This window comes from Castanea sativa, chromosome 11 (assembly GCF_040712315.1).
Source record: "Castanea sativa cultivar Marrone di Chiusa Pesio chromosome 11, ASM4071231v1".
In the NCBI taxonomy this organism is placed as follows: domain Eukaryota; kingdom Viridiplantae; phylum Streptophyta; class Magnoliopsida; order Fagales; family Fagaceae; genus Castanea; species Castanea sativa.
The window spans coordinates 40921204-40993292 of NC_134023.1; the positions used below are offsets into that span (position 1 = coordinate 40921204).

The window sequence follows — 72089 nt, forward strand, 5'->3', positions numbered from 1 at the left end:
GATGTCCAATCCCCATTGTACGAACGGCCACGGAGCCGTCATAGGTGTGAGCTCCTCCGTTGGCCGTCTAATGAGATTGCCAAACCGTTGACACTTATCGCAGGCTCTAACGTACACATGGGCATCCTTTTGCTTTGTCGGCCAGTAATATCCTGTTCGGAGTAGTTTGTGCACCAGAGACCTTGATCCCGAGTGGTTTCCACAAATTCCTTCATGAACTTCCCTCATCACGTAGTCAGCTTCCTCACGGCCAAGGCATCTTAGATATGGTCGGGAGAATCCTCTTTTGTAGAGGACGTCTTTAATCAGGATGAATCGGGCAGCCTTGACCTTCAATCTCCTTGCGTCTTCTTTGCTATCGGGCAGCTTGCCGTCCTTGAGGTACGCCACAATTGGAACCGTCCAATCGTCTTTAGAGCTTACTTCCTGCACTCGAACATTATCTATTAGCGATGAATGTTGGACGAAGGACAATACCTGTTCTGGGACTATCATAGGTTCGGCCGAAGCAGCCTTTGCGAGTCGATCCGCCTCTTGGTTCTCTTCTCTTGGGATCTGAACTATCGTGAATTGGAGGTCGCTCGTTCGACCCTTTACTTCCCCGAGGTACTTTCTCATTCGTTCATTCCTACAATCATAGCTCCCATCAACTTGACTGGCTACGATTTGAGAATCAGAATAGACTACCACCTTTCTGGCCCCAGCCTCTATCGCAAGCTCCAATCCTGCCACCAGGGCCTCATACTCTGCTTCGTTATTTGTAGTGGTGAATTCTAGACGGATCATGCATTCGATCTTATCTCCTTCCGGGGTGTGGAGTACAACCCCGATTCCTCCCGCATGCTTGTTGGAAGATCCGTCTGTGTGAATTCTCCATGTGGGCGTCTCTTCTGCCCCCTGCTCCTCAGGTGTAGTGAATTCCGCAATGAAATCTGCCAGTACTTGTCCTTTCACAGCCGTTCGTGGCTGGTATTGGATATCGTACTCACTCAGCTCGATAGCCCATAAAGCCATCCGTCCAGCAATTTCAGGATTGTTCATTGCTCTCCGCAACGGCTGATCTGTCAGGACTTTTATAGTATGTGCTTGAAAATAGGGCTTGAGTTTTCGAGCTGCAGTTACAAGAGCGAAAGCGAGTTTCTCCATCCGTGGGTATCTCTCCTCGGCGCCTCTTAGCGCCCGGCTGATGAAGTACACTGGCTTCTGTATCTTCCCTTCCTCTCTGATGAGAGCTGCACTTACCGCTGCTGATGAGACGGCAAGGTACAGGAACAATTCCTCCCCTGGCATGGATGGGCTAAGCAATGGCGGGGCAGAGAGATATGCCTTCAACTCTTCAAATGCCCTTTGGCATTCGTCCGTCCACTCGAAAGATCTCCTTAGCGTTCTGAAGAAAGGGAGACACTTATCCGTTGCTCTCGATACGAACCTATTTAAGGCTGCTATCTTCCCTGTTAGGCTTTGCACTTCCTTCACCGTCCTCGGAGGAGATAGCTCCATAATCGCTTTCACTTTCTCTGGGTTGACTTCAATGCCCCGCTGGGACACCATGAATCCTAAGAATTTTCCAGCAGTAACTCCGAATGCGCATTTGCTTGGATTCAGCTTCATTTTATACGTCCGAAGAGTGTCGAATGTCTCCTGGAGGTCCCTCAGATGATCAGACACCTTTGCGCTTTTCACCAACATATCATCCACGTAGACCTGGACGTTTCTGCCAATTTGGTGCGCGAACATTTTGTTCATTAATCGTTGATACGTGGCTCCCGCGTTCTTGAGCCCGAACGGCATCACCTTGTAGCAAAAAAGCCCCTGGCTTGTCACAAATGATGTTTTCTCTTGATCAGCTTTATCCAATTTAATTTGATTATACCCCGAGAAGGCGTCCATGAAGCTCAACAATTCATGTCTCGCGGTGGAGTCTACTAAGGTGTCAATGTGCGGGAGTGGGTAACTGTCTTTAGGGCATGCTCTGTTCAGATCCGTGAAGTCAACACACATTCTCCACTTCCCGTTTGATTTCTTGACCATTACCACGTTGGCCAGCCAATCAGGGTAATGCACCTCCCTTATGAGGTTTGCTTCTCGTAGCTTCTGTACTTCCTCTGCCACGGCTCGATCCCGTTCGGGGGCGAACACACGCTTCTTTTGTCGAACTGGAAGGAAAGAAGGTGATACGTTCAACTTGTGAACTATGATTGTTGGATCTATTCCCGGCATGTCGTCATGGCTCCATGCAAACACGTCTTGGTTCTCTTTGAGGAATAACAGGAGTGCATGTCGGACCGTTTGGTCGACTGAGGTTCCGATCCGAGTGGTCCGGTCGGGCCTCGAATCATCCAGTCGTACCTCCTCCAATTCCTCCACGGGTTCTGCTACTGTTTTCTGTTCCTCGATGTTTATTGCCTGTACATGGTCATCCATCTCCATCATGGCCACGTAACATTCTCGTGCAGCCACCTGATTTTCGCGCAATTCTCCAACTCCATGTTCAGTGGGAAACTTGATCATCAGATGGTAGGTAGAAGTGACGGCCTTCCATGCGTTGAGAGTAGGTCATCCGAGTATGGCATTATACGCTGAGGAGCAATCAACCACTAGAAAGGAAACATCCTTGGTGATTTGCTGTGGGTAGTCTCCTACTGTCACCGCCAATGTGACGGATCCTAAAGGATGGACCCGGGTTTCTCCAAAGCCAACGAAGGGCGTGCATGCCGGGACCAGGCGCTCTTTAGCAATCCCCATCTGCTAGAACGCGGGGTAGTAAAGGATGTCTGCTGAGCTCCCGTTGTCCACTAGAACTCGGTGGACGTTAAAGTCTCCTACCTGTATACTAACCACAAGCGCGTCGTCATGGGGGTGGTGAAGGCGCCGGGCCTTTTCTTCAGAAAACTCGGTACTGGAGCCGTTCTGTCGTGTTCTTTCTAGTGAAGAGCCCGTCGACTGGACACTTTGTATCGTCTGTAAATAGGTCTTTCTGGCCTTTTTAGACTACCTTATTGAAGTACTTCCCCCTATTATCATCCGTATGTCTGCTACCGGTGGTCTGGGACGTTCATTTTCTCATCTAGTATTCTGCTCTTAGGGTTGATCCATTCTCTCCTTCCTCACGAACCTCTGCAACCTTCCTTGCCTGATAAAGGCTTCGATCTATTGCTTCAGGTCATAACAATCCGTCGTATCATGGCCGTGGTCACGATGAAAATGGCAGTATCTATCTCTTAGCCTCTTGTTCGGATCTCCCTTCAACTTGCCCGGGAACGTCAAGCTTCCTTCATCTTTGATTTGCATTAACACTTGGTCGATTGGGGCTGTGAGGGGGGTGAAACTTGTAAACCTCCCCGAAGGTGGCTTGGATCTCCGGTCTTCTCGTCGATCTCTGTTTCTTGCCATTTTTCGTCCATTATCTGGTTTCGTATCTTCCTGTCTTTCCCTTTTTCTTGGCTTATAGTCGTCTCTAGCCAGCAAGGCATCCTCCGCGTTCATATACTTCGTCACCCTGTAATATACATCGAGCATAGTCTTTGGGTCATTCTTGCATAGAGAGAACAAGAACTTACCCTCTCGTAGCCCGTTCGTGAATGCTGCCACAAGTATCTTGTCATCTGCCTCGTCTATCGAGAGGGATTCCTTGTTAAAGCAGGCTATATAAGACCTTAATGTCTCGTCTTCTCGTTGCTTAATACTCAGTATACATGCAATAGACCTCTTGTGTCGATGACTTCCGATAAAGTGTGATACGAACTGTGCGCCTAGTTCCTTCAAAGTGCTGATGGAATTAGGCGTCAGCCTACTGTACCAATCCCTCGCAAGCCCTTTCAAGGTGGTGAGAAAAGCCCTGCACATGATTTCATCCGGTACACCCTGAAGATGCATTAGGGTTCTGAAAGACTCCAGGTGATCCAACGGGTCTCTGGATCCGTCATAGTTTTCTACATGAGGCATGCGAAACTTTGGAGGAACGGGGCATGAATTCACCAACGCTGTGAAAGGCGAATCCGTTCTATGGACTAGGTCGTCCAGGTTGCTGGATACCCGTCCTCTAAGGGCGTTCATCATCACATCCATGCGTTCCCTCATCTCCTGCATTTCGGCGGCTATGTGAGTCGGCAAAGTTTCTGAGACAGATGGTCGATTGGTTTCTTGTCGCTCGGGTCTAGTTGGAGCGTTGCTGCCCTCAGGTCTTTCTACGTTCCTTCCTTCCGGACTAGCGCCCTCCTGGTCTTCCTCTAGTGCACTTGGGTGTGTGGTCCTTTGTCGCAATTGTTCTTCCAAATCATGATTTTGCTTGGTGAGGCGCTCAACCGCCGCCGCAAGCATTTGGACCTGCCTCTCTAGAGCTGTGGCGTGCGGTTCGTCGCCTTGATTGTTGTTTATTGCCATCGATCGAGTAAGTACCATGCAACTCTTTTTGTCAGGAATAGAGCGAGGCTGAAGTAATCGAAAGATTTTCTTTTCCCACAGACGGCGCCAACTGATGATGTCGAAAAAATCACCAGTGAGTTGCGAGCACTCCTCAAACCAAACCAATACCTGCGAAAAGAAAATAAAGGACCTAAAAGAGAGCACCGGTGTGGTACCGGCCAAAAACCCTCCGAAGGTCAAGTTAGAATCTTGTTTCTTCAACCCTAGAATGCCAGAGTTAAGAATATTGTGCGTACCTTGATATCTAGGGCTTCTGGGGTATTTATATTGGGTAGAATTGCCTTTCTTTTAGGATACAACTTCCTTTTCAAGTTCCTTCCCATATAGGAGTCTTCTCAAACGTATGCCACAAGAAGTCCAAGTATACACGCTTGCGTGGAGATAAAGCAAAAGTCGATTTAAACATATCAAATGACAGGCAACTTGGGATCTGTAATTAATTCATACATGACGGATACTCAGAAAAATCTAACTGTCATATTCTCATCGTCTTCGGTGTCGATCCGCCTACATATTATCCGTCCCTTCAAGTTCAACGGAAACACCTGTCTCCCATTTTTATCCTCTTCATTATCAAAGCTATTTGCTTTAGGAAATTGCGTTGTGATTAATTCGTTCTTAATTTTCATCGCTCACTCTTGTGAACTTTGAAGTTTAACTGGATGAGCGGATGTATGATAATCATCCTATGTGTTTGTCCTTCTTTGGATAAAATCTCATAATTCTTGAAGAAAAGTTTAAAATATTAATAGTGAAGAAAAACTGATACCGAAGTGTCCCAAGTTCTATTAAGCCCAATTTGATGCTCAGTCTGGCCCAGATGTTCTCCTCGAAGACCCGAAGTGCAGCCCATCATTTTGAACATTTTTTTATCATTAATAAAAAGAAGTTAAATAGCCTTTAATTAGTGTCTCCTAGGGTGTGTCAGACTTTATGATTTATTTTACCTAGGCATACAAGTATTTTATTGTGCTTCTAGTTCCTAAGAGTCATGTTTGACTTTGGTCATGTCTAAGTTTAAGTATTAATTACTATTTTTGTTTACCTATGCTTAGAGGGTTGTTCTAAGCTCTATATAAGCCTTTTGGCTTAATTAAATAACATTATAGTGTATTTTTAGATTAAAAAGTTTTGTGCTTCAAAAATGGATTTCTTCTTTTAAACTCTTATCATATTGGTAGACTCCTTAGTTGGTGAGTTCCTTTTGGGTGGTGTTTTCTGTATCCAATAGAGTGGTGAACCATTTATCCCTTTTATTTTCTAAGTGTTTGGTTCAACCCATGGTACTCTATTACATTCTAGCCATCCTTCACCCTTTTATCAGACCAGTTTGGTTTTTTCCTTACAAATCCCGTATTAGTTGGTATTAGAACTTTGGTTCAATGGCTGGACATCATCGACATGGGAATAATGTTGAGAAACCTAAGAGAGATCATCAAGATTTTGAAATGGATGATTTAAGGAGACAATTTTAGCAACTCTATGAGCATTTGAAGTTTTACAAGAATCAAGGATAAGGTCCTAGATATCATAATTCAGAGTCTAAAGCAGTTAGAGATGATGAAAAGGAGAACCCACTTCATCGTGCTCATAGTCATTCCTCTGGCGAGAGCACTCCACCCCATCCTTGTCATATCAGAAACTTACAACAAGGTTATGATATGAAGGTGGACATTTCAAAATTTGAAGGGAATATGCCACCTAAAAATTTCATTGATCGGATAACTACTGTTGAGCAAACCTTTGATTTCAAAGATATTCCAAAAAATCGCAAAGTGAAGATTGTTCCTATCAAGCTAAGGAAACATGCTTCAATTTGGTGGGAGCATCTTAAGAGGCAACGACAGCATGAAGTAAAAGATTGTATTGTGACATGGGAAAAGATGAAAAGAGAGCTCAGGAGAAAATACTTTCCTGACCACTACAAGCAAGATGCTTTTATGAAATTTAATCATTTCAAGCAAAAAGAGCTTTCTGTGGAGGAGTATACATCAATGTTTGATCATCTTATGATTCGATGTGATTTTGTAGAACCAGGGGAGCAAATGATAGCCTGCTATCTTGGTGGGTTACATGTTGAACTCAATGATGTGGTCCAGTTACAACCCTGTTGGACTTACAATGATATTTGTAAGCTTGCTATGAAAGTGGAGAAGTAATTGAAGGAAAGGCAGAGTAGTAGCTTTCGATATTATAATCGAGATGGGGTTTCTAACTGAGGGAATGGTTCCACTTCTAAGTCCGTTGCACTATCCAAGACAACCACTATCAAGCAACCACCAAGGAATGAATCTACATTAGGTCCTAATCGTCCCAACACCTCTGGTACATGTTGTAGATGTTTTAAATGTCAAGGCCTTGGACATATTGCTTATAATTGTCCAAATCGCAAGAAGTTTCTCATGTGGAGGAAGATGTGGGAATAAAGGATGAAGATGAGTTAGCACTGGTAGTTCATGAACTTGTTGATTTAGATGAGGAGGTGATCTATGTTGATCAAAGAGAGTCACTTGTTGTTCAACGAAGTCTCAACGTAGCCTATGCAGAAGATGAATGGCTTCTGAACAACATATTCCATTCCAGATGCACTTCTCATGGAAAATTTTGTGACGTTATTGTTGATGGGGGAAGTCGTGAGAATGTTGTTGCAGTAACCATGGTGGAGAAGTTGATATTAGAAACTGAAAATCATCCTTAGCCATACAAACTCCAGTGGCTTTTCAGAGGCAATGAGGTGAAGGTAAATAAGAGATGCTTAATTCAACTTTCTATTGGCAAAAATTATAATGTTTTAGTAATTTGTGATGTTGCACCCATGGATGCATGTCATTTATTACTTGGTAGGCCATGGAAGTATGATAGGAAGACTAGTCTTGATGGTTTTGAAATTACTTACTATTTTGAACAAGATGGGGTTAAAAATAACATTGGCTCCTTTAAGTGTGACTCATGTTCCCATACCTTCACTTAGGGCGGAAAGCAATTTACTAATAGATCTAAGATGGAGAAAGCATTGACAAAATACGGTGAGGGGTTTGCTATTGCGGTAAAAGAAGAGAAGGATCAAGCAGATATGGTTTTCTCCAAGATTGATCTACGCAGTAGTTATCATCAAATTCGAATGAAGTGATGAATGGAAAACATCTTTCAAAACTAGAGAAGGGTTGTATGAAGGGATAGTGATGCCCTTCGGACTCTCTAATGCTCCTAGTACTCTTATGCGATTAATGAATAATGTCTTTAAGCCATGCATTCGTCATTGCCTCTGTTACTGAATGTTTGAAGGGAGGAGGGTTTTAGTGGAAGTAAGAAGCCCAAAAGAGCTTTAACCCGCTCAAGAAAAAGGTGACAGAAACTCCAATTCTTGTACTCCCAAATTTCAACAAGTTTTTTGAAGTTGATTGTAATGCTTCAAGTGTGGGAATTGGTGTTATGCTTAGCCAAGAGAGTAAACCTATTGCTTTCTTTAGTGAGAAATTGAATGCATGCAAGAAAAAAATATTCTACTTATGACAAAGATTCTTATGCCATTATTCATCATTTATTCATGCTTTGGATCGTTGGAGTCATTATCTCCTTCCAAACGAGTTTCTAATTCATTCTAATAATGAATCTTTGAAGTGTTTGAATAGCCGACATGCCAGATGGGTTGACTCAAGTGGCTGATACATTAAGTAGAAGATTTTTAGCTAACCACTATGGAGGTGCAAATATTAGGTTTTGATGTTTTCAAGGAGTTGTATAATGATGATCCAGACTTTGGTAATGTGTGGAAAGAATGTTCCAGGGGTTCTATTAACCATTTTTGAATTTGTTTTTTCCAAAGATAACAAATTGTGCATTCTTCAGTGTTCTTTGCAAAGAGTAATTATTCAAGAAATTCATGGAGGAGGTCTTGCTGGACACTTTGGAAGAGACAAAACACTTGCTCTTGGGCAAGAAAATTTCTATTGGCCTGAGTTGACTCATGATGTTATGTCTTTTGTGAGAAGTTGCAGAACTTGCCAAGTTGCTAAGAGCCATAGTCAGAACACCGGTTATGCAACACCATTACCAGTTCTCAAGGCTCTATGGGAAGATATCAGTTTAAATTTTGTTTTGGGTTTGCCTCTAACTCAAAGAAACAAGGATTATATTATGGTGGTAGTTGATCAATTTTCAAAGATGGCTCATTTTGTTCCTTGTAACAAGACCACAAATGCATCTTCTATTGTTGTTTTGTATTTCAGAGAGATAGTTAAGCTTCATGGTGCTTCAAAAACTATCACTTTTGATCATGATTCAAAGTTTGTATGCCATTTCTGGCGTACTCTTTGGAGGAAGCTTGGAACTACACTTCAACTCAGCTCTTCTTACCACCTACAAATAGATGGACAAACTGAAGTTGTGAATCGAAGTTTAGGAAATAACTTGAGAAGCTTTGTGGGGAATTTGAATGACTGGTGAATTATGTTATCCCTTAAAGTACAATGTAGATGCTCTGAATATCAAGTGAAAAGTTATTCCAAGAATGTAAAGAAACAAGAATGAAAAGAAAGAGTTTTTGTTTATAAGTTTAGTTGGTTCTTATTAATATCAGGTTTAAGCTTGATATTAACATGCCGGTCATGGTCACAAATCTAGGTATCGGGTTTGGGATGTGACATACCATCTCTAGTAAAATGTAGTAAAAGTTGGGTGGAAAAAGCTCACCATCTCTTGTAAAATGTGGTAAAAATTGGGTGGAAAAAGCTAAACATCCAATTTGGGTCCCAATCAAATGACTCGACAAATATGTCATCAGCACCATCACTACTCACTAGCTTGAGTTTTGGCTTGGCTAGATTTCCGTAGAGAATAGCTACTGTTTTGTTTTGTTTTGAAATGCTTAAGGTTTAGTTTTTTAAATGATATAAGTGTTCATTAGATTTTGACACAAAGGAATGGAGTTCATTGATTTTATTTTATTTTGCCTAGTTAAAAATTTTATTCCAAAAAGAAAAAGTAAAATGACATTTGGTGTTGCAAATTTGTAATTGTGAACACACATCAGTGTTAAACTTTTAACGAATTGTATTTCTCGGTTTTTTGGTAGAAGAGAAGCAATTATGTTTGATTTATCAATGGTTGATACTCGATCATAGGGTATTTTGTTCAATTACAAAATGAATGACCTTAGAGGTTTAGTTCCAAACAATCCTCAAAAAGAGTACTTCTAACTCACACTCATTCTCAATCCTTAGCGTTGTGAGACATGGCCCATTACTTCATACTATTTATGAAATGTCTTTGATCCTTAGCATCTCAGGTGCGAATGAATGCCTCTATGACTATGAGCTTATATGCTACATTTGTTGGATCTCTAAAACATGATCTTTTAAATATTTTTTTTTTTTTTTATAAAAATTTTCAGTAGGAGAGAGAGGCGCCTCTTTGGTGAGAATGTTACTATTGGGTTTGAAAAGTGGGATCGAATCTTGTGGTTTGAGTTGTTGTATTTAAATTTAATATACAGTAGTGATTGAGACTTCTCCATCATCAAGACCAGGAATCTCGGGTCGGGTATAAGCCGAAACAAAATAAGATATCTATAGTTTCTTAATTTTCTTTTCACTACGCCTCTTCTAAAAATAAAAGTTAAAAAGACTAAAAAGGACCATCCATTTGTTTCACACTTATAATATCTACATCTAAATTGAAGGTTTGACATTTAATCCATTGTACCAAAATTTATATTTCTAAAATTGAGGATTATTCGATAATAAAATAGTCTAATTAAATGTTGAGACCCCACTTCATTTTATTTAAAAAATGAATATTATTTTATTATTATTAGAAAAATTAAAAATACACACAAACAGAGAGTAAAACTCCATGGATAAGGCTATATATATAGAGAAGAAAGTACAGAGAGACAGCTAGGCTAAGCCAAGATGAAAAATCACGAGACATCCACAAGCAAACAAGGCAATGCCACAGGCCCAACCCACACCAACAAGTGCATTCACGGTGCAGAGCCTCGGACCACCACAAGATCTTCCACTTTTTCAACGTATAAATAGTTCCCAACACTGCCAACACACCAACCAGTCAAAAATCTCAGTTTCACTACATCAACCAGTCCCACCTTCCCTTCTTAATTTCCTTCTCTCGCTCTCTAATTTCCCACATCGAATTTTTCTCCTTCTATATATATAAAATAAATTTTCTACTACACCATGTTGTCAAACAAGGTTCTTGCAAAACGCCAAGACATTAGTAGTAGTAGCAGTGGTAGTGACATGGAAGGAATGAAGCTCATGCTTCACTTGCTACTACCACTCTGTGTTCATTGGATCGCTGAGGAAATGACTGTTTCGGTTCTTGTAGATGTTATTACTAACGCTCTATGTCCAGGAGACTCAACCTGTACAGAAGCTATTTATCTTAGTGGTCTTCAACAAACGGTATGTAACAAATTCTGTCTTTTTTGTTTTTTGTTTTGGTTTTTGGATGGACTTTGTTGGGTCTAGCTAGCTCCTGAGAAAAAAAAATGGAGGAAAAATGAGCCATGTTTAGTTGGTTAAAAACGTCGTACCAAATATCCAATTCAAACGTGGCGTGGGATATTAAAAAAATGTTGTTGTTGTGTTATATCTGTTTAAAAAATTATGGCAGTCGAATTTGGCGCTTTCTTGTTCTTTGTGACTTGTTTGAGTCTTGCCTTTTTTTTTTCTTTTTTTTTTAAGACACCAAGACACTGAAACTCAAAAATGAGTTGAAAATTTTCTTTTCTGTATTTTCTCGGAAACCAAACGGGGTGCCTGCATGATGATTTGCTGTCCTAGTTCTTGATTTTTTTTTTTTTTTTTTTTTTTTTTGCTTGGTGGACATGATTTGGAGTTGATCATACGAGTACTGTTTAAAATGGTCCATTTCTTGCATTTAATTTTATTTTATGCTCAAAGAATCAAATCAAGTTCATAATTCTCCGTTCTCACATTGTTTGTTTGAATTTTCGACACCAAACAGCCCCAACTAATGGTCCCAAAAGGAATAGAAGAATTTTAGAAAAAAGGGCCTCGCATGTTGTCCATCATATGGAATTTATCATTGATGGTAATACTTTTTTATCCTTAAAGTTTCAAGGATTTTGAGATGGTTAAATTTAGACATTGATTTTTTCAGAATGACAAAATTTAGCTACAAAATTGGTTGTAGCTCTAGGCTACAAACTCATTCAATAAAATAAATATTACTGCATATTTTGAAAATCTAACCGTTGAATTGTATATTTTTTACACTCTTAATACATATGTCAAATTTTATGTCAATCGGATATTATTTACTATATAATCTATAAACTTATATTTTATGCATAATTTTAAATTACAAAAACTTGCAATTTAAAAATGTATTAATGACATAGTTATTGATCTTTAATTTTCTTGAAATTTTGAAAACATGTAGGATATAAGAAGAAGATGTAATTCAATGGTGGATTTGTCAAAATTCACCTCCAGTAAAAAGATATTAAGTAAGTTTATAGCCTAAAACTACAATAAATTTTGTAGCTAAACTTTATCCTTCTAAAATATATATATATATATATATATATATATATATATATATATATATATATTTACAAGGGTAAGTGGCATTCATTAATTATGGGTTACGCATTTGATATCTCTCCTATCATCACCTACACTCCCAAAATTATGAGTGAGAGTAAAGGTAGGATATGATAGGTAATTAAGTAAGTTGGCAAAATAAAGGAAATATGTTTTTATGATTTTGATTTGGAAATGTCTTTAATTTTGAGCTCTGTAATTGTAAATTATGTAATGGCACTGTAATTGTTCCTTGTAAGCAATGTTTACATCTTTTAATTTCGGGTGTGGGTCCTAGAGATGCCATATTCATGATATGCCTTTTTAAAAAAAAATTGATTTGTTATTATTGGCCTCCTGAATTTTAATTTATTTTGTAATATTCATCTTTTGTATAAAAAATAAAATAAAAGAAGAAGAAGAAGAAAGAAAATAACCTAAAAAAGTGGGAGTAATTATTATTGTTTCCTTCATCTTTTAATATAGTAGTTAGTAGAGTCATGAATAAACATAAGACAGAAAGTTACGGTTGTAGACTTGTAGTTGTAGTAGTACCTTCGTCAATGTGACCATGTTGTGTACCAATATATAAAAAGACAAGTAACCATCATCCAAAAAAAAAAAAAAAACTGTTCTCAGCTCAACTTTAACTTGAAAGGTCGCATGCTATTATACTATAGGGCTTCATGTGATACCCTTTCTCATCATTGTGTGGCTTTACGACATGTAGTTTCCTTCAATAACCAGAGTCACAAAATTTTTCAAGGATAGTTAATAAAGTGTTGTTAATAATGGGTTCAAAGAAGAATCAAATACAACTTGACAACACAACAGTTCTGAAATTTATTATGAAATATTGTGTATAATACTTGTTGGTTCTTGGTAACTGTGACTTTAGGACAATTGTTATTTTATGAAAGTTTTGATACAACTTTTATAATAAATAGAAAAAACTGTCAAAATATATAATTTTTTTTTTGCTATAAAATTTTTCTTAAAATGATTCACTAACAAATGCCCTTACCATTAAGGCATCTGTTAATATTTTCCATACTTGTTTTACTTTATGCTCTTCAATTAAATTTCAATTATTTGATTGCTTTGAGCATGAGTCAGAAAGCAGTTTCTTGTTAAAATGAGATGCAGAAGAAGACTGGGAAAGACAACATGGAAAACTTTCTTTAAATTAAGGTTTGACATATATATTTTAAATGAATTCAGGTGGTTGGAATTTTCCACATGGTGGTGCTTCCACTGTTAGGTCAGCTCGCAGATGAGTATGGGCGTAAACCAATGCTCCTTCTTATCATATCCACATCTATATTCCCTTTTGGTATGTTTCGTTTAAATAACCTACTTGATTATGTGAAGTAATATGTACAATACTGTTAGATATTTACTTCTAAACTTTGAGAATTAAGGATGTGAAACCCCAAATATGTATCACACAGTGTGTGTGCATTAGCTGTTTCACAATTATGGTTTTTTTTTAATTAACATTTTAGAAAAAAATTAAATTTGAAATGTGATTCAATCTAAGAAATTTACAAATGCTTTTGAAGACAGTGAATGGGATACTATAGACCATGTGCATGTCAAAAGATTAATGGTTTAGCATTCAAGCCTATAAATCATTTCTAAGGCTTGAATTTGGCTTCAGGCTAAACGAATTTGACAGTCTGGACAAGAACCTTTTTTTTTATAAAAAAAAAGGGTTAAAGGTGATCTTTTTTGTTTATGGTGGATATATATCTCAAAAACACAAAATTTTGAATTCCAGCTGGTTCTGATTGAATGCCACCATTCATCTGAAACTGATCTAAAGTAAGATAAGTACCCTAAATGATGTATGAAAGATGAGAGACAAAGAAAAGTTAAATGTAATTATAGTTCAACTATACATTTCGAAAGAATAAATTTATTAGGAAAAAATAAAAGGAAATTCCATTACAACTATACATGATTACCTTCTAAAATTTTGAATGACATTAATGATTTCTTTGTACGATGCTACTAGCATTACATTAATGATACTGTCAAGATCATCAAGTGAATTTACAAATTTGATTTTTCTGTATTCTATTTTCAGCTATACTTGCCTGGAGTCAGTCTGCAGGATTTGTATATGCTTACTATGTTCTTCGTACAATATCTTATATTCTAAGTGAAGGGAGTATTTTCTGCATTTCCGTTGCTTATGCGGTATGACTTGTTCCTCAATGATTGATGATCATGAATAGGCAATATTGGGGGTCACATTTTCCCTTCCTTTGTAGGCGGATGTTGTTGAAGAGAATAAGAGGGCAGCAGCTTTTAGTTGGATAACAGGCCTTAGTTCTGCTTCACATGTCTTGGGAGATCTTCTGGCACTTTTTCTCCCAGAAAAGTACATTTTTCCGGTATGTTGCTGCTCTAAGTTCAGCATTAGCCATACAGCCTCAATTCTGTCATTGTTTTCTGTAAAATCATTTTTACCAATTCAGCCTTTTGTTTCAGGTTTCAATAGCTCTCTTGATCTTATGTCCGATTTATATTCAAATCTTTCTGGTTGAGACAGTTAAGCTGGCTCCAAAGAGGGACCAAGATTCAGCTTGCTTAGCTAAGACAATTAAAATTATCCAGAATCGATACAAATCAATGAAAGATGCTGCTACATTAGTTATGAGCAGGTAATTTTGTCTATAATCGAGACAGCTTAAAATATCCTCATCCTGCATTACGTAAAAACCATATCTGGAATCTCTTAGGCAGTCTGAGCATCCAAACCTTTATACCTGCAAAACATTATACATACATTGTCTTTGTCTGGCTAAAAGTGCTTCGTTTTGATTTTACAGTCCAACTTTAAGGGGCATTTCTCTGGTTTCTTTCTTCTATGAGTTGGGAACGTCTGGCATCACTTATGTCTTGTGGGTATGTTTCCTATTAATTTATCATTTTCACAAGCAAATAGATGGTTGCATGCTGACAATTTCCTCTTGGTACCATCATACAGCATCAGATATTTAAAATATATATATATATATATATATATTTCTTTCCCTTTTTCCATAATTATTTTTTTCTTTTTGACAAACGACATATTCTTTCAGCCTTTTCAGAATAGTTTCAGTCAGAATCTTTAAAGCAAATATTTTGAAAGAAAATCTTGCATAGAACTGAAAGCTTTTGTGATGCTTATTGTTGCTACCAATCATAGTTTGGCCAAAATGCAACTGTCGTTATAAATCAGTAATTGGCACATTGTGTGATTTGGGGTTGAAAAAGAGGAGGAGAAAATAAAGAAAAGGGAGAAGGGGAAATGCCCAGTAAACGTACCTTATTGGGGTAGGATTTGTATGCAATGTGCTCACCCCAAAAATATATAAAAATAATTTTGCTTATTACATACAGCCAAAGATGTCCAGTTTTGAAGGAAATATTTTAAAGACCTTATACAAATAGAATGTAGGACTTGGAGAAAGAGAAATTGGTAGAGACTTAGACATGAAGCAGGAGACCCTAGAGAGCTTTATTCAGGGGAGTATGAATCAGAGGAGTCATGACTTGGTTAGCAGTTGTCATTGGCAAATAGATCAAGCACATGTCCTGAACCCACCAAAGTAATGGGAGAAATTTTGGGCTGAAACTCGTACAGAAAAAGAAAAGGTGTGACAGCTTCAGACTCCTAAAGACTACAAAGCCAAAGGCTTTCTTAATCAATAGTTTAGGATAAGATAGTGCTAGATTTATAATCTCATAAGATAATTGCAACTAAACCAATCCATGAAGTTGAGTAATGAAAATTTATGAAACAATGTTTTTGTTTTGATTCAATGAATTGATGGTTATGCTACTACCTGTGCAGTACTATCTGAAGGCCGCTTTTGGTTTCAACAAAAATCAGTTCTCAGAAATTCTGATGCTCGTGGGAATAGGTTCAGCTGTTTCACAGGTGAAGTATATTATGGATCTAAAGTTTCCTTATATTTACTTAAAAGAGTTTGATATACCTTTATACTGAAGATTGTGAATTATTCTCATCTTTTGCCATCAATCAAGGCAGCATATCAATATTTGCTAGTATGTTATTAACTTTATCTGCTTGGTATATGCCAGCGTTTTCCTATAAATCCTCTGCTTTGTTGCTCAGAAGTTATCAAAAGAATAATTCTTCTAGTTGGTGTTGTAATGGTTGATAATCTGTCTTCTCAACTAGAAACAATGCAAAGGCATTGTGATTATAGAAAGGAAACTATTCTTAGGGTCATATTCTGTTTAATTATCTTCCCTTAATGAGCACATTGTTTTTCATATGAAAACTTTGACAATTAAGAAGTTTATTTTATGAGTTCTGGAATTGAGAGTACTGTACCTTTCAGTACTTGATTCCATATTGCTTATAATCCTTTCAAAGTCTTTGGAATTGAGAGTACTGTTCAGTGCTCATACTATTAGCATGAATGAAACCTCTTTTGTCAAAAATATTCCATATGATGATTGTGTTGAGCTTGTTGTTTTCTTTTATGAAAATTTTAAATTCCTTCAGAAATGCTCTTCCTATAACATGTTGGTTTGTGGTTCCAGATGTTGGTGCTTCCACTAATAAATCCATTGGTTGGAGAGAAAGTGATATTGTGCATAGGTTTACTTGCATCAATAGCTTATGTAAGTCTCTTATAATCATTTCTTTTAATCCTTCCAGCACAAATTACAAAATAAAATAAAATTTAACAATTCTTTTTGCTGTGCAGGCATTATTCAATGGCCTTGCATGGGCGGCATGGGTATGTACATACTTTATGAATGCGTTATTTAATTCTATGCTAAAGGAAAATTTTCTGACACATAAACACTTGAGTTGGCTTGCAAGCAAATATTTAGCCTTAAATGATTTTTGGACATATCAATGTTATTTCTATTTTCTAACATGAATCATGTTTAGATACGTAATTTGTAGTTTGAAAATTTTAAATTTTGGAAACAACTTTGTAAAACATACTGCATGAGGAGTATAAAAATACTCTATGCTCTAAGAGTTTCATGTTCATGTAGGGAACTTGAGTGCTTCTTTTATGAAAGAGTCTGTGGTTCCAAAAAGCACTAGTGACATTGATCAGAAACTTTTCTCTCTTTTCTTTTTTCTTTTTTCTTTAGGCTATTTTGAATTTTTTAATTTCCATTCCTCATATGGAGTTATACATTCGATCATGTGTTAATTGTGGCTTTGTGAAAGTAAAACTAAAGTTTCCTAGTTCTGTTTATTATTTTTCAATGGTGGATACGTTTCTCAGTCAGTAATAATGCAACATTGCCACAATGCAGGTACCATTCATGAGTGCCACATTTAAAGTTGTACTTGTCCTTGTAAGCCCTGCTGTAAGTATTGGAATCATAAATTTTTTCATAAAATAATATTTAATATGGTTATTCAGTTCACCTTTAATTCTAATGGTGTTTCAATTTTGCCTGTCAAATTATATGCAGACTTATGCAATTATTTCAAGAGCATCGAGCTCAAAAAATCAGGTTTGGAAAATACATGTGATCCCATTACCTACAGTTCTGCATTCCATAGTTCTTAATATTCTTTCTAGCATCCAAAAAAATAAAATAAAATAAAATAAATAATAATAATAATAATCTTCTACTCTTACTGTCAATACAAGGAAAGTCCTGGTTTTTGTATTTTCACCTTTCGTTATTATTATACATAGGGAGAGGCTGCTGAATTTGATATAGTTTTTTGAGTAAAGCTAATGCATCTCATAAGTCACACTACTCATTTAGAACTGGCTGTTTTCTACTTCTTTAGATTGAACTTTGAACTCAATTAAAAAAAATGAGGCAGGTTCATCAACATGTGTTCAGAATGAATCAGATCAGCATTTGTCCAGTAGTGAGTTTTGGGTTTAAAATGGTGGCTTTATACGAAAATTGGTCCAATGATTTTTATCTTTTGTTCAGTTATCTATGGTTATCAGATGCTATATGCCACAAAATTTGCTACTTTTACACCCGAAATTGCTGCATTCACTTAACTGATGGAGAATTTCAGGAGTATGCCAAACAAAAAAGAAATAAATGTAGACATAGGGTTCTCCCACATCAAAATATCTTTTTCTGTGTTGAGTTAGTTCTTGAGCAAAATACAGTACAAAGCACATGACCGTGGTCATTCCATTGACATGTATGTTCGATTGTCTGTGCAGGGAAAAGCACAAGGGTTTGTGGCTGGTGTGGAATCAATAGCAAGTTTGTTATCACCACTTGTAATGAGTCCATTGACTTGTGAGTGGACTAACTCATCATTTTTTTAGTTGTGTTAGAATCAATTCATATTTATTGCTAACAAGCTAAATTTTTATCTCAGCATGGTTCTTATCTAGCAGTGCACCTTTTAACTGCAAAGGTTTCAGTATTGTATGTGCCTCTGTATGCATGGTAAGCATATACTCCCCCTTCTCTCTCTCTCTCTCTCTCTCTCTCTCTCTCTTAACTAACTCTGCATCTTATTCTCCTCAGATGATTTCATTATGTTATGCTTGCTTGCTTAAACCTGGGGTACCTTCAACTTCAAGCAGTGATTCAGAGGATGACATTGAAGCACCATTGCTAAGTGAGAGTTGATTGTTTGTCCCGAGTAATTTAAAATATTTTTTCTATGCCTGATGTAAATATTTGGGGTCCCTTGCATAGAGCAATGTAATTGTATTAGTGCGAACAAGCTTCCAATGTGTTTATCCCTCAAAAAGTTCTCTTAAACTTTATGCACCCTTGAGCTGCAGAGGTTCACCTGTATCACCTCCAAGTGTTATAGTTCATTGTTGTATTTCCCAAGCATTTTGTAATAGCTTTTATAGGCGGTGATGTATATATGCATCCCTTTGGTAGAGTAAGAATGTAATTATATTGCTACATATAAATTTTGACCATGCATTTTACCTCAAAAAGTTGTTCTCTTCTCTTTAACATCTGGTTGTGTAAATGAATATGCAAACTTTATTTCAAACACTATAACTGAACAAGCAGCACTGCTGAATGCTAGCCTAAAAGATAACAAACAGCAACGTGTACATGACTCAAATACAACAGGAGTTGGTTATATGCAACATAAATCTGACTGTTAAAGCAGCTAGACATTCCATATTTGACATCCAGCACGCAGAACTTGGGGTGGAGGGGATTATATTTGGTGTAACTTTAAATAATGTTACACCACCTAATATTGTTTAATTGGATCCAAATTTTGAGAAATGCATTGTTACATTATATTATTTTTATATATTCTCTTTGTTTGCAAAATTTTATGATAATCAAAGATCAATAGTCGCACTATCAATCAGTTTTTTAAATTCAAATTTTTGCCATTTAAAATAATGTATAAAAGATGAGTTTTTGATCAAATAATAAATAATATCCAATTAGCATTAAATGAATGAAGACCTAGTGTGAAATTACCATATGCAATTCACATTGACTTATAAAAGGATTTGACACGAAGTAACTTTTAAATACAGTTTATGTGAATTTGTTACTTTTAATTAGTAGTGACTCACTTCACTTAGAGACGGATTTGGGTTTGAAAAATGGGCTTGAGTCTTTGTGGCTTGAGTTGTCGTATTTAATATACGGTGTTGATCAGTTCAGTAGTGATTAGGAAGACTTCATCATCAAGACCGAGATCCTCGGGTATATGCCTAAACAAAATAGGATGTCTACAATTGCTTGTCTTTCAACTACGTCGCTTCTAGCTAGGAATGAAAGTTAAATGAATGAAGAGGACAATCCATTGGTTTCGACATATAACTAAGAGTCTACCTACTACACACGCTTCTCTCACACAATACATACAATGGGCCATTAGGATACGACACAACATGTCGTTTGCTAACCCAAAGGCCACAAGGTGTGAAACGGGGGCTGGCGTGCAAGCAAGTGGAGGGGTAATCTCTATTTTATGAGGATTAGCAAAATGGACAGAGGGCCATTGCGCAAGTAATTTTTTTATTTTTTACTTTAAAAATAATTATAATATGCTGCTAACTTCACCGTTTGAATTTTTTTTTTTAGATATTTAAGCACTTTGTGAATGAAAAGATGTCAATTCAACTAAGGCACTTGGGAAGTAAAATTCAACTAATCAAATAAATTTGTTGTTTAATAATACACTTAAATCTATCTAAAGTTCTAAACTGATGGTGTGAAATTTAATCCGTTGTACCGAAATTTATATTTCTAAAATTGAAGATTATTTGAGGGTGGAATAGTCCGGTAAAATGTTAGGATTCTACTTCCTTTTATTAAAATATCATGAAGATTATTTTTCATTATTAAAAAAAAAAAGGGTTTATAGACAAACAATTTGACAACCATTGATAAAAAATTGTGAATTTAGACAAAAACCAGTACAAGTTGTCGCGTCAGCAAAGTAGAGAGACAGCTTGGCTAAGCCAATATCAGAATCACCAAACATCCACAAGCAAACAAGGCAATGCCACAAGCAGAACCCACACCAGCATGTGCATTCTGCTGCAGAGCCTCGGATCACCACAAGATCTCCCGTTTTTTCACCTTATAAACACTTCCCAACATTGCCACTACACCAACCAGTCAAATCTCAGCTTCACTCTCTCAATTCAAGTCCCACATCGAAATAACTTCTTCCATATAATAAATTTTCAACTAGACCATGTTGTTCAACAAATTACTAGCAAAACGACAAGACAGTAGTAGCAGTAGTAGTAGTAGTGGCATGGAGGGAATGAAGCTGATGTTTCACTTGCTACTACCACTCTGTGTCCATTGGATCGCTGAAGAGATGACTATTTCTGTTCTTGTTGATGTTATTACCAACGCTCTATGTCCTGGAGAGTCAACCTGTACTCAGGCTATTTATCTTAATGGTTTTAAACAGACGGTAGGTAACAAATTCTGTCTTTTACTTTGTTTTTTATGTTTTTGGGTGGGCGACTGGACTTTGTTGAATTTAGCTCCTGAAAAATATAGAGTAAAGATGAGCCATTTTAGTTGGAAAAATCTCTTACCAACTGTGAAACACCGACACAGATACATGTACATATACAAATGTGGGTACGATACGTAGATATAGACATGCAAAATGATTCCACATGTCGTACAACATATAGAAAGTAGAAGCTTCTTAAAGTTAATTAATTAATAATATAATAGTACGTATTATATATCTTATAGCCAGTGGTTGAGTCAAAAAATTTATTTTAGGGGCAGAATGAATTTACAAAATGGTAGAAAGAGAAATCATATATGTTGATGTCAGAGACAGATTTTTCTTTTTCTTTTTTTCAGAAAATATTAACAAGGGTAAGTGGTATTCATTAATTCTAGGTTACGTAATTGAGATCTCTCATCTCTCCTCTCCTCTCCCAGACTCCCACACTCCCAAAATTATGAGGGGAGGTAGGATATGATAAGACTAGATGCTCTATTAAGTAAGTTGGCAAAATACTTTTATGATTTTGGATTTGGAAATATCTTTAATTTTGAGCAACGAAATTGTAATAAATCATGTATAGGCTGAGTGGATTTCAGAGCAGTAACTAATTGTTCCTTGTAAGCAATGTTCACATCTTTTAATTAAAGGTGTGGATCCCCGGTCATAGAGATGTCATATTCATGATCTGATTTTTTTTTTTTTTTTTGGTTTGTTCTTGGCCTCTTGAATTTTAATGTATTTTAGAAAATTCATCTTTTGTGAAAAAATAAAATAAAATAAAATCTCAAAAGTGGGATTAATTATTGTTGTTTGCTTCATCTTTAATTTAGTAGAGTCATGACTCATGAAATACAAGGCAGAAAGTTATAGTTGTGGTAGTACCTTAATAAATGTGACCAAGTTGTGTACGAAAATATAAAAAGACAAGTAACAAAGGTCCCCCGCCTTCAAGCTTTTTTTTTTTTTTTTTGGTTTATGGATAATATTTTAGCAAAAGGAAATTACAAAGTAATTAAATACATAGTTCCCATGCAATTAAAGGCAGGAGGGTGAACAGATGAGATAAAAAGGCCATCGCTTTAAGGCCAGAGTTCAGCCATAATACTAGAGGCAAGTGATAAGCATTTTTGGGATCAAAGTCCCCCAAAAGGAGAAGATTTCCAAATGATGGAATCATCAGTGGTAGATAGGACTGTCCACGAGTCGGTCCGGGTCGGATTTGTGCCCAACCCGTAACCGACCCAATCAGAATGGGTGGAGAAGTTCCAGACCTGCCGCCAACCACGAAAAGCCACCAATCGAGTCGAATCGGGCTCAGGTGGGCAGCGGTTGGCTTTGATTTCGACCGAAATACAAAGATCAAACACTGAAGTTTGATTTCTGAAGACCAAAATCAACAGATCTACAAACCCAAAGAGAAGATCTACAAACTCAAAGAACAGATCCACAAATCCAAAGAACAAAAACAAAAATAGACGGCGAAGATCGAAGAGTAGAGATCGTGAGACGAAGAGGAGAAGATCGGCGATGATGAGTGAAGATCGAAGATCGGTGATGAAGAGCGAAGATTGAAGATCGAAGATGAAGAGCGAAGATTGAAGATCGGCGATATGAAGAGCAAAGATCGGCGATATGAAAAGCGAAGATCGAAGATTGGCGATATGAAGAGCGAAGATCAAAGATCAGCGATGACGAGCACAAAATCAACGACGAAGAGGCAAAGATCGACGACGAGCAGGATCGGTGAAGGGTAGACATCGGCGAAGAGTAGAGATCGTGAGACTGGGAGGAGAGAGCGAGTCTGCTTTATCCATATCTCGATTCGATCGGATTTCTTCGGGTTTTGGGGAGAAACCCGCCGTTTTCGGGTTCTGGAGGCAGAGACCCGTCGCCGACCGTCACCGACGTCGGGTCAGCTAGTTCTCAAGCCGAATCAAACGGGTTGGGGGGGGGGGCCGGGCCTCAGTTTTCGTTGGACACCCCTAGTGGTAGAGACTGTTAACATGTAATAGGTTGTGAGTTTTGGGCCCACCTTATTTACTTGTATAGCACACATACTTGTACTACATACTTTGTCTCTTATATAAAGACACTCATGTATATTTTATTAAGTGTAAAATACAATACATTCATTCATAATTTCTAACATGGTATCAAAGCCACTGCTCTGAATTTTTTGGTGTGCAATCTACAATTCAGTCTTCTTAATGTTCTCCACTGCCTCTACTGTCGACGTCACCATCAAAATCGTCGTCACCGTCGCCGTTATACACTAAGACCACTGCCATTCCAGTCGCCACCACAAATTATGCACCGATCCACTAGTTGCTGGTACCATCGGAATCGTCTTCTTCCGATCTACATCATCGGAGAAGAATCAACGTCATCAGACATACCACGCGCCCTCACGCGCCGCCCAAGTAAAATTCATCAAAGACATGCGCCACACGCACCGCCTAAAGATTCTACTTCTTCGTCCACGCGTCACACGCACCCACGCACCCCACACGCGTCACAAACCCCTAACAACCTACTGACGTCATCTTGCTTATGTCAACTGCCACGTCAACCTCAGCTTAAGTCATCATCCACTTCATCTTGCTGACGTCATCACTCCACTAGTTGACTTTAACCGTTGACTTTTCCAGAATTGACTTTTTGCAGTCCAGGTGCTTCTTACCCAGTTTTTCATGTAGATTTCATTTTTGCAGTCAATTTTTGCATACTTTTCTTCTAAATGAAGAATAAGAACAAGCCTTCATTTTATTGCAATAATCGTTGTCGACAATCCAACAATTGTTTTTGCAATTTTTGCAAATGTCTTGGCCATAATATTGAGATTTGCTATCAACGCAACAAATCAGCTATTTTCATTTCTGCTGCTACTATTGCTAACACTGAGAGTAATCAACCAATGGGTCCTGTCTCCAAAAAGTTCAAGTCTTCTAGATCCACAGTTGACCTTTAAAACATCATCGCTAATACCATTCGTATGGTTGGTAATGCATTTTATTCCTCTTCTCTCTCAGTTTCATCCGGTATGTCTCCTTCCTCTTGGCTCATGGATTCTGCTTGTTGCAACCACATGACACCTTACTCGTCCTTATTTTCTCAACTTGAACCTGCACCACATCCTCTTAATATTTGCACAGCAAATGGCTTCACAATATTTGGTCATAATATAGGTTCTATGTCGACCTCCAACCTCTTAATTCTTGGGGTCTTTAATGTTCCTAACCTTTCTTATAATTTATTTTCTATGAGACATGTAGTTGAGTTGGGTTATCGTATTACCTTTGATTATTCTAGGTGTACTATGCAGGATCCGAGAACGGGACAGGAGCTTGGGACTAGTCCCAGAGTTGGGCGTATGTTTCCTGTGGACAAGCTTCGTCTTCCACCTATTTCTCTTGTTTTTGTTGCTACTACAACTACTGCAGTTTCTTTTATTCCTTCTCTTGCACTTTGACATGTCTGACTTGGTCACGCATCTTCCTCTCAATTACAACACTTGGCTTCTAGAGGTTTGTTAAGTTCAGTGTCCATGGAAAATTTTGATTGTGTTTTATGTTAGTTTGGAAAACAAACAACTTTACCTTTAATACTAGTGAATCTATGTCCACTGATATCTTTGACCTAATTCATTTTGATATCTAGGAGCCTTCCTCTATCTCTAGTATTAGTGGATCTCAATATTTTATTGTCTTTGTTGATGATTGTTCCCATTATAGTTGTATTTTTCATATGAAACATCGTTCTGAATTATTGCAAGTACATTATAATTTTGCAAAAATGGTTGAAACTCAATTTTTCAAATGAATCAAAAAATTTCTATCTAATAATACTCTTGAATACACTCAATATGTTTTCCAAGCTATTTTGCATTCTTATGGCACTATTCATCAACTAACTTGTCCAAGTACTTCTCAGCAAAATAGTAGAGCTGAACGAAAACTTAATCATATTCTTAACACTATTCGTGCTTTCATTCTCTCTGCCAAAGTTCCTGCTCCTTTTTAGGACGAAACTGCTCTTCATGTTGTTCATGCTTTTAATCGCATTCCTAGTCTTGTCATCCAAAATCAAACTACGTATGAGCGCCTTTTTAGGTCCCCTCTAGACTATCACCACCTTCGCTCCTTCAGGTTTGCCTGTTTCGTTCTTCTTCAGCCATATGAGCATACCAAACTTGAGCCTCGATCTAGGCTTTGTTATTTTTTTTGGCTATAGCAAAACTTAAAAGGGGTATCAGTATTATGATTATGTCGCTTATCGTCTTCGTATCTCTTGCAATGTTATCTTTTGGGAACATTGTTCCTTTGTCGAACTCTCTCACTTCCGTGCCTCCCTATCTACCTCCTTTGTCTTAGATCTTATTTTAGATGAGTCACATTTCCATCTATAGTTGCTCCTGATCCTCCTATAGACTTCTCTATCCAACCACCAGATATTTTTTATGCCTCTCCTAGATCACCCTCTAATGAATAGGTAGAAAATGAACAAGTTGAAGATGAGCTACCCAATCTTGAGCTTGGGTTCCCTCCTCTTGCTCCGCTTGAAAATCTTGCACAAGACATTCCACCTCGTCACTCAACTCAGATAAGATCTATTCTTGCATATTTACTTGACTATCATTGTTACACTGTCCTTGCTACACTGCACGAGCCTCACACCTATTGTAAGACTTCCACTAATCCTTTATGGCAGATTGCAATGAAAGAGGAACTTGATGCATTATCTAAAAACCATACTTGGGATTTGGTGACTCTACCCCCTGGGAAATCTATGGTTGGTTGTAAGAAAATTTACAAGATCAAGACCTGCTCTAATGAGTCCATTGAGCGCTATAAAACTTGTCTTGTTGCAAAAGATTTTACACAAAAGTATAAGATTGATTATGAAGAGACCTTTGCTCTAACTGCTCGAATCTCATCTATTTGTGTCCTTTTAGCTATTGCCGCTGCAAGTAAATGGGACATTTTTCAGATGAATGTCAAAAATGTCTTCCTTAATGGGAATTTAAATAAAGAAGTTTATATGCAACCTCCTCCTGGTCTCTTTATTGAACCGAACAAAGTTTGTCACCTTTGACGTGCACTTTATGGCTTTAAACAAGCTCCACGAGTTTGGTTTTCCAAGTTCAACTCTACCATCTCTCGCTTGGGTTACATTGCTAGTCATTATGATTTTGCCTTATTTTTTCACCGCACCGACAAAGACACTATTTTGCTTCTCCTATATATGGATGATATGATCATAACTGGTGATGACCTTAGTGATACTCAAGAACTCAAGGATTTTCTCAGTCAGCAGTTTGAGATGAAAGATTTGGGACATCTCAACTACTTCTTGAGTCTTGAAATCACTCATTCTACATATGGACTTTATATTAATCAAACCAAGTCTACTTTTGAACTTTTATCTCAAGCTAGACTCACTGAAGCAAAACTGTTGACACTCCAGTTGAACTTAATGCGCATCTGACTCCCTTAGGGGGGGAACCATTTTCTAATCCCTCTCTTTACAGACACTTGGTTGGCAATCTAGTTTATCTCACTGTCACTCATCCAGACATATCCTATACTGTTCACCAAGTGAGCTAGTATCTGTATGCTCCACGATCAACTCATTATGCTGTTGTTCTGCGTATTCTTCAATACTTGAAGAGCACACTCCCATGGCCTTTTCTATTCTGCTCAATCTCCTCTTGTTCTCGGTGCATTCTCTGATGTTGATTGGGCAGAGATCCCATTAATCGTAGGTCTACTACTAGTTATTGCTTTCTTCTTGGTTCTTCTTTGATTTCTTGGCGAAGCAAAAAACAAACCCTTATGGTCCACTCCAGTACTGAAGCAGAAAATCGTGGCCTTGCTGATACTACATCTGAGCTCCTTTTGCTACAATGGCTTTTTAAGGACTTAGGTGTGTTCACATCCTTTGTTACTCCTCTTTATTATGACAACCAGCATGTCATTCATATTGCTCACAATGATGTCTTCCATGAACAGACTAAACACATCGAGATCGATTGTCATTTTATCTATTATCATCTTGTCCATAGTGCTCTCAAGCTGTTCTCGGTCTCCTCTAAAGATCAACTTATAAATATCTTTACCAAGTCACATCCTAAGGGACGCATCGTACTTTGGTTAACAACCTCAAGTTGGTCTCACACCCACCTTGAGTTTGAGGGGGGCTGTTAACGTGTAATAAGTTGTGGGCTTTAGGCCCACCTTATTTACTTGTATAGCACATATACTTGTACTACATACTCTGCCTCCTATATAAAGGCACTCATGTATATCTTATTAGGTGTGAAATACAATACATTTATTCAGTATTTCTAATAGAATGGCCTTGATGAGTTGATGAGTTGATAAGTTTGGGAAGAGATAATGAAGAAAGGAGAGATGCAATGGAGGTTCCATTACAAACCCCATTACAGATTACATCTTTAAGAGTTTTTCCTCCATCAATGTCAGAGGACCTTCAATGAGGTTTTTCATAATACCAAGAGGACATCACTTGTCATATCATAATTTCAACTGAAAGAGTTACTCCCAATTTGCCATCTGGTGCATTTAGAAAAGATTGTGTTGCCCTTTTTTATTTTATTGTGGACCATGTATCAGACCAAGGTTCAAGGGGACTCTTTTTCATGGAAAAGTCTCCATCTTAGCTTGGCTAAAAGAGCTAATATAAGAAGGAATGGAAGAAATATTGGTGGCTTGAGAAAGAACAACTATGCCAGAAAAAGATAACAAGTTTGCTTTCCAGCCAGCCAACTTAACATGAACTCTCTCAATAATGGAGCTATAGTCCTGGGAAGAGGAACCCACATGTTTCAGAGGGAAGCCAAGATATTTACCTAAGTTGGGGGTAGAGTGGAAGCCAAGGACATCACAGAGAGAGGATTTGAGATTAACAGAGACGTTAAAGGAGAAATAAACTCTAGACTTTGCTAGAGCTCACCTTCTAGCTTTCCTCTTTCCCTCTCAGTCTCACATTAATATGTGTCTTTATAATTTGGCTTTTGATATATAGACAAGCGGCAAACTTATCAAGACACTTGAGATGACCAACTTATGGTCCTTTAAACTGTTCTTGGCTCAACTTAACTTTATAGGATGCATGCTGTTATACCATAACTTTAAGAGTCATTTTTCCAGGTATAGATAATAAAGTGGTATTAGTAATGGTTTCAATTTTTTTTTTTAAATAAATAAATAACAACTTGGCAACTCAACAATTCTAAAATTTATTGTGAAAAATATTGTGTATCTAACATTGTTCAAAAGATTCTTGTTTTACTTTATGCTGCTCAATTTGATTTTAATCATATGATTGCATTGAGCGAGTCAGAAAGGAATTTCTTGTTAACATGAGATGCAGAAGAAGACTGGGAAAGACAACCGGGGAAATTGTCTTTAGATTAAGTTTTGACATATATATATTTTAAATGCATGCAGGTGGTTGGAATTTTCAAGATGGTGGTGCTTCCACTTTTAGGTCAGCTGGCAGATGAACATGGGCGTAAACCACTGCTCCTTCTTACTATATCCACTTCTATTTTCCCATTTGGTATGTTTCGTTTGAACAACTTTCATGATTCTGTGAAGTTACATGTACAATGCTGTTATATATTTCCTTCTGAACTATGAGAATTATCTATGCATATGAAACCCCTAATATGTGTTGCATTAATATTATGTGTTTGTCCCAGATGTTTCACTATCATGTTTTTTTTTTCTTTCAATTATTATTCTTTTTAAAAATTAATGTGATTCAGTACTATTGAAGTTACAAATGCTTTTCCTCTAAAAAAAGAAGAAGTCACAAATGCCTTTGAAGACAGTGGATGGGAAACCATAGATCATGTGCATGTCAAAAGATTGATGACTTAGCATATAAACCAAGAAACCATTTCTAAGGCATGAATTTGGCTTCAAGCTAAACAAATCTGACAGATAGTCTGGCCAAGAACTTTTTTATTATTGAAGGATAAGGTGATCTTTTTTGTTTTTGGTGGATTACATATCTGACAAACACATGAAAATTTTTGAATTCCTGCTGATTCTGATCAAATGAATGGCTACTGACTATGCCATTCGTCTGAAACTGATTTAGAGTAAGATAAGCACCCTACATGATGTATGAAAGATGAGAGACAAAGAAGAGTTAAATGTAATTATAGTTCGACCATACACATTGAAAGAACAAATATAAAAGAAAAACAAAAAAAAGAAGGGAACTTTCAATTACAACTGTACATGATTACCTTTCAAAATTGTGAATGACATTAATGCTATTAGCAATACATTAATGATATTGTCAAGATCATCAAGTGAATTTACAAATTTGATTTTTTTTGTATTCTTTTTTCAGCTATACTTGCCTGGAATCAATCTACAGGATTTGTATATGCTTACTATGTGCTTCGTATAATATCTTTTATTCTAAGTCAAGGGAGTATTTTCTGCATTGCTATTGCTTATTCGGTAAGAGTTATTCCTCAGTGATTGATAATCATGAATAGGGAATATTGGGGGTCTCATTTTCCCATCTTTTGCAGGCGGATGTTGTTGAAGAGAATAAGAGGGCAGCAGCTTTTAGTTGGATAACAGGCCTTTGTGCTGCTTCGCATGTCTTGGGAAATCTTCTGGCACTCTTTCTCCCAGAAAAGTACATTTTTCCTGTATGTTGCTGCTTTAAATTCAGCATTAGCCACACAGCCTTAATTCTGTCAAATATTCCTCTTGTCAAATCATTTTACCATTTCAGCCTTTTTTTTTTTTTTTTCAGGTTTCAATAGCTCTCTTGATCTTTTGTCCAGTTTATATGCAACTCCTTCTGGTTGAGACGGTTAAGCTAGCTCCAAAGAGGGACCAAGATTCAGCTTGCTTGACTACGCCAATTAAAATTATCCAGAAGCGATACAAAGCAATGAAAGATGCTGCTACAATAGTTATGAGCAGGTAATTTTGTCTATAATCGAGGCAGCTTAAAATATTCTCATCTTGCATTACATAAATACCATATCTAAAATCTCTTAGGCAGTCTTTGCAACCAATCCTTTTTAGCTGCAAAACATTATATGTAAATTGTATTTGTTTGGCTAAAAGTGCTTCATTTTTCTTTTACAGTCCGACATTAAGGGGCATTTCTCTGGTTTCTTTCTTCTTTGAGTTGGGAAAGTCTGGCATCAACTGTGTCTTAATGGTATGTTTCCTATTACTTTGTCACTATAACAAGCAAATAGATGGTTGCATGCTGTAATTTCCTCTTGGTACCATCATATAACATCAGATTTTTCAAAAATATATATAATTTTTTTTTTTTACTTTTTGACAAACGACATATTAATTCAGCCATTCCAGAGTAGTTTTAGTCAGAATCTTTAAAGCAATTATTTTGAAAAAAAAAACCTTGTATGCAACAGAAAGCTTTTGTGAGGCTTATTGTTGCCACCAATCTAAATTTGGCCAAAATCCGATTGTCATTATAAATCAGTAATTGGCACATCGTGTGATTTGGGGTTGAAAAGCGGAGGAGAAATCAAATAAAAGGGAGAAAGGGGAAATGCCCTGTAAATGTACCTTGTAGGAGTAGGATTTGTTTGCAATGTGCTTACTCCAAAAATAGATAAAAATAATTTTGATTATAATATAAAGCTAAAGATGTCCAGTTTTAAAGGAAATATTTCATAGAACTTATAGAAATAGAATATGGAAGGACTAGAAGAAAGAGAAATTGGTAGAGACTTAAGACATGAAGCAGGAGATAGTGGAGAGCTTTATTCAGGGGAGTTTGAATCAGAGGAGTCATGACTTGTTTGCTTAACAGTTGTCACAAACATATGTCCTGAACCCACCAAAGTAATTTAAGAACTTTTGCGCTGAAACCCGTGCAGAAAAAGAAAAGGTTTGATTCTTCAGACTTGCTTGGGACTACAAAGCCAATAGCTTTCTTATTAATCAATAGTTTAGGATAAGATAGTGCTAGATTTATTTGCTCATAAGATAATTGCAATTTAACCAATCCATGACGTTGAGTAATGATAGTTCATGAAACAATGTTTTCTTTTCGATTCAATGACTTGATGGTTATGCTACTACCAGTGCAGTGCTATCTGAAGGCAGCTTTTGGTTTTGACAAAAATGAGTTCTCAGAAATTCTGATGCTTGTGGGATTCGGTTCAATTATTTCACAGGTGAAGCGTATTATAGAGCAAAAGTTTCCTTTTATTTACTTAAGAGATTGATATTCCTTTATACTGAAGATGTGAATTATTATTTAGCCATCAGTCAAGGTAGCATATCAATATCTGCTAGTATGTTATTTTGTTATCTGCTTGGCATATGCCAGAGTTTTTCTCTAAATCCTCTGCTTGGTTGCTTTGAAGTTATCAAAATAAGAATTCTTCTAGTTGGTGTTGTAATGGTTGTTAATTTGTCTTCTAGATAGAAACAATGCTAAGGCATCGTGGTTATAAAAATGAAACAATTCTTAGGGTTGTATTATGTTTTATTGTTTTCCCTCTTAATGAGCACAATATTTTTCATATTTGAAAATTTTTATAATTAAGAAGTTTATTTAATGAGTTCTGGAATTGAGAGTACCGTGCCTCTTAATACTCGATTCCTAATAGCTTATAATCCTTTCAAAGTCTTTGAAGATAAGAGCATGCATGAATTCTCTTTTGTCCAAAATATTCCGTATGATGTTCATGTTAAGGATGTTGTTTTCCTTTATGAAAAATTTAAAATCCTCAAGAAATGCTCTTCCTATAATATGTTCAGTTTGTGGTTTGCTACCAGATGTTGGTGCTTCCACTAATAAATCCATTGGTTGGAGAGAAGGTGATATTGTGCATAGGAATACTTGCATCAATAGCTTATGTAAGTCGCTTATAATTTCTACTTTTAATACCCCCAACACAAATTACAAAAGAAAAGAAAAATTAATAGTTCTTTTTGCTGTGCAGGCATTATTCAATGGCATTGCATGGGCGCCATGGGTATGTACACACTTGATGAATGTTTTATTTAACTCTATTCTAAAGGAAAATTTTCTGACACAGAAACACTTGAGCAGAATCTTTTCTTTAGGCTATTTTGAATTTTATAGTTTCAATTCCTCCTTTTGGAGTTATAAAATCAATCATGTGTTAATCAAGACTTTGTGAATGTAAAAACTAAAATTTTCCTAGTTCTTTTTACTATTTTCATCTGTAGATACATTTCTCAGTCAGGAACAATGTAACATTGCCACAATGCAGGTACCATTCATGGGTGCCACATTTAAAGTGGTAGTTGTCCTTGTAAGACCTGCTGTAAGTATTGGAATCATCAATTCTTTCATAAAATAATATTCAATGTGGTTATTTAGTTCACCTTTTAATTCTAATGGCCTTTCAATTTTTCCTGTCAAATTACATGCAGACTTATGCCATTATTCAAGAGCATCGAGCTCAAACAATCAGGTTTGGAAAATACCTATGATCCCATTACCTACAGTTCTGCATTCCATAGTTCTTGATATTCTTTTTGGAAAATTATGATTTCCACCAAAAAAAATCTTCTACTCTTACTGCCAATATAAAGAAAGACCTGTTTTCTATATTCTCGGTATTGTCATACATAGAGTGAGGCTGCTTAATTAGATAACGTTGTTTAAGGAAAGCTAATGCTATCATCTCATATGTCACACTACTCATCTAGACCTGAATGTTTTCTACTTCTTTAGATTGAACTTTGAACTCAGTTGGGAATAATCAGGTAGATTCATCAACATGCGTTCAGTACAAATCAGATCAGCATGACATAGTAGTGAGTTTTGAGTTTAAAGTGGCAGCTTTCTTGGCAAATTGATCCAATTATTTTTCTCTTTCTATTTTTTATTTATGGTTATCGAATGAAATTGTTGCATTCACTTGACTGATAGAGAATTTTAGGAGTACGCCAAACGAAGAAGAAATACAAGTAGATATGGGTTCTCCCGTATCAAAATAACTTGTTCTGTGTTGAGTTACTTCTTGAGCTAAATAGATTACAAAGCACTTGAAACGTGGTCACTCCATTGACATGCATGCTCAATTGTTTGTGCAGGGAAAAGCACAAGGATTTGTGGCTAGTGTGGAATCATTATCAAGTTTGCTATCACCACTTGTAATGAGTCCATTGACTTGTGAGTGGACTAACTCATCTTTTGTTTAGTTGAGTGTTAGAATCAATTCATATGTATTGCTAACAAGTTAAATTGTTGTTTTAGCATGGTTCTTATCTAGCAGTGCTCCTTTTAACTGCAAAGGTTTCAGTATTATATGCGCATCTGTATGCATGGTAAGCACATACCCCCCTTTTCTCTCTCTCTCTCTCTCTCTCTCTCTCTCTCTCTCTTAACTAACTCTAAATCCTAATCTCCTCAGATGATTTCCTTATGTTTTGCTTGCCTGCTTGAACCTGGGGCACCTTCAAGCAATAATTTAGAGGATGACATTGAATCACCATTGCTAAGTGAGAGTTGATTGTTTGTCCCGAGCTGATATAAATATTTGGGGTCCCTTGCATAGAGCAATGTTGTAATTGTATTAGAGCAAACAAGCTTCCAATGAGTTTATCCCTAAGAAAGTTCCTTTAAACTTTATGCACCTCTGAGCTGCAGAAGATGACATTGAAGCTTCATCTTTACATTGAATCACCATTGCTAAGTGAGAGTTGATTGTTTGTCCCAAGCTGATATAAATATTTGGGGTCCCTTCCATAGAGCAATGTTGTGATTGTATTAGAGCAAATAAGCCTCCAATGTGTTTATCCCTTAAAAAGTTCCTTTAAAACTTTATGCACCCCTGAGCTGCAGAAGATGGCATTGAAGCTTCACCTCCAAGCGATATAGTTCACTGTTGTATTTACCAAGTGTTTTGTAATAGCTTTTATAGGTGGTGATGTCATATTTGGCATCCCTAAAAACACATTCATAGATACAGAATATATAAATTAAATCATAGATTTTAAAAAGTTTCAATTAAAAACTCAGAATTTAAAATTTATACAAATTTATCCATTCAGAGACTGTCATGTAAATATCCAGTAGAATGTTAGTGATAAGCCAAAAATGTATGGACCCCTTTGGTAAATTAATCAATTAATTAGCCAAATTAATTAATTGGATTCAATTACATGTACTAAGAGTGGTAGTACAAACAAATCACCAACTAAGTTAAATGCAGCGGAAAATAAATTTGACACAGGTGATTTGTTTACGAATGAAGAAAACCACCAAGCCAAAACCCCACCAGGTGAATTTAAGGTCACCACTCCTGAGAATCCACCATTATCAAAACAAGTGGTTACAAGTAAAAGGAATCCTAGTACCTAATACCAACATACAGTTGAACTCTTATCCCAATACCCAATTGGACTTGTAATGTAGTGACAATCTCTCCTTTCAATGCACGGCTCCAAGTACATGACTAACCAATTGATGCATGAATCCAAGTACGTGACTAACACACCAACTTGAGAAAGATATTGGTTGCAAAATTCTTTAGTTCATCCAAACAATGAAGATCAAGAAGCTCCTTGGTTGTAAAACCCTCAGCGCAAAGACGCAGTAGCTTCTACAAAGAATATGATGAACTAGTTGCATAACCTTGCATCAAGTTGCATAACCTTGCATCAAGTTGCATAACCTTGCATCACCTTTGACGGCCCTTAAACTAATCTTTATATATGTCTAAAGTTGTGAGAAAAGAAACCCTACATAAATAACTTAGATATGCGTGAAAAACAGATCAGGAAATTTGAATTTCGTAATTCTTGATAGATATTGTTTCTGTCAAGCAGTTGTCGATATTCCTTATTAAACCTCAATAGACATTATCTGTCGAGTTATCTGTTGAACTTTAATGAACAACACTTCTTCACTTGTTTCTTGGATAGATTTGCATAGCTTCAATACTAGACTTGAACTCTTGTTTCTTGAAATACTAAACCATCCTAAATCTACCCAATTACAAGTAAAGTGCGATTTTTCAGAGGATTAGCCAATTTACAATAACATATGTTCTAACAAGTTCCACATATATCCTAACAATTAGTACAAACTAATTCACAAAATAATAGCACTTCTATTAAATTGTATTTTGTCTATTAGAATTTTTATGTTGTTTTAAAGTATTTTTAGAATGAAAATACAATATGCAATTCACATGAAATTATCAAAGGATTTTGATGTCAAGTAAGTTTTAATTACATTTTATGTGAATTTGTTACTTTTTTAAATTAGAGATAACTCATTAGAGACAGTTTTGAAAAGATTTAGAAAATTCATAGTTTAAAATAAAACTTATTTGATTCAAAACTTATAAGCGAAAAATATATAGTTTAGAGTATAAATCATTACAAGAAAAATGTTTGTATGATCTTAAATAGTCCCAAGTTCAAGACTCATCACTTATGTATGAAGAAATTTTGCAAGAATCTTGTAGTTGTATTTCCAATTGATACCTTTCAAATGTTTTCAACTAAGAAACACTGTTTTGAAACTCAGACCAGACTGAGAGGACTGACCGGGTTAATCGGGAACTAGGTCCTGGGCTGGTTTTATATGTCATGGTTCAATAATTTCAGTATTTTGGTAAAATTTAATATTATATGTCATGATTCAATAATTTCAGTATTTTGGTAAAATTTAATTTTGTATGTCACGGTTCAATAAAATTAAACCACTTGGCCAAACGGAACTTATTAGTTAGGAATGAAACATTATTTATTATAAAGATAAATTTAAGAATCAAATATATTAAAAAATTAAATGATACATCATAGTTTGACCTTCGTTGAATTTTGGTCTGGCCTCAAAAATCTTGAACCCCTTTCCTCTTTAGTTACTGTCCGAGTTCTAAAACCATGACTAAGACATCCAAAATTTAAATCTTCTTTCTCCTAATTATCAAAATTATCAACAACCAAAAAAAAAAAAAAAAAAAGAAAAGAAAAGATAATAGGTAGATGGTAGAAATTTGAGTTATAATATCATGAAATGGATTTGGTTTCCAAATTTAACATTCAAATATCATGCTTAGTATACTCAAATCTCAATTAAGTTAAAATTAGTTTGATTCTGATTCACGTTTAATATATTTCCAAAATTAGAAAATCAAAAACCAAAAATAAAAAGTTGTATGAACCCGTAATTGAATCGACCCAAACAGCAACCCGCCCGTAACCCGTTTGCCCTTTCAGTCTTTCACGGAAACAGTTCTAATTTCTAAGCGCCCAAAAATATCAGAAAAACACAACACAAACAGATGAGATAAACTGATAGCAGATTTCAATAGTTGAGTCTTTGAGACTTTGAGAGAGCTTATAGTTTGCCGTGAAACCTTGAAAAAAGCAGCCATGGAACAAGTTCTCTCTTCCTCAACCATAATCTCTACAACACAAATATTTCCACTCAAACCTCACAAAACCCACCTCCAAACTGCAACCATAAACCTCAAATTCTCCATTTCTCCAAAGAAAAACAACCACCTTAATCTTTCTTATTTTTCTTCTTCTTGTCTATGTTTCTCTAATAAAACAAGTGCCACTTCAACAAAACCACCACCAACATTAACTTCACTAACTTCCACTCCCAGTAGTGACAACCACCATTGGATGGTGCTCATGGAGGAACCTTCACATGGGGTCAATTCCAAACCACAGGTTATTGAATATTACGTTAAGACATTGGAAAGAGTTTTAGGCAGGTGGGTATGTTTCAAAATTTTCTTTTCTTGTCATGTTGCAAATGTTTCTTAGCTTTTGGTCTGAAATCCTGCTTTGGTTGTGATTTTTTGAATAACAGTGAGAAGGATGCTCAGATGTGTATATATGATGCTTCTTGGGATATCCACTTCGGCTTTTGCTGTGAAATTGATGAAGAAACCTCCCGTGAACTTGCCGGTAAGTTTCTATAGCAGAAAAAGTCTTGAGTCATCTGGTGTACTTCAATTCTGTGCCATACTGTTGCTTTCGTGTTTGTGGAGAAACTAAAATTGTGAGAGGCACTTTCATAGTTTCATTAATATTGATGTGTAATGAATATGGTTTAGGACTACCCGGCGTTTTATCAGTTCGGCCTGACCCAGATTATAGTTCTGTGAAAAAGGATTGTAGTTCTTCAAGTATTCAATCCAATTATCTGTCAAGCTCACAAATTGGAAGTAATCTGTTGTTTCCTGTGGGGAGTACCAAACACTGGCTTGTTCAAATGGACAAGCCGGGGATTGGAGTTGTTACAAAGGCTCAAATGGTTGATTATTATGCTCAAATACTGACCAAGGTTTTGGGGAAGTAAGTAAATAACATTTGAGCTTGTTATAATGTTTCTGTTCCATTTTATTGTAACGTCTCTAACAGTGGAATAATACTTTTTGTAGTGAGAAAGACGCACAAATGTGTATTTATCATGTTTCTTGGCAGTCCAACTTTGGGTTCTGTTGTAAACTTGACGATGAATGTGCACGGGAACTAGCTGGTTAGTATTTGCATTTGGTTTCTCTTAGCCACGGTTGTGATATGTATTTTGCAGCTTGAAGGCAAATGCTTCCATATGGTGTAGGTGTACCAGGTGTATTATCTGTTCAGCTAGATAAGAATTTTGAGTCAGAGAATAAGGGTTATGGAGGTTTGTACGTTTTTCAAATAATATCTTTGTGTGTTTTTTTAATGTTTGATCAGATATAAGATGCTCCACATCTTTTCTACCTTGCAGCTTCGCTTCTCTTCAAGCATTGTAATCAGCAATATCTTGATCTCAGAGATATATTGCAAATTATTAACTTTGACCGTTTCTTTCTTTTCTTTTCTTTTCTTCTTTTAATAATTTCTATTTGAAAGGCCTGTGTCAAGAAAGTATATAGCAGCAGCACCATGTAACTTATGCTAGTATATTTGTGTTAGTGTTGTAACAAATACATGTTTTAGATGTTTTATTAATTTGAGCTGGATTTTAGTGGAGGGGTAAGTTCTATGTCATTGTAGATGGCCAGTCTTTGAAGCAGCTAAAGGAAAGTTGTATAGTCCAGTAGCAGCCATGAGTCTTTTCCTTGAAAGTGGAAGACTTTGTATTGAGTAGCAAAATAGGCTTTATAGTGGCTTCAGTTCTTTGTGGCAGAGATGAGTCTTTTCCTCGGTTAGAATCATGCATTGGGCTTGGGAACACTTTGGAGTGTATAGCAGTTGTGATTCTAGAGTTTGTGGCAGAGCATGGCTTTGCAACAGAAAGCGCACAATGTCAATTAATGACATATAATAGTGGACAGAGTTTGATGCTGCCTGTGAAGGTTGCTAAGTGAGCTTTAGCACAAGGGAAAGCTCAAGGAAGTAATTCCTGATCATATTTTATTGTCAAGCTCAATGAGAATGTTGCTGATGGAATTGGTCATTCAAAGGGAAGTATTATGTCAGGTATTCTGAGACATGCAGTAGTTAGTAGAATTATATGAAGTATTAACTATAGCCATGAGAATTATACCCATGAAACTTTAACCATATGGCTTGCAGAAGGTTTAACAAAATGAGCAGATTAGGAAGGTATCTGATGCTGGGGTAAGAAAGAGGTAAGTATAGCCAATCTCATCACAAAAACTGTCAGGCAAAGTTGCTAGAAGTCTTGAGCGAGGAGAAAAGAATCAGATGCATTGAGAAAGAGAGATTCCCAATGTATCTATGTGAGGGGTGAGACTGAAAAAGGTAGGGTCTTTTTTATTATATTCTTAAATGGAATTCATCCAACTGGTTGGAGTTAAGGTGCAGGTGATAACTTTAAATGGGTTAGAAGATTCAAATGCTACTGAGGAAAGTAAATTGTTTACTCCTTGTTCTTGGAAAACTATTTTGGAAAGCCATGGGAAAAGAAATTATATTCCATAGACCCCAAAAAGTGATGTTTAATGTTATAGTGATGCGTATGGTGGTGCATTTCTCTAATACTCGCTATTAACTTTGATAACAACTAGTTTATGTCAGAAAATGGCTTCAGGTCTGGTTCTTGTGTATTGATTAAGGCTCATCTTTAAATTGAAGTTCATGTATAAAAGGTGGTTTTGGCATATATTTTACAACATGCATGAAGTTTTAAGAAAAAGGGGGTACGGCTGCCTACCTAACATGACCTCTCCTAGACTCCGTAACAGTGGGAGCTTTGTGCACTGGGTACGACCATGAAGTTTTAAGAAACTTTGCTGTTGGTTACTCAAGCAAATGAGGAGGAGGTATGCAATGCTGGAATTGGTGAAGATATTACAATAACATAATAAAATTATTGTACCTAGTGCACAAAACTCCTACTTTTGTGGGGTCTGGGAGAGGTGATTGGTAAGCAACCTTAGTGCCTTACTCCCAATTTTATTTTGGAGAGCCTGATTCCTAGACTCAAGTTTGCAACTTGTTACTTTGGGTGGAAGGCACTTGCTATCGCACGAAGGCCCAACCTCTCTGTTAAATTACCGATTCTCCCAAAAGCTTAAGCTATTAGGAAATTGTGAATATAAAATAGCATAATAATTAACAATAGTTTTTAATTCTTAATCCAATTGCTCTGAAACATGCCTTAGCCAAGATGAGTTACTGGCTAGTCCAACTTGGTTAATGATCAGATGATGTAAGTGAGACTATCAAGATGATTTGGTTGTGTGAGACAGAAATCTTCAATGGTTAATATGAGGCATATTTGGTGCTAGTGAAGGTCTGTATGAGGGAGTGACTGACATCAGCCACCCCAACAAAAGCAAAAATATATAATTTATTGAAAGCCTGTATTTTGTGCTTTGTGATAATATACTGATCTTTGTTGGTGGACAATGCTTGAGGGTAGGTATTTAGGTGATATTACAATCTAAGCAGTCCCATTTAATATAATATTTTTCATTACATGATTAAGGAATTTTATAGTATAAACTGTCAAACATCATTTTTTTTTTTTTTTTCATTTTTACAAATTTTGAACATTTTGGAATTTCTAAAAAAACCCTCATACAGTGTGATGGACTCCAGTTCTATCAAGTGCTATAAGAACAGTAGGCGAAGCAATCTACTTTGAGGCTGGCCAGCCTCCTAAAATAAGAGGGAGGTGGTGGGGAGACATTTGAGTCAGAATTATTCTGCGATTCCTTTATCGAATACGAAACCTACATAAATAGCCAACACCTCTCCTACCTCATTGAAAAGACTAATAGGATTGATAACCAATCTATTTTCTACTTTATCTCCCAAGTCCAAGGAACTACTCTTCATGATTATTTGATAAAACCACAGAAAAACTTGGCAAAACAAATTTAATCTATCTAATCTATTTCGGTACCAAGCATGCAACAATTGCAGCCAACCTTGTGACATTGCTTGCTGCCTGGCTCATATCACAGTGTTTTCACCTGCTCTGATACATTCACCAGTGAGGTGAACATACCAAGCACATTAGGTTATATTTTTTTTAAGGACCTAGTCCTAAAGAAACCATTAATTTTTTCAGTTTAGGATTTTAATGACATGTTATCACCTAGTGTAAACAGCTGGTTAGAGGATTGGTCGAGTATTTGATAGAACTTGACTGCTTGCAGAATAGACATTATTTTTTAACTATTATAGTAAATTCTGAAACCTTGCTCAAAAAAGCGACTGATTGATGCCATGTTTACCAGGTGCTAGAGTACTTGTTTTTTTTTATGTTTTTATCATGTTTCTGTTAGTTAGCTTAAGCATGTTTTATTATAATGGAGGGGAAATCTTCTAATGTGAAGTGGAATATGTCATTCCTCTTCAGGTTTTTTTTTTTTATAAGTCTTACTCTTCAATTTTTGTTTTGATAAGGCTTACTCTTCAATGTTTTCACATTGGAAAATATGCAAATGATGATTTAATAACTGGATCACTACTGTTGTTTTATGGGGTTAGAACAAACTATTGAAATTATTAATCTTGATTTATTTTTAATATGGGGCCAATTCCCAATGAATCATTTTAATGTCATTTAGATTATATCTTTTGTTTACCATTGCAACAATTCTTTCCATTGTAGAGTAAACAAGCTGTATTTTCAGGTAATAATCTACAGAGTTCCCCAGATCTGCCAGATCCTTCAGAAGCAAGTCAAACAACCCCTATAAAAACAAAGAAACTATTCGTTACAGGTATGTTGCAAGACTGTGAATTTGAAACCTTTGCTTGTAAATGTCATATTTTTGAAGACCTGTTTTTTGAAATGATTCAAGATTCTTATTTATGAAATGTGCATGCTTGTTCTACTATAATGCTTGTCTAATTATGCTTTTTTGAGTTTTACCTGATTAACATTTGGTTCTATTTACTCTTTGGAGATTCCCTGGACCATGCCATGGCTTCCTCTTATGAGATCATAATGTATTCCTTGTAGTTTTCCATCCATGAAATCCAAAAGTTCTCCAGTCCAGCAACTCTATTTCTCCCTCTTTTCTTATTCACAAATGACAGTGATTTGCAATCTTGATTTAAAAACAGGGCTGTCATTTTACACGTCTGAGAAAACCTTATGTGCTGCATTTGAAGGCTTTGGTGAGCTTGTTGAAGGTATGTTTGCATTCCCATGCTCATAAATGACGTGTTTCATTAGTTAGGGTATACCGGTGCTGATGCACTGCTTCCTCAACAGTTAAAATTATAATGGACAAAATTTCCAAAAGGTCCAAAGGTTATGCATTTATAGAGTACACTACACAGGAGGCTGCTAGTGCAGCACTCAAAGAGATGAATGGCAAGGTAAGTTTTCTTCCATTATGAATCTTCCTTGTATTTTTCTTGTGATTAATGTTCAAGCGCAGGTTTGTTTTCCTTAAGCTTTGGTTCAAAATTGTAGATAAAACAAATATAACACTCTGAGTAAGAGAAGGGGTAATCTCTCTATTTTGTTCCTGGTTCTTGCAGATTATTAATGGCTGGATGATAGTTGTTGATGTTGCCAAGACTAATCCACCAAGATACAGCAGAGGTCGCCCCAGATAGGAATTTTGACAAGAGAACGATTACTGATCCACTGTCTTCAAGGTCAAGCAAGATATTCAGGCTACTGCTCTCAAGGTGTTGGACTATTCTCTTACTGCCACCTAAATTCTGTTCGATGAGTACTGGGTGCCACTATTCTAAGTGAGCTTGGGCTGTTCTTTGGGTCCTTACAAGTGTAATTACCCCAAAAATAATTCTATCAATATTTAAATTTATTGGACTTTATAATACATACATACATATATATATATATATATATATATAATATTTGCCTAATCATGCATGTTTAGATATATAGGATTAACTTTTAGGGGATTTTGGGATATTTTAAATGCATTATTAAAATGGATTAAGAATCTGTTGGGCAGCTGAATAGTTGTATTAATAATACTATGCACATCACAGGTTCCCTCTTTTTTTCTTTTAATGCGTTATGTTCTAAAGTTTGTTTAATTTTAGCATTTTATATTTAGTTCTTGGCCCACCCTTTAGTTGGTTTAGTTCTAATATTTCACTTTATAGCTGGCCAACCTCTGCAGCCAGCTTTAGATCCATTAGAGGCTGAGTAAAGTCCATTTGAGTTAATTAAATTATATTTTTCCTTGTTTTGGTTTTAAATTTAACAACTTATGTTCTTTCTTTATACGATTCAAAAATTATGTTTTCCCTTGTTTCAGTTTTAAATTCAACAACTACTGTTCTTTCCTTATATAATTCAAAAAAACTAAAAGTATTATAGGTGTATAACATCTAGAACTTTTTCCTAAAGATAACATTAAATAAAACCAACAATAACATAAACATAAAATAAAATAAAAAAAAAATAAAATTATTTCCTCATAAACATATTTTTCTTTCTACAAATACATACCTTGGAAAATAAATAAATAAAATAATTATAATTCCATCTATATGTAAATTTATTAGACTTTTACAAATTAATTTATCGAATATATATATATACACATATACATACAACATGCTTCCAAAGCCACTTTTGGACCCATTAGGAGCTCAGTAAAGTCCGTTTGAGTTGGTTCAATTTATGTTCTCCTTTGTTTTGGTTTCAACTTCAACAACTACTCTTTCCATAGATAATTAAAAACAATCTAAAAATGTTATTGGGACCATTGACTATAGGATTTAAAAGTGAAATTTTATGTTTAAAAATTTAAGGTTTAACTTGGTATTTTTGACATTATAGGGTTTTTATTTGGACTGCCCCAAAACTATAGGGTTTAAAAGTGAAATTTACACACAAGAAAAAAAAAAGGTACTTGGTTCTGATAGGAAATGTACGAAGTTTCTAATGCCTATGAAATATAAGACATTAGTACTCCTGCACTGAAGATCTTCCTTAGTTGATGGATTGATATGAGAGTTTTCCAAAATGATTTGAATGGAAATTAATCCTTAAAAAAAATAAAATAAGGGTAAGAAGAATGCAAATTCCAAATAAATAAAAACACACAATATTAATTTTTTGAAAGTCTAAACTATTAGAAGGAAAATTATTATTTTACCCTATTAAAAATAACCAAATCACAAGCATTAAATGTGTCCTTTTTTACATTCCCCAACCGTAGATAACCCAACTTAGGTGAAAAAAAAAAAAAGCAAGATAATGAAATGGGTCACAGTTAATTAGCATTAGACCCTAGTAACGTGAAATTTATGATACAATGACAATCTAAAAATAAAAAAATTGACACATTGTAAAAACTAAAAGAGATAAATAACATACATGGCAGCAAGGCACAAGGCATTGATTTATTTGGATTATGAATTATGCACCATTCCCCAGAGTAAAGGGTAAATGTTCATATAGAATAGACTAAGTAGATGCTCCACATCATAGATTGAATTCCCAAAGTACAAGGGTAGCTTGATGGATTTAGGGTCCTAATGCGAAAACTGATTATCTTGTTTTAAATGCAAAATTACTATTAATTGATGTGAACCACATAGATTTATTTTTTTAGAATGTTTATAGACAAAAAATTGGACAAAACTTTTCGATGCGTCAGATTGATAGTGGTAAGTAAAAGAGTAATGTTAGCGGTGAATTTATATGAGAACTAGTAAAAATTTGCCAACTTAACTATTATGAAAAATGTTGTGATTTTTTTTGTGTATTGATATTTTTTTTTAGAAGTGTTACATTTACAATTTTTTTCACAACAAATACTAAGTGTTAAGTTGTTAGTGGTTTTAATTTAAACCCACTATTAAAATTATTTTTTTGCTATCAATAACAGCCTGTAACAACCTGCTACTTAGGATTTGTTATAAAAGTGTTATGAAAAATATTGTAGATGTAGCATTTCTCTTTTTTATTTTGTTTGTTTTTCATTTGATAAAAAAATTATTTTATTTATTGACTAATATTTGGGCTTTATACTATTACAATGAAATAAATAACTCTATTAGTTAAAATTTTGGGGCCTTTTTTTTACTTGAGGCTTTAGGCGACCACATCAATTGCTTATACCATAGAGCCGACACTACCAAAGTACAAACATAAACATAAACAAAAAAAAAATTATTATACTCATTAACATATTTTTATTTTTACAAATACAAACCTTAGAAAAGATATAAAATTAAAAAAAAAATCTATTAGACTTTATTATTAGGATTTTTATAAATTAATTTATTAATTATATAATCATTTTAATATTTTCCACTAAAATCTATATATTAATTTAGAAGTGGAATTACAATCAAGCCTATGGGCATTAAAGACAATTATGGTTAATCTTGTAGTTATCCTTGTAGCCAATTAACCTTGGCTAAATTAATCCCACTAAGGTTTGTTCAATCACAGTTATCACTTATCACTTTCTTTTGGTTTTTATGGGTGATTTTGTAATATAGTAGAAGAACTCGAACCTCCAGGATTGGAAGTTTTGAGAAAATATATAAACCTGGCAATTTGGGCTATTGGTCTTATACTCCCTCAAGCCATGATTTCATCTTCCTCTGAATCTCTGATACTAGTGTTATTGGCCAAAGAATCGGAAAACAAGCTGGGTCTTCAGTAGAGCAATGCATAGAATGGCTGAACTAGCACCAAGAGGTTTCGGTTCTGAAAATACACTTGGTGCTTTCCCAAATGATGGAACTTGCTATTGCTTTGGAAGAGAGTGGAATGCCATTCATTTGGGTCATTAGGCCACCTACTGGTTTTGACATAAATGGTGAATTCAGAGCATACTAGTTATCAGTAGGATTTGAAAACTGATAAGAAAAAACAAACGGGGCTTGCTAGTAAATAACTAGGCACCCCAGTTGGAAATTCTGCAGCACAAAGTGACTGGAGCATTTCTTAGCCATTGTTGGTGGAATTTAGTGATTGATAGCCTAAGCCAGGGAGTGTCAATCATAGGTTGGCCATTGGCAAGAGAAAAGGCATATGGCGAATAACATCCCTTGATTTTTATTGCCTTGAAATTAATGTGGCATCTTCATCTAGAATTTTGACAGTAAACAAAGTGACATATAATATAAGATTCATTTAGAGTAGCTCATTTTCATGGCTTTGTTTTACTTTTAAAAAAAATGATAAAAGTACAACTCTTCTTCCGTCGTACTTATTAATATATTCTCTATACACACAATGTCCATAATTTCATGCACAATGTCCACATTTTTTTGATATCCACATTAGTGACAGAGTCAAGAATTTGTGTGTGGAGGCGGGTGAAAGGGGGGGGGGGGGAATAAAAAATGTGTGATAGGTTTTTTTTTTCTTCTTTTTGTTTATACCATTTGCTTATCTTATATTGTAGAATTGAAACCAAAATACTTTAAAAACAAAACAAGATGCAAATGAAATGTTTTGTAACTCAATATGTGTATAATAAAAACTAGAAGTAATTACACTCCCCTCTTAAAGGTGTTGGGAAATGAGTCAAATGGCATTTCACCTTAAACTTGAAGGGAAATTTTTTTTCCCCTGTTGACATCCATTTAATCAAACTCTATTAAATTAACAATGTTGCATACTAACATATCATTTACTTAAGGGTAGTATTCCAAAATTTTCCTTTATTTCAAAATTAAAATCCATTGATTTAAAATTTTCATTAAAGAGTATTTTAAAATTAGTATGACTTTTTTATTTTTTAGTTTGTCATCGGGTTGTGGAGAGCTTTGCCGTTGCAAGTATTTTGGTGCTTGATAAATTTTGCATTATTATCAACAAATTTCATTATGTTTTTACTAATAATGATTAAACTTTGGTAAAGAAAATTTCATAGAAATTTAAAATATTTAATAATATAAACAGAAGGGGGGGAGTTTTATTTTCTTCAAATCTCAAGGGAGGGGAGTATAATTAGTTAATTATCCCTTAAAAAATTTCGTTAAAAATATTTATAAAAAAAACAATTATGTACTTTAGTTGAAATCATTAAATAACGAGAGTCATATTTACAGAATATGGTTGTGTCACTTGTTATTATTGATCCCATGGATTCTTTGGAGATTGGTTCTATCATCTAACTAGTTACTTCCATTTTCTACCATGGTTCTCATACCCGGACCGGACCGTACGGTTCGACCCGATTAATCGTGAATCTCTCACCATTGCGATTCTTTTAACCCTAAGGACCTCTATATGAGAAAAAAGCATGGAACTGCTCAAACCGTGGTCGAACTATGCGCACGCACGTGCACACACACACACAAGAAGAAGATGACAAAGAAAAGAAAGCACAAATTCAGGTCTTCGTGGACAAAGCTAAAGTTTGGCTGCCATTTGAAACTCTTTTCTTCAAGGCTTGTGTCTCTGGAACTTCTAGAGCTAATTTGAAGATAGATGATTTCAGTACCTTGTCGTTGCTTTGGAGGCTGAAATTGATTGGAAGGTGGAGAGATAATGTGTGCTATTTGTGTAAATTATCTACTTAGCACCAACCTTCATGAGTGTTTTTTTATGGACGCACACAATTAGTATCCTTATGTTAAGCTTTACGGATCTTTTTTTAAACTTTACCTTTCTAGCCTATGCTAGGGGTGCTATCTGTAATAATATCTTCCACATGTTGCTATTTGACAATTATTTTTTATTATTATTTTTTTTTCCACATAGATTCATTATTGGCACTACTTTTATTATACGCGAGGTGAACGTCATGACTCCAGAACACCTTCTTCCTTCTCTCCCTCCGTTCCAAACATAAGAGTTTTATCCTTAGGTTACCTTGCTTTTAATGGTGGCACCCTGGGGCATACTCAATAAGATAGTATCACAGTAGTTCTCTCGTAATGCTAAATTTTTTAGCTGTCATCATTTGCTAATTTTCATTAACGATATCAATCATATAGCAACTTGTTTTCTATGTCTATTTTAGGTGTTCATCATTGGTTGATTACAAATTTGGTTCCAGCAGCAGCTAGGATATTGTTTCCAATGAACATCTAGTGGCAAACCGGTGGGAGATCATATCCAGATGGGAAAAAATTGGTAAGATTATCAATCATTATTGAATATGGAGACTATGACCAGTTACACTATACATCAATTAAGAGATTTCCACCTCTTCCTCTTCTGGCGAGACAGACAGAGAGAGATTGAAACAATATGGCACGGTGTTCTCTTAACAAGACGCTGAACTTTCTATTACAAGCTATATTGATGACTAATATACATATTTCATTTACCTATACTAGTGGTTTTACCTGTTCTAATAGTTAATCAGCCCTTGTGTTCAAACTCAAGCAATCAGCCTTCTTCCCCAAACTCCTCCGTGAATCTCTCATGCACCTCAAGATTGGCTTTACTTACAGTTGGCTTCTGTCTTGCAAGTACTTTATCAAAATCTGCTCTTGTGATTGGTGGTGGCTGGATCTGCAAATCATACATTCCCAGAGCGAGTTACTTTCAAGTCATTATATAAATTAAAAGAAGTGGATAAACGAGGCTAGAAAAGAAATACCACAAATTGACCTTCCTCCAAAGAATTGTGTAATTTTGATGGAAGAGAAAATCATCATTGAATGTGCATTAATGAAATTGAATGAGGCACATAAGATAGAGGCATGCTCTTGTTAATTCTCTCCCCCACCCCCATCCCCCCTTCTCTTTTCCACTTTTTTCTTCATTCCTACTTTTCTGAAATTGACTAACTACATAAGTCACAGCTTTGAATAAGTCTTTAATAATTCTATTTAAGTAATTGATACCTAGCACTAAATATGATTATAGTGCTAGTTTTGGCAATGCTTTCTGGTCTAAAGCTTTATGTAGTGTCCATTAATAATAATAATATATAAAACAGTTTCCTACCCAATACTTACCTTTGAAGCTAGGCCTTGTGCATCAAGTTCCTGCAAGGTAACCTGAACAGCTCCTCATTCAGTAGGTTCGCAAGGGACCCACATGTCGCTAGAGTTCTTTTTGAAGAATTTCGAATCACGGGTTTGGTGAACAGGTTCAAATAGAACATCTTTAACCTATCAAAAGAGAGGAGGTAGCTAACAGCTTTCAGCCATATAATATCTCAAAAGGGACACCAGAAACTAATGTAAACTGGACACTTACACAAACAGCTATGTCTGAACCTGAAAATCCTTCTGTTTTGTGAGCTAAATGCTCAAAATCACTTTCAGTTAAGTAATGAGGAGTGTCTCCAAGATGGACCTGATTAATTTAAAAACCTATTGAAGATATTAAGCAAATCATAAGCTCCAAAAGAATCAATTACTATGGCTCTCCCAAAACCACAGTACCTTAAACATGTGCTGCCTTGCCTTCAAATCTGGGAGAGGGATGTAAATTCGCTTATCGAAACGCCTACGGATGGCCTGTATTTAATTTTCCTTAGTCTCAACCCAAAGCAATGAAGGTCATAAAACTCTATAACTTAGGTCCAATGGATCAGAGTTTTCTTACCTGATCCAAAGCATATGGAGTATTCGTGGTGGCAAGAACCAGAACTTTCTGATCATTGCTGCCTACACCCTGAAATGCGTTAAAGAAAATTTCCATTTGAAGATTAACAGTAGAAAAACCAAAGGCAACAACCACTGTTTAATGTAGTTAAGAACTAATGCAGGTTAAAGATAATTGTAGTAGGGAATAAGACAAAAGAGATGTGGGCTAAAGATGATGCACCAAGAATGCAAGAACAGAGTAGGAAGGGATCTATGTCTTCAATCCAGGTCAGACTATACACTCCAGACTCGGCTATTGAGAGCTCAAATTGGAGAATTATCTGGCAGTAGGAGTTTGATCACTAGGCATTGCAACAGTTTGCATATTTCACTACCATAAGATGGATTAGTGTGAAAACAGGGAAGAGATCCTATGGCCAGAATTTGAGTGAGCATGAGGAGAATGTGAAATGGAACCTGCTTTTCATATGGGCCATGGCCTAAGAGACTCGGCAATAACTAGGAGAATGCTTGATAGTCAACTGACATAGGTAGAGCCTGCCTTTGTAACAAAATTAACTACATCCCAATACGGCCCATGCACCAATCTCTAAAGTAGAAGAACCAGTATTCTGTCCTTGTAACAAATTTAACACATATCATTGTAACTTTTGTTTTCCCCTTTTTTTGGGAGGTAGATTGGACGCAAGGCTTGAACTCAAGACCACTTTTTGTCACAAAAGCTAATACTATTAGAAAATTGTGAATTTAATCATTTAACCATTATTCTAATAAAATTTTGTTCATGGACAAAAGGAAAGGCCTAAGAATTTTAAGCTCCAAAATCGAGTCTAAACACTATACATAATGGTATTGGCAGGAAGCAGAATGCATATACATAAATAAATTATAATACTTCTATAACCTTTCCCTAAAGTAACAGACAGATAGCTTAGCAACTGAAACAATAACTGGACCACTTATGGAAAGTAAAAGAGAAAAAGGAAATGCAGGAAAAAAAAAGTTGATGATAGGGAAGCTAATAATATTGCATATCACCTACTAAAGTATAAGGATGTCAGTTGTCTAGTATAAGATAAGCTTGGAACAAAGCTCTTATCCACTTCCAGTGAACACAAAATACCTGCATCTGTACAAGAAGTTCTGTTTTGATACGTCGAGATGCTTCACTCTCATTGCCTTCACCTCGCTGGCCACATAAGGAATCAATTTCGTCAATGAAAATAATGGAAGGAGCATCATCACGAGCCATTTGGAAAAGATTTGAGACTAGCTTTTTGCTTTCACCCATCCATTTTGAAACAAGGTCTGATGACGAAACACTGTGTATTGACAGCATCTAGCACTCATCATGTGTTGGCAACATTCCATTAATATAAAGACAAAAAAAAAAAAAACCTACATCCATGGGCATACAACTGGAAGTGTAAATCATACATGCATTTGGAAATTAAAATTCACTCGAATGACGTGACAATTACAATAAAAATCATGAGAAGCAGTCAACCCCAGCCATATATGAAGTAGATGAAAAAAACTATATAAAAAAATTTATTAAGAACTGCAAGCATACTAAAACTCAAATATCTTAAGTTAGGTAAAAGAAAGAATTTTTGATCCATTAAATCCACATTTCATAATTTTTTTTTTTTCCTGTCATCTCACTTAGTGAACATCAGTATTCCAACTTGTTGCCTTTTAACAATGTTCTTATGAGACTATTTGACAAACAGGAGAAGTCACGGCTGGCAGCACAATGAGGTAATTGGCATTGATTGCAAACTTCTTTGCTGCCTTTCTACCAAGTCATTAAAAGACTGAGAAAAAGGAACAAGATATGAAGAGAGCATCCTCATATGCTTACATTCACTCTCCAAGGTATATATTACACATTCTTGCATGGTTTGTGTGCATCTTGCAAATTTCAGTGGAGATCGCATCATGGTCCCCTAACAAAGTTCTTCAAAATCTTCCATTCTAATATGCTCATTTGGAACAGAAGTTCAAATTTCCTGCTTTACAAATAAGCCTAACCAAGCCCCTGTTTAACTATGACTCACTAATGAAAAAATGGAAAGCAAAGATCATCACTAAGATATGGGCATTATTGCACAAACGAAACTTATCAACAGAAAATTGATGAGAATAAGAATGATATGTTGACCATGCACAAATGAAACCTAACCAAGTTTGAAGGCTTCTTGCGTTTTATTTAATTATTTATAAATAACATTTCTTGTCAAATTCTTTGCAAGAGAAACGAAATCTTCAAGCTTAATACATTTCCTTCAATGTTTTTTCCCCCCTCATAGAAGACCAAATGGAAAAATGAGAACTAGTGTAGAAATTCAACAATAAAATGGTTGATCAGCTGCTAGGGGGAAAAGGTTGATATACCCCTAGGAAGCAACAGTATTACAATACTGGCATGGTCATATTTCTAAGTAAGTAATATAGCAATCTCTCATATAATCTAAACATCTAGACTAAGTTACCTAGAAAATTGATCATCTAGAACACAGAACATGTATGGGAACACATTACATGACCTACCCCAGAACATGGAATGATAAGGTTACACTTATACTAACACACATGTTGTTTCATTAGAAGTTACAATACAACAAAGCTGTCCTCAAGTTAAACCCTTATAATTTTTAGCCTGGTTCTCTCCAGAAACTCTAAAAAGCATATAAGATTTTCATTTTACTTAAAACTATCATCTTTCAAAAAGAAAAGGGAGAAAAAAAAAGGAGAGACTTTTGGATTGTGAAAATTTGCATATTAGAACAAAGGTGTACCACATTTTAGATTATCTTGGATTGCGGTGTGCTAGTTCTTGATTGGTACTATATGTGTAAGAGTTGTGGGGAGTCCGTGGATCATCTTCTACTTCATTGCCCCATAGCTTGTGAGTTGTGGTCGTTGGTGTTCTGTTTGTTTGGAATCCACTGGGTTATTCCTCACAAGGTTATTGAGTTGTTTGAGTCTTGGCAGGGTATGTTTGGACGACATCGTAACATACATTTTTGGAGACTTGTGCCTCATTGCTTGATATGGTGTATTTGGCGTGAAAGAAATGCTAGAAACTTTGAGAGATGTAACGTTCTACACTAGAGGTTAAGTCTTTTTTTTGCACACTCTCCTTGATTGGAGTGTGGTTTTTTGTCATCTTTCTTGTTCTTCCCTTACAGTTTACTTGATTGTTATTGTAATTTTGGTTCTTGATTTGTGCCCCCAAAATACATTCCCAATGTACTCGGGTTGGCTGTTTTCTTATTTTAATAAAATTTTCATTACTTATAAAAAAAAAAGTGTAGTAGACTAGTAGTGTATTATGGTAATCTTTCATCAATAAGAAACCTATATATCCAGCATCCTCTCAATACCATCAAAATTTAGTATCCAGACCTATAGTTTGGTAAACAAAAAAAATATTGTGTCCTTCATAGCATTTGAATGAGCATATTGGAGTTTTCCTAAAATATTTCATAGTAATTAAGGTGAACTCATTTATTATTGTAAAATAAACTAATGACTACACCATTTAAAGGAATTGATTCGTGTATCCAAATGTAATCTAACATAATGGAAGAATATCATTTTCTTGGAAATCTAAAGGCTTCCAATTAACTAGTGCGGATCTTGCAACTCTCTTGTAAAGTCATCATGAATATTTGCCTGTCAAGGGCCATAAAACCAGAATCCTTTTCAGTTATTCTACTTCCAAACATTCATTGCTTACATTGCACAATTTAAACTATGAAACTGATATTGTAAAATATTATTAAAAAATAAGCATAAGAGATCAAATGGTTCTTAGATATATATAAAGTTATGCGGCAAAACTCAAAGAAGGAGAAGAACTAAGATAGATGATCACATAGATTTCAAATATACAACTCACAATTAAGTGTCATTGGCAACAAATATAGCCTTAGTTCTAAAATCTGTTATTGTAGTCCAATAACTTGCCATCTATAGTTGTTTTATCTGTTATTGTAGCCTAGTTACTTGCTATATATTGGTCAAATTTTTACCTAAAGAAAGTTGAATCTGCTTCTGTTGCCACTGCCTTTGCTAAATAGGACTTCCCCGTTCCAGGTGGACCATATAATAGAAAAGCCCTCCACGGTTTTCTCTTCCCTGAAAAAGAGATCAAATGATTCTTTTATTATCAAGATGTACCATTTATGACAAGATATTTATATTAGTGACTCCAGAAGGAAATACTGCAGAAAATGGCCTGGAAGTATGTCGCCAGTTCATGAATCTTTTAGATTTAAGCATTAAATGATAATGTCTCTTTGACTCTTCTTAATGTAGACAGTTCAAATCCCACCGTTTATTAGGAATGGAAATTCAAGTTCTTGATGCAAATTATGTTTAGAAAGTCTTCAGCATCCATACATAGGCACATATGACAAATAGCAAATGTGACAAATAGCACTTTGCTTTTTATTAATACCAAATAGAATGTTTATCTTCCATTGCCATAAATTCTACTGACAAGCAGACAGATATAATCATTTTTTAATTCACAGCCAGGTGCAAGGGATGGTCTGAGTCTGAGCTCATGGCTAAGTAGTGTGCCTCACATATTGGAGCAATGTAAACCCCTCAAAATTTAGAATGAAACTTGATATGCAAAAGGTTTTCAAATGGATCTTAAAACTTATTATAGTTGATATTATTGCTTGATATGTATCTTTACAATTGGAAGATACACCGTCCAAAATCTAAAAAATCAGTGAAGCAATGGCAACAATAACTCTTAAAATATCCTTTCTACCTTCTCTAAACTCAGCTGATTCTTTCATGTTCAGAATTAGGCTGATACTCTGGGCCATCAAAGGCCAATATTTGAGCCTTTTTGAATTCAACTGACAGAACATAAGCCCAATTAACTATAAGAATTTTGCTTTGGTGTTTGACAAGAGCTGTTTATTGTACAACTGTACTACAGCATGTCTTCTCCATACATATTTTCAGTAGTTTCTGGTGGGATTTATTTGTACAGTTTCCATTGCAAAAGCAGAGCTTGAAAGTCAGAAATTCTGAGTAATACAATTGGAGCATACAATCTCCGCAACTGATAAACTTGAATTTATGGTACCAGTGGCATATTTTTGAATATTCATAAGTTATCAAGTGTCACCATAAACCTAATCAAGCTTATTCACATTGAAAGCATGCCAAGATTCAACAAGAAAACTAAAAGCGAATAACCCCCAAAACTTAAAAATAATGACTGAGGAACTAACCAGTAAAAAATTGGGGAAACTTCACAGGCAGTATTACAGCCTCTTGCAATGCCTGTTTGGCACTCTCAAGCCCGGCCACGTCACTCCACTTCACGTTTGGTTTCTCCCTGATTATCACAGAATCAAGGCCAGCCCTAAGCTTTGCTTGCTCCGGATCCTCCGCATCTTTCCCCACTCCTCCCTTCGACTTTGTCTTTGGTTGGCTAGCAATTGTTGCATCACCACTGGGGGCAGGCCCACTTCCCCCATTATCAAGAATGGTCCTTATCTCCTCTGCCCTCTTTAAATACTCCATACATTTCTGAGTAAGCGCTTCCTTAATCTTCGGATTCTTCTCATACTTCAAATGGGTCCTAAAGTACTCTAATGCATTCATATAGAGCGGAAATGCTTTGCTATAATTTCCGGCATCATCCTCCTGAACTGCCTGCTTCACATACTCTATCGCGTGTTCCTTAAAATTGCTATACATATTTTACTTACAAAAAATGCATAGAAATCAAAGCCACAAAAAGGAATACTCAAACTAATTTCATACCACCACTCCTTCCCCCGAGAACCCAAAATCCAATACAGAGTTCGACACTCCAATGATTTCTTTTTGGTAATGATATTATACACGGTCAAACTACTCTCTTATCACAATTCTAAAACTTGAATTCTCAGATAAGCAACTTATCCACACCCTTAGAACTTGCAACCAAAAGCCCAATACTCAGCAACACCTCATATTTTCTATTAATATTTCTGATACTTCAAAATATAACCAAACCTGAAAGTAAAATAAAATAAACAATTCAACTTCAAATCAGTCAAAAATAAAATAGCCCAGTACTCAAGTTTCATTGCTTCATATATTTATGATAAGCCATTTACAATTCCAGAAATTTTTTTTTTCCAAAGCAAATTTGCAATCAAACCCTGAAATCTGGTTCAATAAGTACAAAGGTGAAAAACCCAATTCTCAGAATTTGTTTCTATGATGATAGTGATGTTGTTCAAGAAGCCATAGCAGGTAAGCTTTACAGGTTAAAACAAAAGACTCCGATAAACAGAAAATTACGGTTACAGACCTGAAATTCAAGCTTTACTTTCTCTCTGGTGCTTTGCGTTTTGATAATGAAAATGAAATTTCTGAAACAGAGAGAGAACCAAGCAATAGGTGCAATGCAAGTCCGGACTTCTTTCACATTGAGACAAAGAGCGTTTAATCGTAGAAATCACACAACTTAGATCATAATTATGCCGTAGAAATAGAATAGCCGCCTCGGCTCTCAAGTCTTTTCACATTTTAATTACAAATGATTGGGAAAGTTTTAACTTTTTAAGTATTTTGGACTTTAAAAAAAAAGTTTTAACTAATTTTAGTTACTAGATTCTTATAAATTAAATAAAAAACCATTTTAGTTACTTATGCCAAAGAAGAAAAAACCAGTTGCTCAAAAACAAAAACAAAAAAATGAAGAAAAAACTAATTTTAGTTAAGTAGTAGTTTAATTTTCTCTACTACTATTTAAGGGGCTTCCCCTGTTTGGATTCCACATTTTAAATGCCTAAAGTACCCTCATCATATCCACTTACAAGTTTTCAACTAACGAGGATAAATATGTAAATTAAAACTTCTACATTTTAAAACCCACAAACTCACGTACGCTTTGCAATTTCTATCTAACTTTCTACATTTATTTAGTTTAACTTTACATCCTCCTTTCTTTTTCTTCAGATTAAAGACATTTATTGTCAGGGGCTCCAACAAATTTCTAGGTTCTGTCTTTTGCAAGTTCCTCTTTGTTTTCTTTTCTTTGGTTTATGATTGACTTTCTTTGAGCTCTACTTTTTTGTTTTGTTTTTTTTTTTAAATTTATATGTATCATGTTAACTCTTTTTTTTCTTTTTTCTTTTTTTTAAATGTAATTTTGATCTTCCCCCTCCCGTTCTCTCAAATCCCAGGGACGACTTCTCAAAAAAAAAAAAAAAATCATCTTCTCTCTCGTGCTCTCAATCCTCAAGTGTGTGAGTTGCGCTCTTTATTCGAGCGGGCTCAAATAAAGGATATGCATACGTGATTGAAAGTTCATATGCTCATAGATCATGCAAAGTGTTAGATGAGTCAAGGAAGGTAGTGGCTGAGATCAAGAGGAAGGAAGCGAGTAAGGGAGGAGTATCATTTGGGCACGAGGTTTTTGTTTTAGTCGTGCAACCTGGTTTTGATCCTGGATTCGCTATGGCTTTAGTTCTACTAACTCACGTTTGTATCTTTTTTTTTTCTTCAGAGAACCCCATTTGAATAAGTATCTTTGTTTTTATTTTAAATGGTTGTTGATTGCAAATCTCTCTATTTGCGTTGCTTTTGGTTGTTTTGTTTCCTCTTTCTCTTTCATTAGTTTTACTATCATTGTATATGTTTTGTTTTGTTTTATTTAGTTATTTATTTATCTTTTATTTCCTCACTTCTTCTTCTTCTTTTTTTTATATTTTTTTCCTTCTTTGTATTTTTTTTTCTTTTTAAATTTTTTTTTTAACTTTTGGCGTTAAATTTTATTTTATTTTAGTTATTTATTTAAATAGTTGATGATGTGGTGATTAGAAAGAGTCCATGATAGAGTTGAATTCTAAAAAATCTTTATCTTCTATTTCCTCACTTTTTTTTTTCCTTCTACATTTTATTTTTTCTTTTTAAGAATTTTTTTTTCACCATCATTGTATATGTTTTTGGCGTTAAAGTTATTTAGTTTTTTTTATTTAGCTATTTATCTATACTATTATTTAAGGGATTTCTCCAGTTTGAATTCCTTATTTTTTAATTCAAAAATGTCATTACACTCCTATGTTTAAGTAAAGACAAAACTAATGGATAATTCGGTAAAAATACAACTCTAACTCCTACTAAAACATTGCCTAAAAAATAGGACAACTCTTCTATTATTTTCCTATCTTTATCACTACTTTGGATAACTGTCTTTTTTTTTTTTTTTTTTTTCTTTTACAATTTTCAAAATAAAACATTTGAATAAAAAAAACACAATTATCTTTGTAAAAACACATATGCCGGACTGATATAAAAAAAAAAAAAAAAAACCATAGCCGTACATAAATTTAAGACACAAACTCCATATTTCTACCCAACAGTTTTAAATTTCTCCCTTATCATTAACCGTTTTTTTTTTTTTTTCTTTTTCTTTTTAGGGAAGCATTATCATTAAGCAGTTAAGATCACGCTCACGCATGTACTCAGAGATTTTTCTATTTTTTGGGTAAAAGTTAATTTAGAGCATTCATTATAATTTCGGATTATTACATTTTTCAATCATAAAAAAAACCTAGGAATGTGATGAAAGATTATTTCACCACACATATTTCTCATCACACTTCTAAGTTTTTTTTTTTTTTTTTTTTGTGATTGAAAAATGTAATAATCAGAAATTATAATAAATGCTCTAAATTAATTTTTACCCAAAAATTAGAAAAGCCTCTGAGCACGCGCGTGAGCGCGTGTTCAGAGGCTAGTATATATAAAATACTTCTATATCTTAAAGTAAAATATATTAATCATTTTTATATTTACTCAACAAAAAAAAAATTTGTAATATTTATATTTATTATATGTTTTATTTTATTCAAGATAGAATTCTACGCTAGTCTAATCTAAGTGTATATATGTGTGAAGCTCTCTCCTGGAGACTTGAACCCCGGCCTTACTCTCTACACCCCAAAATCACTTATACTTGTGGAGTGACCATCGCACCAAGGGTGTGAGGTAGTTATTATAAATATTTAGGTGAGAATAAATAAGTTACTGATTATTATATAATTTCACACTTTTTTTTGTGAGAAACATAATTTCACACTTATCATATAGTGTACTATAGTTCTTATAATTGCACATCAAATATATATGTGTGGATTTTAGGCTTTTAGCCACAATTCATGCGATTTTTAGTTACTTTAAGTTAATTGAGGCACTTAAGGGTTGTGAATTAAAATGATTGGAAAAGTTCATGGCATTAATTAAAATTTTAAAAAATTAAGATTTATTTTTTAAAATTTAAAACAATAAAATGTATTTATAAAGAATCAGATCTACAATGGAGAGGATAAAAGAAGGAATTTCCCTCAATCCAAATCGAGGGCTCCTTGTTTCCTTAGCATATGTAACTAAAGCTAAAGCCATCTTGGAACAATTTATAATAATAAAAATGGTAGAATAAAACACTTATTACTATTTTTGTGTGTGTTTTAATAAATATTACTGTTTACTTAAAAAATATATATATAGGGATATTTATCTCACATTGGTTATATGTGTCTAGTGTCTGCTATTTTTAACCCCAGTCTATAACTACAAAAGTTAGACCATTTTGTAGTTGTACTCTGGTTATATAAAGTATTATAAACCCGGTTTAAAATACTAAAATTACTATTTTCATGCGTGTTCTAATAAGTATTACCAAAAAAAAAAAAAAAGTTCTGAGTAAAGAAAATTATATAATTTATTAAAGTCTTTAATAAAGGGTAGCTACTTGGAGCAAGGAGGGACTAGCCACTTGGCACCATCATGATCTATTTTAATATTTAGTTTACTTCCTAATCGCCTTCAATCATATTTCATAATAATGTAATAACTTATATTACCGCCAAACATATTTTATAAGACTAAAATTAAACTACATTATAGTTCTAGAAATCAAAATAATATACTTTATTTTGCCTGTCATGTTAACACTTCATCCTTTCTAGGGGTGTCAATTCGAGTTAGCGTGTCGGGTTCATGTCGTGTCGAGGTAGGGGTATTCAACTAAATGGCTAAACCCTAACCCGACCCATTTAAGAATTGTGTCATGATCCTTCAACCCTAACCTGACCTGTTAATAAGGCGGGTTGACCTGACCCAACCCATTTGACACGCTTAATAAACGAGTTGTGTTGGATTGACACGAATATAACACAACCCATTTCAACCTGCATAATATTAAATATAACATCTATCTAGAAATAATTTTTTTTATCCCAAAAAGAAGTGCATACGCTTCAAGTCTTCAACTCACATTCAAAATAATATAGTTCAACAAAAATATAACATTCATTTAGAAATAAGTTCTTTACACTCCAAAAGAAGTATATACACTTCAATACAAATTCAAAATAATAAAGTTTAACAAAAATAAAATAATATAGTTCAACAAAAATATAATATCCTTGAAACTCGCCAAAAGCTAAGCATCAATATTGAAAGAATTTGAGCGAACAGTAGACTAATCCTGACTATGACCACGATTATCGTCCACAAATTTTTTGTTGATGTCCAAATTCATAACAACTTCCACAAGCTCATCCAATTTCGTTTGTGCAAGTTCTATGCCCAAAAAAAAAAAAGTATTAGTAGTTCTAGGGTATGTAAAGTTTCAATTTCCAATTATATCCCTTGTAAATTTCTGTAATTACTCACTTTTCTTTTTAATTTTAAAATATATGTTGGATATAAAAGGTATTTGACAAATCTAAAATAAAATAAAAATTAATTTGTTATACGAGTTAAACGGGTTGTGTTAAGTGGGTCATTTCGGGTTGACACAAAAAAATTGGTGTGTCAAATCTATTACGGGTTACGCGGGTTGACTCGCTTATGACACGTTTCTTATCGTGTCGCTTTCGAGTCAACCCATTTATGACCCAAACCTATTAAGGCCCAACCCTAATTCGAAAAAACCTGTGTCGGGTTCATGTCGTATTCGTGGGTTGGGTTGAATATTGACACCCCTAATCCTTTCCCATGATATTTGACCCATCCACTCCCACTCACATCCAAGACATTAAATCCTGTCAAAATCTTTACCTAGTATGTTTCTCTTTAACAAGAATATCTTCATCTCTTTCTTACTCACCTGATTAACAGTATAATCCTACTATATATGCACATACTTGAATCTCCTTATTTTTGGTCATCATATTGAGAGTGCACATCTTTTCACGAGCCATGACCATGTTTTATTCGGTGACTTTCTATTTACCACCCAAAAGTACTTGCATTTCCTATTAAGCTATCCAACAAAAATCAAATTTCTCTTCAAATCTGGGTCTGTCCTAACATTCTGCATCTTCCATAGAGCTCCACTCAATAGTATGATTCAAATATCACCCTTGCCCATTATATCCAAAGGTTCATCATCAACTAGAAGAAATTTTCTGAAATCACCATTGATGTATTTCTCTATGAATTCTTGATGTGCAGCACAAGGTGACCAATTACACTCAGAATTCTATGATTGATGACTACTTCTAAAATGGAAAAATAAAATAAAGCGCCTCGCTCTTGCACATGCATCATCGTAAATCTCACATACATCAAAACACATGTTGCTAAGGCCCCAAAACGATGGTGCAGTTTGTCCCAGAAAATCCGTAGTCGACAAATGTTATACATTTGGTCCTTTTGTCCACTCTTGTTAAGTTTCAGAGATATATATATATATATATATATATATATATATATATATATATATATATATATATATATATATGTATATACAAAAGTTCAATGATGTTTTGAGATAGAAATAAAACCTAACTATATCCTTTTGTTCCCTAAATAATAGTTTAGAACTTTAGGTTCTATTTTCACCTCTAAAATATATATTTTATTTAGAGACATCGATGAAAGTGGAATTTCAAGTATGAGAATAAAACTATATATATATATATATATATATATATATATATATATATATATATAAGGAATAAAATAAAACATGTACCGTATTTTTAAAAAGAATTTGTAAAAAAATTATTTTATTCCTAAAATATTTTATTTTTATGCTTGCTTATGTGATTTTTATTCCTAAAATATTTTAGTGCTCAAGTTAGTCTTTTTTTCTTTTTTTTTTCTTTTCCATTATATTACTTGCTTAAAAAAATTTGATCCTGCAATCATCTCTCTCTCTCAATCTAAGACAAAGAGAGAGAGAGTGATTGTTGTTGGAGATCAAAATTTCCTCTAATTGTTTGTTTTCTCAACCCATTATTAATTGCCTTTTTAATTTAATTTTTTATGTTTATGTTTTATTGGAATTATATAGAAGATTATTGTGTTCATCGTTTTTTTTTTTTTTTAAAGAGTCTTTTTTGTGGGTACCAAGTGTAACACATGAAAATTGTTTGGCCGCATTTTGCCCAACCGTTTATGGTCAAAACGAAGTAAAAAAGAGGTTATATCACCACTTCGGTAGCCATGTGATAATGGGAAGGGAACGAAAAGATAAATTAGTTATGTCTTTTTCTTTTTGTCAAAGAAAAGGTATGTCTCTTATATATATTTTACGAGGATTATAAGAAAAATAAAATAAAATTCCATGGATTAAAATAGAATCTGAACCAAAATTTAGGAAACACATGCATATTTTTGCACATAAGAAAAGATGATAAATTACAAAATTGGTCCCTATCCATTATACCATGTGTCAATTTGGTCATTAGCATTTCAATTGTATCAATTTGGTCCCTCACGTTTTCAGTGTCGCATCAATTTAGTCTCTGTCGTTATCTCTTAAATGGAAAAAGCCGATGTGTCAAGTAAAATAATAAAAAATTATTTGCCATGCCACGTCAACTTCCAATTGTACCGCTATGTTACATTTAAAAAAAAAAAACCAAATTAAAATGTTTGAATCCAGTGTTCACGTTAGGGATAGAAGAGAGTTCAGATTTTGCATAGTAAATACTAAATAATGGCAGAGGACAAAGAAGACATAGAAGGAGGATTCAAAAATCAATATCCTAGCTAACTCTTATAGGAACAACAACAACAAAGAATCCAAAGGAAAGTCATGCAAGGGATGTCTCTACTAATCGTCTCTGCAAAGATCTAAACCCAAAAACCTCACCTACGTTGGCATCCCTAGAACCCATCTCTCTATAATCCTTTTTTTTCACTGATTCTTATGATGCTTATGGGTCTGTTTGGTTGCCGGGAAAATCAAGGAAAAGGAAAGAAAATTCTAGGTTTTCTGTTTTGTGTTGTGTTTGTTCACTTTGTTTGATTTTTTTTAAAATGGTTTTTTGCATTTGGATTAGAAGAGTGGATGTTATTTTGATTTGATTGTTGCTGTTGTTTGGGTATTTTTCTGGCAACCAAACAGTGAAATAGGGATTGGTTGTGAATTGTGATGATTTTGATATTCTTAGCATAAGACGATTTTAGGTGGTGGGCTGATGTAAAGCTTTTTTTTTTTTTTTTAATAAAAAAAAATGTAATACATACTGTTACTTGAGTGTTAGGACCATTAGTTTGGATCCAATGTTGTAATTTATGTAGAATGGCTAGAAATGTTAAGGGAGTTTTGGGATTTTAGACTCACGTCAACATTTTAATTTGGATTTTTAAAAAATTTGATGTGGCGGTACAATTGGCAGTTACTGTAGTATGAAAATATTTTTTTATTATTCTATTTGATACATCAATTTTTTTTCATCGAAGAGAAAACAACAAGGATGAAATTGACACCGTACTAAAAATGTTAAGGATCAAATTGACACTATTGAAAAGTTATGGACCAAAATTGACATATGATGTAAATGATAAGGACTAACTTTGTAGTTTACCAAAAAAAAAAAAAAAAGGCATATAGGCCCTCCATTAGTCATATAAGCAATCCATATAAAGGAAGAGGACTAAAATAGTATATATTTTAAATTATTTTTAAGGTCTGAAATAGACTATGAATCTATCATAAGATTCTAGATTCAAAACTTCTTGCTAGTATCTTGGGACTATTCCATGAGATTTTTTCTGTAATAACCTAGATGCCCAAGCAAAAGACTTATGTTTATGCAAAATGAGTATTTTGAGGCATTTGTGTCCAAATGTATGAAAAGAAGTTCTGTAAGTTGAAGTTTCACTTAAATCATAAATTTATATCTATATTGGTGCAATTGAGACTGAATTTCTTTGTGTTCCAAACTTATGAATATCAAATTCCAAGATTGTTTTGATGGCCATCGCAATATTTCAGCATCTTTTGTAAGTGATGGATCATATACGTTCATTTCTATTCATGCTAAAGGTCTCTCATGTCTTAGTGTCACTATTATATGACTCTTGAGAATTGGTCATTGAAGCATCATTCTAAGACTTTGGACAAATTCACATTTGATATTTACACACTACACACGAGTCTATTGCTCGCTTAATGCTTATCTCATTTAAATTTGATTAATTTGTATGTCCATAATCTTATTGTGGTTGAATCAAAAAGATTTTTTTGTTTTTTTTGTTTGCCTTTGGAGGTGTTTTTCAATAACCTTGAATTTATCTCTCATGATTTTGAGTTTTGTATTTTGTGTTGCGTTTTCGGAATAAAAAAAATCTTGAAAATTTGGTTTTGAAAAACAGAGGGTCAAAAGCCACTTGTGAATGCTTCACAAGTAACTCATGAGTTGATCAAGCTGTGATTTAGTTTTCTCAAAATTTATGTTTGGGCAATGGCACTCGTAGGTGGCTCATGAGTTGGCCTACCTGCGATTTTCCTAGATTAGTTTAAATGGACATTTCATGAGTTTTGTGTTTTAACTTCTTATATCTCTCTCTCGCGACTCTCATCCCTAAACCTCGTTTTTTAGTCTACTACATCAAAACCTAACCAAAATCAATTGCATCTTAGTCCTCAAACATCTCTAAGGTAATTTTTATCTTTTTCCTTTGATTTCAATCCTTAGATTTTGTTTTTGGGGGGTTTTGAGTTTATGGTTGGAATTCTCACAATGGGAGTTGGAAAAAACTTAATTTTTGTCTAATATTTTTTATTGAATTATGTTGAATTTGATGCTATGTGTTTGATGTTGTTCCTTTGTTACATAATTCTCCTAAATTAAGGCTAGTTGTGCACATGTTCATTCATTGTTCATTTGTTGTTTTTTCATTTGCACACCGGGTGGTCAATGATATGTCCAAGTGATATTTTCATCCCTGTTTAGGCTCTAATGAGCACCTAACCTTGGGGATAAGTGTTTTATGGATAGTAAACCATGTCCATGCATTCATTCATTCATTCATTTTGACATGTTTGTACTTATGCACTTTTGCCTCTAGGTCTATGCCATAACCCATGTGTGTGCTTTGTATGAATGCATGTGTTTTTCAATTAAGTGTGAATGCTTGTGATTCTACCTCATACATCTTTTGGTCTTTCATGTCATTCATTCTTGTTTGAGCTTTATTTCTCATACATCATGATGTAAAAATATGAAAAATGTTGTTTTGGGTCAAACTTGGTTAAACTTGACGAAAATCTCGGTGTAGCTCGGGTTTGATGTAGAAATATGAAAAATGTTGTTTTGGTATGATTTTGACCGACTTTGACTTTTGGTCAACTCAGGGTTGACTAGGGGCATTTTGGTCAATTTGATCTGAAAATGGCACTTCGAGTGTTTTGATACCCGAACGGGTTGCGCCACGTCAATCTCAGTGTTTCTGCAGCCCCATGGAGAAAAGTTAATATATTTGAAAATTTCGGGGTCCTGTACACAAATCAAAAGTAGACCAAATACGGTATTTATAGTGACTAATCACACCTATAAATCCTATAGTCAACAATGACTCCTAAAATGAAAATTTAAAATAAAAAGACATACTCTTGCACACACATCATCTTGAGTGTTGTCACACATATCAAAACAAGTGTCTCTAAGACTTCCAAATGACTAGGGGCATTTTGGTCAATTTGACCTAAATGGCACTTCGAGTGCTCCGATGCCTGAACGGGATATGCCACGTCAATCTCAATATTTCCACATCCCCATGGAGAAAAGTTAATGTATTTGAAAATTTCGGGGTTCAGCACATAAATTGAGAGCAGACAAAATACGGTATCTATAGTGACTAATCACACCTAGAAATCCTATAGTCAACAATGACTCCTAAAATGAAAATTTAAAATAAAAAGACATACTCTTGCACATCCTATAGTCTCTAAGGCCCCAAAATGATGGTGGGGTCTAACTGAAAAATTTGCTGTCAACAAATATATGTTTTAGATTTTGTCTTTTTCTCCACTCTTGTTGTGTTTCAAGGACATGTACAAATTTTTGATGATAGACATAAATAAAACCTAACTATATCCTTTAGAACTATAGGTTCTATTTTTACTCTAAAATATGTATTTCTTTTAGAGACATTGATGAAAGTGGAATTTATCCTTGTAAGAACTTAGTGTGTGTGTGTGTGTGTGTGTGAGAGATAAGAGGACTGTATACAACCGACAGAATAGTCATATACTTGAAGAGGTTTGGATACTCTTGCTGACACCTCTAGATTTCAACAAATTGTTCAAAGTTGATTGTGACGCTTCAGGTGTGGGAATTTGTGCTGTGCTCAGCCAAGAGGGTAAGCCTATTGCTTTCTTTAATGAGAAACTGAATGAATGCAAGAAAAAGTATTCTACTTATGATAAAGAATTCTATGCTATTATTCGTGCCTTGGATCATTGGAGTCATTATCTCCTTCCAAATGAGTTTCTACTTCATCTTGAAGTTTTGATGTATTTGAATAGTCAGCAGATACTTAACAATTGACATGCCAGATGGGTTGAATTTCTACAATTCTATTCTTTTTCTATCAAACACAAGTCTGGAAAGCTAAATCAAAGAGCAGATGCCTTGAGTAGAAGATATTTTTTGCTAAACACTATGGAGGTTCATGTGTTAGGTTTTGAAGTTCTCAAGGCGCTGTATAATGATGATCCAGATTTTGGTAATGTGTGTAAAAATTGTTCCAAGGGATCTATTAATCATTTTGTGGTACCCAAACCCAATGGTACTTCCTTTAGGGATGGAGAATTTGGGCTCCCAATTTATTTGTTGGTGGGTTTCCTTGCACTCCTACTAGATATTACCTCAAATGTTGCCTTGACAACCCAACCCTCTAACCTTCTTTGTCACAAGCCTAATCCTTCCCCTCTTTGATTCTTCCTCTCTCCTTTTTCTTCTCTCATTACTTCACACCCCTCTCTGTTATTGCCAAACCCCCTTTCCACTCTTCCTCTCTTCCTTTTTACAGTCTCCCCTTAGTGGGGACCCAAATGATTACTTCTCCACCTTATCCCACATGGCCCCTACTTCTGCCTAGAATCCCTCTTAAATTGGCCCATTCTAACGATTCTCTTAAAACTTTCAGCAAACGCCAAACAACGTTCAGCAGCAGATTCCCCCAAGTCACTAATCGGTTACCGACCCTATATGTGACTATTGAGTCTTTGGTTGTCCCCAGCCCATTTGTTGACATTGGACCAAGCCCAACTCAACAACAACAAGCTATCTCCAAGTACTGATCCTATGTCCATATATTACGGATATTGGGTTGGGCCTATCCCTATGGGAGTGGGACAACACTAGTCATTGACCCTATGTCCCTACAATAGTCCCCCATGATCTCGTTTTCACAAGGTGGAGAAAGGATCGGGGTCCTTCATCTCTAGGGTTGGTAAAGACTTTCAAAACTACTGTTACACCTCAGGAAGATCAACCATCAGCCAATAAATGTGAAGGACATAACAGCTTGTACTTAGTGCACGCGTGGCCACTGTTGTCACATTGGACTATCTAGATGATCTGAGGCTTCAATTACCAATGTACGCATGGGAAGGATAAATGGCGGTTACTAATTATTATTTTTACAGTTGCATTTAATGTCATCTCTCCCTACAAATAATGTCGTGATTTCTGCCATAATCTTCTTTATTTTCTTCTAAGTTCAGAACATGTCTATTCTTATCTCCCCAAGCCCTAATTCTCTTCCAAAAACCAACTTTGCTAGCACCAAATTACATTGTAAGTTCTTCTACCCCTTTCCTTTTTCTTTCCTGTTCTTTCTTAGCAATTCTAATGCTAAAAAAATGGGCTTTTCACATCTCTTAAACACTAATGTGAATGTAGAAGCCTTCAAAACAAAATTCAACATCCCTTGTGATGTACATATAGCATACTGCCATGAAGGAGCCATGAAGGAGACATAAAGGACTAGAGGTTACTTTAGGTAGTATTTTTTCCTTTAATGGCCATACTAGAGGGTGAGGTTAGGTTTCCAATAGATACCTTCCTAATTAGGACCCTCTTCTTTCATGGGCTTAGGCCTGACTAGTGCTTGCCCAATTTTTATAGGGTGGTGAGTTGCGTGGGGTGTCTTAACCGATTATATGGCTTGAACCTTACTCACCATGACATTAACTTCCTATACGGCATCCGAGGTAGTTTAAAGAATGGGTACTATCTTCAGACCTGAAACCCCATGGTTAGACTGATATCGTGCCTCCTCAACTACAATAGGAATTTTGCAGGGGTGTTCGTGAAAGTGAGTGGGAACTGGCTCAATGAAGAACTCTCCTACCTGAACTCTCCTCGCTAGATAGGTTGGTACCTTCCTCCCCGAGGACAGATTTTTTATTTTTTTATTTATTTTTAAATTTCCCCATCCTTTTTTATTGTTGTTTTTTGTTTTGTTGTTGTTTTTTTTAGCATTTTCTAACTTCTTCTTGTAACGCTTTTCTCTGTTTCCCTATGTAGTCTCCAAGCGATTTCAACCCGACTTGAATGTTGTACAAGTTCAAGACCTCAATTTTGTCCTGCACTTAGAGATCTTCATTCATTACGAAGGTAGGCTTAGAGCTTTACACCTAATCCTTGGGTGCTTGCCATCATAAACCAGCTATCAGGACCCCTCAGGTACTATGACAGTCGGCAGCCCCTCCTATCTTACTTGGACATATGGCTGCCAGGCTTTCTACTGAATGGCCTTACTAGCAGTGAAGCTTGGCATAGGGGACCTTGAAGGATAAATGAGGGCTCTCTTGAACCGATCTATGACGGTTCGACAGATATAGTCTTTCAAGGCCGAGTAGAACATATACCCATCAAATCCCCCATCCCTTCTAAACCGATTGAAGACATGATTCAAAGACATAACCTAGGGCTTGAGCGTTGGTTCCTGGGGCCCAACCCATCGGAGGTCAGCCCATTCCCCAACCAACTCCCTAGCAAACAACTTCCCCTACATCTCACTTCCGCAAGAAGAGGTAGAGGGTGCTGACGATCCTTTAACAGGGTTTGGTGCCCTTTCTACTGAACAGTCCCCAGTCTCGGTCCCAGGTGCTACAGTGGCATTGCCGGCCAGGAATACTTACCCCAAGATGAGGCTTGCCGATCAATTGGTGATTGTTGGGTCTAATGTGGCCTCCTCATTCGAGCCCCCTTCCATGAGATGGTAGTGCACCTTCATAATGGGTGACAAGTCCCTCCCTAATGACTCCTTTCGTTTGGACCTAGAGGAGTAGCTTGGGGGGTCAGGTTGTAGAAAGTCTTGGCCAAGCTTTGTTGTTGCTTGCAGACATGGAGCATTACTCGGGTTGCCAAGAAGAGGACCTTGTCCTCAAGTTGAAATGGCACAATAAAGCTGTTAGTACCTCCTCCTTCTTCCATCCTTCTCTGTTCCCTTTTTCTATTTTTTTTTTTTTTGGCTTAAGTGTTAGTTCTTGGTTTGTACTAATTCTTTGATTGCTTCTGTTATTGTTTCAGGCCACCTAATTGACACAGATTGTGGAGGGTTAGTTGAAGGTTGTCATGGAGGAGACAGAAAAGGAGATGCCTTAAAACAGGTGGCTGAGACCACTGTAAATGAAAAGGTCCTTAAGCTGGCCACTATTGAGTGAAGGGCAACATTTGCCAAGAGGGCTTGGGAATTGGTCGAGCAAAAGGTGGAGGAGACTGAACTTGCCAAGGCCGCAAGCATTGTCTCAGCCCATGACTAGGAGCTCGCCGACCTAAAGGAGACCATGAAGACGTGCGAGGAGGTTTTCTACAACATGGGGTTCAATGACACCGAGAATTCGGCGAGTGTGGTTGTCTTCTAGGCTCGAAGGCTCGGGTTTTTGGAAGGTTGGATGGTGGCAATGAATGTCATTGGTTTCATCGAATCTTCTACGTTCAGAGACCTTAATCAGATACCCTTGCCCAATCATCCGCTCGTTCAAGCCCCGACCTAGGAGCAGTCTGATTAGGAAGGAGATGAAGAGGGGGAGGATAGCCCCAGCATGGCGGAGTTGGCCAAGCAAATAGACTCCCATGTAGTGGTGATCGACGTGGACAATCTGACAATACTATCGTTCCCGAGGGACAAGGCACCCCTGAAGCAAACCTAGGGCTGACCCTATCGAATGATAGTGAACTCTCCTTAGCCACCCCCTCTGTGACCCAGGTCCCAGTCCCCTGATGTTACAGACCTGCTTAATCTTTTTCATCTTTTTTTATGTTTGAATTTGCTGAACTCTATGTACACAATTAAGTTGTATTTGTTTTATGTATTGAACACTGTTTTGTTTGCTAAATATGGAGATTGAATTCCTTTGACTAAATATTTTTCTTACAATTTAAACTATTACAATATTTTGATTAGTATGTGATTATGTAACCGATCCCTTTCATCCGAATAACGTACCATCTTTGAATGATATCTTGCTAATGAATTTCAAAAATTCTTCTAAGTATATGTGATCGGTGACTCGAACGTGGCATAATTGACTGCTTGACCTAGATGTTGGGTTATTATGACCTTTAATTAGTGTTACAAAACTTTGTGAGCGATTGCTGCCGATGCATGGGAAACGTCCCAAATGAAAAGACTTATAGTTTAATTTTTACAGTCAAGGTATTTCAAATAGTCGGTCATCGATCCGGGCTTGATCCTTTGTTTTTAGAATTGAAGATTTGGTAAGGCTTTCACTTAGTCAGTGACCAGGGTCAGCCCAAGGCTAGGCTTCTATCCTTAGAGATAGTTCATTAAGGTTTCTACCTAGTCAGTGACTGGGGTTAGGTCGAGACTAGGTTTCTACCCTTAATGATAATTCCTTAAGGTTTTCACATAGTTGGTAATTAGGGTTAGGCTGAGGCTAGGTTTCTATCCTTAGAGATAATTCATTAAAGTTTCCACCTGGTTGGTGACCAAGGTTAGGCCGAGGCTAGGTTTCTGTCCTTAGAGATAATTCATTAAGACTTCCACCTAGTTAGTGACCGGGGTCAGGCCGAGACTAGGTTTCTATTCTTAGAAAAATAATTAAACAATTTTCAGGAGTAATGTGATGTAAAGCAATGGGATACTTTTCGCGTTTTCTATTTAAACCTACTTACAACACTAGACATTTCTTACAATAATTATATTACAAATAAAGATAATATTTCTTTAGATTGTAGATGTTCCGTGGTCAGGGTAAGGGTTTCTCTTCCATATCATCCATATAGTAAGCCCCTGTTCCAACCACAGTTGTGACTCAGTAGGGCCTTCCTAGTTTAGAGCGAGCTTTCCCGCATTCTGGTCTTTCATACTCTCCACCGCTTTCCGCAAAACCAGAACTCCTGCCACAAACTCTTTGGGCTTTACATTCTTATTGTACTCCTAAGCCAACTTCTGCTGGTAATTAGCAAGCCGAACGGACGCCATGTCTTGTCTCTCTTCCAAGAAGTCTAAATTCTTGAACATTTGTGCGTTATTGCTGCCTAGAGAGAAACTAGCGATCTTCATACTTGAAATGCTTATCTCCACTAGGATGACTACTTTTGCCCCGTACATCATGGAAAAGTGAGTTTCACCGGTTGACCTCCTCAGTGTGGTTTGATAGGCTCATAAAATGCTCGGCAACTTCAAAATTAGTGTTGAGGGTACCCCAAACCTTGTGACGATATTCTTCCATACAAATCTCTTCACATCGACATCCCTAATGTTCTCGAAAGCTTCGGCTTCCACTCACTTTGTAAAATAATCGGTGGCAACCAAGACAAACTTTCTATTTCTCGTTGCCTGAGGAAGTGGCCCAATAATGTCCAAATCCTATTGCGCAAAGGGCCAAGAGTTGGTGATGGTTCAAGTTTCCAGCTAGTTAATGTAAGTTTGTGGCGTGTTTCTGGCATTGATCACACTTCTTGACATATTCAGCTGCATCTTGTTGCATGTTTGGCCATTAGAACCCCTGGGTCATAGCTCGGTGGGATAAAGACCTTTCCCCTAAGCGTCCACTACAAATCCCTTCATACAACTCAGCTAGGAGTTCAACAACATCATTTGGGTGAAGACATAACAGATATGGACCTCCAAAAAATTGTCAATACAACTTCTTATCCTTGGATAACCAGAAATGAGTCGACATTCTCCGTACTTTCTTTGTCTCTTTTACATCAGTCAGTAAAGATCAATTAGTCAAAAAGGAAACATTGTGGTCCATCCAACTTAGTTCAAACGATGAGGCCGAGGCTATGACTGGGCGATGCTCTATGCTCGATTGCTTTAACAACTCTACAAAAATCTTTCGTGGAACACATTCATCCGACAATGAGGCCAAAGTGGCCAATGAGTCAGTGTAACCATTCTGACTTCTTGGTACTCTGGTCACACTTACCTTTTGGAAACATGCTCGCAGTGTCCCGAACAACTTCAAGTACTGCAACATATGGGAGTTCTTCACTTAAAGCTTCCTTTTACTTGGCTTACCACTAGTCTTGAATTCGAGAATATTTCTACCTCCTCGGCACCCAACTTCTGGCCTACCCTAAGACCAGCAATAAGTGCTTCATATTCAGCTTCGTTGTTGGAAGCTCGAAATCCAATCTTAATTATTTTTCCAATCTTAACCCCTTAGGGGACATCATTACGATCTCGACCTCAGATCCTCTTGCATTAGACGCACCGTCTACAAACACTCGCCACGGTCTAACTAAAACTTGGCATACCCATATGGAGACCCCTATTGCTGGTGTGAATTTGACCACGAAGTTTGTTAATACTTGGCCCTTAATGAAGTTTCTCGGTTTGTACCATATATCAAATGTCCCAAGCCTTGTTCTCCATTTGGCTATTTTCCCGGTGAAATCTGATCTTAAGAGTGAGTGCAAGGGATATTCGGTTAGCACTCAAACCATATTGGCTTGG

The 72089-nt window shown here is 35.6% G+C and overlaps 3 protein-coding genes and 1 pseudogene across 6 annotated transcripts; 3 read left to right on the top strand and 1 right to left on the bottom strand.

Moving 5' to 3' along the window:
• Window positions 1–10493: 10493 nt before the first annotated feature.
• On the top strand, window positions 10494–18928 carry LOC142615884 (uncharacterized). The gene is made up of 14 exons (XM_075788802.1): window positions 10494–10850; window positions 13218–13329; window positions 14086–14198; window positions 14273–14395; window positions 14493–14665; window positions 14834–14909; window positions 15844–15930; window positions 16563–16643; window positions 16730–16762; window positions 17301–17354; window positions 17463–17504; window positions 18188–18266; window positions 18349–18419; window positions 18501–18928. The coding sequence occupies exons 1-14, from the start codon at window positions 10623–10625 to the stop codon at window positions 18603–18605; spliced, it is 1377 nt and encodes a 458-aa protein (XP_075644917.1). The 5' UTR covers window positions 10494–10622; the 3' UTR covers window positions 18606–18928.
• A 1513-nt stretch (window positions 18929–20441) lies between these two features.
• LOC142615885 (uncharacterized) lies at window positions 20442–33979 on the top strand (annotated as a pseudogene).
• Window positions 33980–36192: 2213 nt separating this feature from the next.
• On the top strand, window positions 36193–42211 carry LOC142614926 (organelle RRM domain-containing protein 1, chloroplastic-like). Of its 2 annotated transcripts, none has more exons than XM_075787565.1 (9): window positions 36193–36700; window positions 36799–36896; window positions 37046–37286; window positions 37373–37470; window positions 37555–37620; window positions 41033–41122; window positions 41469–41537; window positions 41620–41726; window positions 41892–42211. In XM_075787565.1, exons 1-9 carry the CDS (start codon window positions 36351–36353, stop codon window positions 41967–41969), a joined length of 1197 nt encoding a protein of 398 aa, XP_075643680.1. In that variant the 5' UTR covers window positions 36193–36350; the 3' UTR covers window positions 41970–42211. The 2 variants fall into 2 exon arrangements, with proteins under 2 accessions (XP_075643680.1, XP_075643681.1); XM_075787566.1 differs by having other exon boundaries at window positions 36237–36700; window positions 37564–37620.
• A 5215-nt stretch (window positions 42212–47426) lies between these two features.
• Window positions 47427–55388, bottom strand: LOC142614628 (protein SUPPRESSOR OF K(+) TRANSPORT GROWTH DEFECT 1-like). 3 transcript variants are annotated; one of them, XM_075787182.1, is made up of 9 exons: window positions 55207–55388; window positions 54134–54905; window positions 52910–53015; window positions 49993–50191; window positions 48868–48936; window positions 48705–48779; window positions 48517–48615; window positions 48273–48428; window positions 47427–47823 (listed from the first exon to the last, which is right to left on the bottom strand). In XM_075787182.1, the coding sequence occupies exons 2-8, from the start codon at window positions 54603–54605 to the stop codon at window positions 48327–48329; spliced, it is 1122 nt and encodes a 373-aa protein (XP_075643297.1). In that variant the 5' UTR covers window positions 54606–54905; window positions 55207–55388; the 3' UTR covers window positions 47427–47823; window positions 48273–48326. The 3 variants fall into 3 exon arrangements, with proteins under 3 accessions (XP_075643297.1, XP_075643298.1, XP_075643299.1); XM_075787183.1 differs by having other exon boundaries at window positions 48517–48632; XM_075787184.1 differs by lacking the exons at window positions 47427–47823; window positions 48273–48428; window positions 48517–48615; window positions 48705–48779; window positions 48868–48936 and having other exon boundaries at window positions 49993–50208.
• Window positions 55389–72089: the final 16701 nt, after the last annotated feature.

Bases quoted from the DNA above. Each gene is read 5' to 3' on its own strand.
- LOC142615884 (XM_075788802.1), top strand. From the start codon at position 10,623: ATGTTGTCAAACAAGGTTCTTGCAAAACGCCAAGACATTAGTAGTAGT. The intron at 13,330-14,085 runs GTATGTTTCGTT...TTCTATTTTCAG, and splicing joins CACATCTATATTCCCTTTTG to CTATACTTGCCTGGAGTCAG. The intron at 14,396-14,492 runs GTATGTTGCTGC...CTTTTGTTTCAG, and splicing joins CAGAAAAGTACATTTTTCCG to GTTTCAATAGCTCTCTTGAT.
- LOC142614926 (XM_075787565.1), top strand. From the start codon at position 36,351: ATGGAACAAGTTCTCTCTTCCTCAACCATAATCTCTACAACACAAATA. The intron at 36,701-36,798 runs GTGGGTATGTTT...TTTGAATAACAG, and splicing joins TTGGAAAGAGTTTTAGGCAG to TGAGAAGGATGCTCAGATGT. The intron at 37,471-37,554 runs GTTAGTATTTGC...CATATGGTGTAG, and splicing joins ATGTGCACGGGAACTAGCTG to GTGTACCAGGTGTATTATCT.
- LOC142614628 (XM_075787182.1), bottom strand. From the start codon at position 54,605: ATGTATAGCAATTTTAAGGAACACGCGATAGAGTATGTGAAGCAGGCA. The intron at 53,016-54,133 runs GTTAGTTCCTCA...TCTCTTTTTCAG, and splicing joins GTTTCCCCAATTTTTTACTG to GGAAGAGAAAACCGTGGAGG. The intron at 50,192-52,909 runs GTAAAAATTTGA...GTCAATACACAG, and splicing joins GCAGATTCAACTTTCTTTAG to TGTTTCGTCATCAGACCTTG.